A 71,615-nucleotide genomic window follows, 5' to 3' on the forward strand; every position below is an offset into this window, starting at 1 on the left:
GGATTTTGAACATCCCCAGGGAGGGACACTCCACAACCTCTCTGGGCAGTCGGTTCCAGTGCTCTGCCACCCTCAACAGAAAAAAATTGTGTCTTAGCTTTGGTGCAATACTTCAATATATGCAAATACAGGAAGTTATGAGAACTGTACAAATGTGCACAAGGGACATCACTGCTTCATTGCATTTTATTTAAAAAAAAATCATTGAATTAATTTACTATCTAAATAATAAATTATTAGATGAATTAATTTACTGTTTAAATAAATTATGACAGGTCTGCACTATCTTTGGCTGCCACCCTCCTCCCACCCTCTTTCTAGGGCTGCCTGCAGCCCACACAAGCTGGAAAGCAGAGCAGATTCTGGTGCAGAGTAAGTGAAAATGAGAAGGACAAGCACTAAGACTCACATGTAACTACTGTTTTCAACAACCAATATGTTCTTCCCTTTCAGAATACTGTACACAATTTATTGCAGATCACTAGACAGCTTCCCTCCTGTTTATGTGAGTTTTCCTAATGGCAACTAATCTCAATTAACCTTGAAAAAACTATCCTACAGTCTTTAAAAGAAATAGCAGCTGAAGAAACTGAATTACAGATAAAAGCAAGGAAAGCTACTGAAGCACACTCTCAAAGTAAATAGTATTATCCTGCAGAGAAAAATGTAAATGGGCAAGTAAATTAAAGGCTTAAATGTGAGAAGACCCTCACTCAGTCTCACTTCATCTTTTTAATGTATGGGGAAGTTCAACAGTGTTTTCAAATACAGTTTTTCAGAAGAGCTTAAGTGTAACTGCTAAAATACTGAGGATAAATTTTGTTCAGAAACAATTTCATATAGAGTGGAGCTTTGTCTGCCTAAATACAATCAGTTATTTTAGAATTCATATTACAGTAGGATCCTAAAACTTAAATGGATAAGCTTATTCATACTAAGAAGGAAGTGAATTATTTGAGTACAAGATAAAACTGACCCAAACAAGATCTGCCACAAATAAGCCGATTTATTACTTTTTGGCAAGTCCCATACAGCATGAGCAAAGATCTTTCACTCACTATATTAAATTATTCAACTTTATACAAACTGTAAACATCTTCAACATGACAAACTCTTGGTACAGGTGTTCCCAGCTTCTGGCATCTTTTCTCTCTCAGTTAATCAAACAAAACTGAAACCCAAAAACCCCAAAGAACTGCATATCTATAAAATGCAGCATGTGCATTTTATATCACATCAATTCTAAGCAATGCAGAGAACAGTACTTATTATTTTTAGTGAAATTTCTAATGGTACTATGAATAGTAGCATTTTTTTTCCATGCTGTTGTATGCTATTTTTTTTGTTTAAAATTAAAACCACCATTTTATACAATCAAGGTAGTAAACCAAATTTTTCAGTAAGCCAGCTGGTTTGGTATATAAACCAGCTATATTTGTTATACTGTAACAGATAAATAAGAATGTAAAAACTCTTGATCTGGTTAATACTTTGTTTTCCTGGCAGGCACCAGCCTGAAGAACTGCTTGTCCAAAAACTCCTGCTGTAATTATATGATTTTTTTTACCCACTCTCTCTCAAAGTGCTTTAAATCAGACATAATCTGACCCATAAAGTGATCACTTATCTCCCTCTTAAGTAAGAGCAGATTTTTCCAAGTTCCAGGAATGTAAGTCTGCAGGCTAGCTTTACTGAAAGACTACAAGATGCATACTGCTAGGTCATAATCCTCAAAGCAGGGCAAAGGTGTTTGATCTTTTCATGAACCGCTTTTATCCAAAGCAACTCAGTAGAAGTAAAACACAGACAATTCTTTTATTGTCTAAGGCTTTAAAAAAAATTTCTTGCTAAAAAAAATTTGCATTAAAGCTTTGGTTTCAGTATGCTCTTAATTTTGAAGTCACATTTACAGAAAACAATCATTTTCTACATTTCTAATGTAAAAAGTCAAGCCATATTAAAACCTTTCAAGTCTCTGTGCATTGTAAGAAGCAATTAAAATAAACTTAATTCTTTTCCAGATCACCTTCAGTCACTGACAAAACCCAAGGTGGTTATTTCTACAGCTGTGTGTAACCAGCTGTTTTAAGCATTATAAAACCTTACACTTTAGATGACAAAGTGCTTAGATCAGCAGATCCAGAAGTTATGAGTTCAGATGAGTTTCAATACCTGAAGTGAGGACACTGAGGAGCTCAAAGTTTTTTGATTCACCAAAATGCACAGCTGAAAGACTATGGAGAACTAACAGTGCAGTTAACTTTCACTGACAGTACAATGTACAGTCCTAAATAACAATGCTCCTCCTACACTGTTCAACTGCAAAATAAAGGAAAAACCCTACATCAAACCTTGGTAAAAATCTTAAATGAAAGTCTTTAAAAAGATTGTGCAATTTCTTCAGTCAAGCAAGATATTCTGCTGCTGGATTTACTTCCAAATCTTCTCTGCCCAAATAAAGAAGGGAATCAATACTACACTGTTGAAATTAGATCCTGATAGAACTACAGGAACTCTGCAGAGGATATTCCATAACCAAAATACAATCACTTATTTCAAATGCCTGAACTCTTCCACTATTATGAAAATCTGTCAGAAATAATGGAGCAGGGAACTACCTTCAGGTAACCTTAAATCTTCAGCAGAAATACAGATTAACCAAAACAAATTTTTATTACTTGATATTTTCCCTGCAGCATTGAGAGGAAGCTCTATTGAAAAAAACCTGATCTACACAGCCACCATTTTACAGATCTTCTAAACATAATTAATACCAACAAGTTCACAATATTGTTGTGTGGTTTTGTTTTTTGTTTTGTTTCATTTTTGTTTCAGCTATTTCTGATTCATAGTCAAACCTTGCAGGTCTTTTATTTTTTTTCCTCATTTACAATCCATTCCATTTACTTTCCAGTCTTACTGGGAATTTCCTGGAGCCCAGCACACCACGATGCAACTGTTATCCATGTGAATGTACAACTTTTGTACGCTAGCTGCTGTTTTCTGTAGCAGCATCTGTTAGAACTTTTACAGAATTGTAATGTTCTCCTAATCCATAGGCATGCCTCATATACCTAAAAAAAAAGTTACAGAAATATGTTCAGTTTCACAAAAAGTATACATCATGCCAAACAGTAGCAGCACTGGAAGATAATTTAAATAAAGCCAAGCCTTAGCAACAAAAATATATAGGATCATTACACAGAAGAGCATTAATAAAGACAATTTTAAATTCTGGTGACTTCCAGGCAGTTTGACAAATACTCTGAAGAAAGAAAAAAAAAGTTTCCTCCATTTTGTATCAATGGCATTATTATTTTGTAATTATTTAACAGGTAAAATGACCTTGCAGCATTGTCTAAATCAGTGACTGATACACATCAGACACTAACTATAATTTCTCCAAAATAAGAGTGTCAATCACAAACAATTTCTGACCTGCACAACCATTACTCGAGCAGTGTTTCAACATCAGGTGTGTAACAAAATAAAAGAGCAGGTGAGAATCAAAGCTGAGCCCTCTTCTACAGAAATAAGTGCACTAAATTTAAGTGATAAAATTACATACTTACACAAGTGTTATTGGTTTGCCTGAATACTCTTCACCAACGACAATGGGAGGAGAATCCATTTGCACTACTTCAATAGGTGTTTGTAAAATGTGTGACAAAGCCCTTAGCTTTAAGGCAAAAACAATTTAGTAATATGATTAAAGACAATATAGGCAGGAGACAGGAAGACTATGCATTTCATTTTAGCAGACAGTACAAACATAACATTAGTATCTTCAGAAAATAAACTTTATTAAAATAAGTAAAATTACTTTAACTTTTAAAGTTTTAATTTAAAAAAGATTGTCTTAAACTAATAATTGCTTAGAGGATAGAACATTGGGCTAGTTTCATTAATTTGCTAACTGTTCTTTCATAAAATTAAGACAAACTAAAAGAAATACATATTTTTGAAGCTCAAGTTCCTGTTTACATGACAACAACCTAACAATACTCCCCCCACTCCTAGTGTCAGTCTTTCTAATGATATTTATACCAAATGAATTTACTAACTCACATGTTGTCAAATACATCAGAACAGTGGAGCACCATCAGAAAAGATGGTGGGAAAACAACATATAACCACAAGAAAAAGTTCTTAATAAGCTATTTATGACTATGTTCCCTTAGGCCTTCAGATATTCTTTCTAAAGAAACCCTTTTTTAAAGGTATATTCATTCACTTCAGAGTTTCACAAATAAAAGTTATACTTACTTCCAGCTGACCACCCCATGCAGCTGTATTTGCTATATCATCACAGTACTTCTCAAATTCCTCTGCAGGGAAAGAAAAGACAACTTTTAGTACTTGTCTTGTTTGAAAACAAGCAACTGAGGAAAAACACTGATTGTGCAATGAAGAACTAGAGCCAGAAAAGTACAAACACATTATAAAGTAAAATATATATGTTCACTGAAGAAAAGCAGAGAAAAAGAGCTGTCAAAAAAAAAACCCCAAACTCATTCTGTTTTAAAAAGAAAATTTCAGACTGAAGAGAGGGATAAAAGAGTATAAAGACAAGCACAGCTAATACTTTAGTTTTTTTATTCAGAGAACAGGTAACAAACATGAAGTTGCATAAGGTTTTCTTCCTGTTAAGTTTCAGAGGATATTTACAAACTTTAGAAAAGAATGTGACAGTGAGTAGTATATCTAGATCTTACATTAGCCAGGTAATGTTTTAAATATCTTGCAACTGCATATAGTTAAAGAGCTGGCTAGCGTTTATTTAAATTTCCAGATTAGCTGCCTTGTTTTTAACCTCTTCTTCTCAATAGTTCCTTTGTAAATAGCTGAAGAAAATCTTTTCAGATCACATTCTACACAAACCAAGTATAAAATTTGTAAATTACAAACCCTCAAGCTTTTAAACCTTACAAACATTTTGAGAAAGAAAGAATCTTCAGATTTTCTGAAAACTGCTCAGAATGACTTTTCATTCTTTTCCTTTATAACAGAAATGCACAATTCCCTGTTGCTGTACAGAATTTTATTTATTCTCCTGGGACCCATTTAACCTGTGACAATAATCCCTGTCAACATGGGAAAGACAGCACCCAGTGACCACACGAAATCCACAGCAATGACTATTAAACAAATGTAGCATTAAGTTAAGGAAATTTATGCAGTCATTTTTGTGCTGCTCCAGGCTAATGAATAAATCATGTATTGCTCAAATAAGTACATAAACTCCGTTTTTACTCATCCTACACCGTTGTTCCACACAAAAGTTCTTTATACTTTTTATTCTACTTGTAAAAAATTGTTTCAAAATACTTTGCAGTGGAAAAACAAGGTAGAATAAGAAAATGCATCTATTTGAACAATTATAAAATCGATTTGCTTGAATTTCACACCCATTTTTAACAGCTTTCCTGTGTACATTGAAAACACCAATACAAAACTTGACAAGAAAATGACCCCAACCTGGCAGACAAGCTGTTTTTAATAACAAATCACACCCCAGAATGAGTTCACATCATCTAGTAACCAGTAAGTTGTTTTGTTTTGTTTTTTAATGGGGAATAATATTTCCTAGATTAATTTTAAAAATTAATTAATATGAGATTCAGGTGTACCAAGTCTCACATCAGATCATAATTCTGTGTTCCATGGAACACAATAAAGTAACAAAGTTATAAATACCATAAAAGTCCCAATTCAGCTGTAACTGAGATTTATCAGACACAATAATAATAGTTTTTAAAACCTCATACGCGTAAGTCTTACCTCTGCTATACATATCTCCAGTATTAGGGTTTGTAAGAAAAGGCAGGAAGTCATCAAAGTGACTTTGCATATACTTTGCTGTTTGGTTCCTCAGAGTTGCCACAGTCCAGGAATTTTGGTGATCCTTGAGCTGATCTTCAATAGCTCTGTACATGCAATGGCCATCTGAAGGGATTTGTTTAATCTCTAACTGCCTTGCTGCCAATAGGGAGGCAAGTTTCTGACTTTCAAGATGTCTAGCACCTGTTAAATTTTGTATCTCAGCTTCAGCTATTCTTTCTTCTCTTTCCTTCTCCAAAGCAGCTTTTTTGTCCTTAAATTAAAAACACATAAAAATTACATCAAATGCTAAAATTCAGAATATGCTTGTATGGTTGTTGGCTTAGTGCTTGCTTCTAACTCTTCCAATGTTTTCTCAGTACATTCTTATTTATAAAATATTTGTAAACCCAAAATTTAGCAAATGCTAAGTGACCAATATATCCTAACTGCCTCCGACACCACACTTGAAATTATATGACAAGAGAAATCTTAATTATATAAACATGCAAAATAACACTTTATAGCACTCATATAAAGACTATCAATCATAGTCCTTTCTCCAGGATCAATTATTTCAACACTCAAGTAGGGGAATTCTAATTAAACATCAGAAAATACCACTCTCATAAAGAAGTGTGAGATCTACCAGTTAATACATGACTGCATAATGGAGCTCATGCTATGAAACTGAAAATTCCTCAGGAAGGTACTCTACATCACAAAAGACTGCTCCTAACCTAAAGGATGGATAAAAATGCATGAAGACAGTACTAGTAGGGATGTAATAATACAAAAAAAATTAGTTTCATAGAATGTTTCATAAGTTCATGCTGATATTAACAAGGGAGCAAGAACCAAAGTAAATAAGCAAGTAAAAAAGGAAGGAGTACAAAGAATTATCTTCCCATTTTCAGAATTAAACTTCACCACAAATCAAGACTGAACTGGTTTAGGCAACAGGAATATAGGAAAACTAGACCAGAGTTCCTGGTTTGCCTAGATAGGGTGCTATGAATTATGAACAATCTTTTAACATGTTTGTAGTGATCATGTAATAGGGGATGAAACATGCAATAAAGCAGTGTACCCCTGACCCTGACCCAGTATTCATGCAGGCACAATGATTCTGTTAATCCATCACAACATTTGATGTTTAACCAGATCTAAGCCTAACAGACAAGACACTAAGTAACGTTTCTCAACAACTCAATATTTTAAAATAATTTCTTCAGTATTGATTCTCTTTTGTTAAATGTGTAAAGTACTACTAGTTGCATAATTTCCACATAGAATTTTAATTCAATTGCTTCACTTCTTTAATATTTTTAGTGAAAATCTTTCGAAAATCATTTGCTTTACATGATTTCTCTTTTTATAGCTCCCATTTTCCTGACCTATTCTGATTTCTGGCTCATAGCTGAGGGTAGAAAAGTACAACTACTTATAAAATCCTTACATATTTCTAGGCAGCAGTTTAACAGATTTTAAGGCGCCCAGTAGATACTGCATCAATACAGAATTACTCAGGTAATGTCCCCTGTAAAATTGTTTACCTTTGGCTATTACAGTTATGTTTAGTTGAACATGAAGTCAATCAGTTACTTGCAAAATGTTTAACATGAAGTCATACCCGCCTCTTCTGTGCTTTTGATATTCGATGATGCTGAATCTGCTGCTCTACTCCTTCAAGCTCTATATTTGCAACCCCATCAGCTATGGAATCTGTCTAAAAAGAAAAAAAAAAAAAAGTTAAATGTTCTTATTAGTATAAACAATAACAAAGATATGCATCTTCTCTGAAGCAGTTTTAAGTTCTCTTCCAGAGTATTTTTATGAAGTTTAACCACAAAGATCCGCGTATATCATAGAAGCCATCAATGCATTTCACATCCCGAACTATCATCTTGCATTTCGTTACTTTTCTACAGCCCCAACAGTTATGTACATCTCAAATTTTAGCTGTATGTTCTCTTACATACTGGAGTGTGAATACTGCTTACTGGCTGAAAGGAAAAGCTTTCCTCACTATGCCAGCCATCAATAAGTTCTGTGAAAATTAAAGCAAAAGGGTCTATCTTCTGTATCAAAGCATAACCAGCAGTTGAAAAAAACAGAGTTGAAACTTCTCAAAAAAATGACAAACCTAACCCAGTAACTGTAAGAGCCATACAAAAAAAATCAGTTACACTGTTGACAAAACTGCAAAACAAAACACACTGGGTGAGTCAAACAGCTGTTGAAGGTCATCAATACTTGAGTAGTTTACACAGGATAACAAGAGTGGCAGTATAACAAGAACTTAAAAAAAATTGTTCTCTAAGATAACAGAGTTACTCATGTAGCCTTAAAGGCAACACCAAATACTACTTGTGCACCTTTCCCCCTTACTCTACATTTCATTTCTGTTACAGCTTGGCATTTGTGATTTTCCTTGCGAGTCTCATCCATGGATTCAGTAACAGACTAAATACTGCCATCGAATTTTGTCATGCTTTTGCAAATTTATATTAAACCTGCTTTTGAACTATCTTTTACAGTGATTCTTTAAGCAACCAAACTACCCTCTCAACAGTGCTCAACAACAAAAATTCCCTACTGTTACATGCTCCTTCTATCACTGCCTATTTATTCTAAGAGCTAAAGATTTCCTAAGTCTCAAAGCTACTAATACTCTGAAGAAAATTATAACTACTTTGAAGAGTTATTTCATTATATTTGTTAAAAGTTAAAAAAGCCCTAACACAAACTGTACCCGTACAACTTCAGCTGGAGCCAGGGCACATACCTTATTCTGTTCAGGTGAAGCTTCCTTCAGCTGCTTTAATTCCTCCTTGTGCTTCTGTTCAAGTTCTGCCTCGAGTTTGGCAACTTCATCTGCCAGCTGTTTTCGTCTCTTCTTATCATTCTTGGGAACAGCATTTTTCATGCCTTGAATTTTTGCTGTTAGAGAAGCAGTGTAATAAAATATTATTTATTAATATATACTCTATGGTCATTACAGAAAATGACTGCAAGTCACACAGAAAAACGAATTTACAAACATCAACAAATCAGGGTAATAGTATAGCTGTGAGACTGCCGGCTATAATCCTCACGTTTTCCAAATGGTTATATTTTCTCTTAAAAGATGCAAACTGCCTTTTCTTTCTCTGAAGAAGAGAATAATTACACCAGGCTACTAATAAAAATACATATGAACTTCATCAGTGCAACAGACTTTAGCCTGCTGCCTTCAAAAAGATTATGAGGGCATCAAAACAGCAAATCTCACATGAAAGATGTGCAATTTTTTAATCTCACGAGCAGCAGATTAAAATTGAAAACTGAGTTTACTCATCCTTAAGACAAAGCTTCTAAAAGCAAAAGGGATATTTGAAAACAAAAAAATTAATTAAAATCCCTAAGTATTTCTAGGCTGTAAGTCAATGCTTCATTTCTAAAATCACAGAATAGTTTGGTTAGAAATGGTGTCCAGAGGTTACCTAGCTCTGTTTCCTGTTCAAAGTGGGGCTGAACTCAAAGCTACATCAAGTTATGTTTCAGATGCACCTAAAATTTATTCAGATGACTGTGCCTATCTCCAGGGATGGGTATTCTGCAACTTTTCTGGGAAACTTTTTTCCTAATATTTAATGATTCTTGCTATGAAAATATTTTCTCTTATTGTTCTCATGAAGATGTTTTTTGTTGCCCTTCAGCCCGTGTATCTAGTCCATACTCTCTACTTTGACGAGTCTCCATCCATTGCACAGTGGAAACTACAATCAGATTCCCCTAGTCTTCTCTTCTTTTCATGTGTTCTTAAATGAACACTCCTGATACCTCTGTCACTTCTGTATTCACTGTTTTAGAGTAACAGCAGCAATTATTTAGCACCCTGCTTGCTATTCATCACCTGTAAATTTTCCTGTCCTTCACCCTCGACTGACACAATTGAGCTGAAGATGATGGCAATGATAATGAAACTTTTCAAAAGGAGGCAGGAAGAATGCTTATACCGATAGATTTATGTTAAGCATTCAGCCCCACAGATGAATAAGCTGAGTATGACAGAAAAGCAGCTTTGTTCATTAAAATTAACATAACAGAGGAGAAGGGAATCCAGAACATAAAAGGCACACACAAATACACAGAGGAGAGTATGGGTGGTGAAAAGGGGGGAGAGGGGCCGTGGAGAAAAATACCATCAACCAGAGAAAGTGTTGGATTTTCAGAGGTTGAGATGCACCTTGTGTTAAATCTTACAAACACTTTTGCTCTCTGGTAAACAGTTATCAAAGCCCATACCAGGAATGTATTTTTCTAGAAGGCAAACGTGCCTATAAGTCACTGCCTCTCCCACTGGGAAGAATGGGGCTCTGCCTTGTGTTTACCCCTCCCACCATTTGGTAGTGGAGAGCTACCATTATCACCTTCTCTAGGTGTAAAAACCCTCTGCTCCTCCGCCACTCCCAATCAATGTGCCATGTACCCCAGGCACCTATGACAAAGCTTGATTCCTACCCCTCTTCAATTTCAACCAAATCTGAGCGAGGAACAGGCATCTCAAAACAGTAAGTTCCTATAGATTTAGTGACACTTATGTAACCTGACTGCTCTCTTCTTTAACCCTCTGATAAAAGGTTGCAGATGGGCCGATTTCATTACATACCAAAAAACCAAACAAGGAAAAGGCCGTATCAATATATTAACAATGAGAAAGGCTTGTCAAAAATGTTATAATAACTGTGAAATTCAACAGAATGCGCCTATCAGACCTCCTTAATTATATCAATATATTGTAATAGTGTAGGTCAAATATCGTAAAGTGCTGCAAGTTCACACTGAAGCACTGTAAGATCACACAGGTATTTTACTACAGATACTCTATTATGGCTGGACAGGACACGAAAATTCGGTTCAGGTCAACTGCACTTGAAATCAAGAAACCTAAAAGGCTGGGCAGAAAAAGCCCCTAGACAAGCTTTTCAATCTAAAATGCCTTAAAAAAACCACACCTTCTTCAACTTAAAACCAAAGTACGAAAACGCAAACATCACGCCAATGGCCCAGCATGAATTAAGTCACAGCTCCCTCACATCGCCCGGCTCCCAAGGCCAGGGCGAGGCCGGCAGAACCAGCACGGCCCGGCCGCCCCACGCCGCCGAGGCACACCCCATGCCGCCGAGGCACACCCCACGCCGCTGCCCTCACGCCCCACGCCGCCGAGCGCACACCCCACGCCGCTGCCGCCGTCCCCGTCCCCCTGCTAGAGCACTGCCAGGGCTGCTCTTCCTCCTCCACAGCCGCCGCCGTCCCTCCCGCCCCTCCGAGCCACTCGCGCTGGGAGGGAAGCCGGGGCTTCCTGCGGGGAAGGCGGCGAGCGGACCGAGCCTGGCCGGCCCCGCGTGTCCCCAGCCCGCTCCCCGCCCGCCCCGCGCCGGCCGTGGCGCCCCTCACCCTGGAGCTCCCGCTTCTCCTTGCGCTGCCGCTTCACCAGCTGCTGCAGCGGCCCCTCGGGCCCCGGCTCCTCGTCCCCCGAGCCCTCCATGGGCGCCCGGAGCCGGCGGGCGGAGCTGACCCCCGACCCCGGCGGCAGGCGGGAGCTCGCTGCGCTTCCGCAGCGCCGCCCCGCCCGGCGCCGCCTCCGCCGCGGCGTGAGGGGAGCGGCCGGCCCTGCGCCTGCTCCTGCTCCTGCTCCCGCTCCTGCTCCGGGGCTGGGCTCGGCTCGGGGCGGGGCGGGGAAGGAAAGGGAGCGCTTGGCTTGTTCAGGGGCTGCGAGCTGTTCTGTCCGCTCGTATCTGCGGGGTACTCGCTCCTGCCGCGGGTAAAGCACTCCCGTGGACAAGTCCGCGCTAGGAAAAAGCCGTACGTTCAGTTCAATCCTGTTAAACAGGAAGGTGAGAAGGGAATCGGTTAGGGTTTTTACGCAATTTATCACATTAAGGAAGAAAAAGAAATTAACTTGTTCATTTCTGTACAAAATACACAGTGTGCAGCGTGTGCCAGTTTTTCTCGCGAAGCTCAAAAACTCTAGAAAGGCTCACCATTTTCTCTCCTCACCAATGTGAAATTACTCCTCAGAAAGTGAAACATTTTTGTTACGGTAAAAAGCCAGACTTCGTGTTTGGGGTCAAATCAGCATCTCAAAGTGAGAACCATGAATTGCGTAGTGAAATGCTTTGCTGTTCGGTGCAAGCGCCAACACTGTGGAACATTCAGCTGACATGGACAAAATACAACCTATAAAAATTAATATTTTAGTGGTGCTTAAAATTGCTCAAACTGAGCAAAAACTGATAATTGAACTGCGTTTGCCCTTAGCTCTTAAGGTCATTGCTCTTACTCGTTTTGCATTTTTATGAACAGAATGTCTACAAGAACACCTCCCTGGAGATATTTAAAAAGCAGTAAATATGGTTCTTAGATGATTTGGTGATGGACTCGGCAGTGCTGGGTTAACAGCTGGACATCATACACATCTTTCCCAACTTAGACAATTCTGAGATTCTATGAAGTATAGTTTCAAGAGTAAAAAAAGGAAACAAGTCTAAAACAGAATCATAACATCATATATCAAACTCTCTTGCTGTATAGAACCACATTTTTTAAGATCCTCTTTAGAAATATGTTGAAATGTAAATGATTTTCAGATTCATATGTCAATACCTGAAAATATAATTTTCCTTTACCTCCACCTGCTATTTCCATCTTGTTAGGATAAAAGAGATCATACATCAGCTAAGAAAAGAGAAGGAAGACAATTGCCTTTTACCTAGGAAAACAGTGTAGCACTGGAAAGTACCAGAGTGGCCTTTTAAGTGTTCTGCTAACCCAGAATAGGGACAAATCCGTTGGATTTGGTTTGATTAACACATAAGTGCTCTGTATCACTGTGTCTATGGCATCTACACATATAATCTTACATTTGGTACATATTCCTTAATATGGATATACTGTATATTTAAAATAGAATACCAGTTTATACTGGCATGTTTGAAAAACACCCCTTGCAGGAATCTCGGTGTGCCCTGGCTGGGGAAAGCGGGACCCAGGCAATGAGCTGTGAATAGTCACCGGCCCTTTGGGGACCGGCAGCACCAGCCAGGGGGTGGCCGGTCACCGCAAGGCTCTGCGGGACAGAGGAGACCCCAGACCAAAAGTCACACTGGACCACGAGCTGTGTGAAGTGCTGGTGCACAGACGGTGAGGGAATAGAACTCCCGTGATTTTGGGAGGGTCCTTCCCCAGAGGCACCCAGCTGCTCCAGGATTAAATCATTAAAGGTTAGCAGCGCGTCCGGGACTCTGCTGATACTCGAGGAGCAGGCAGGAGCATTGCGCCAGGAGCAATTGGCCGGCTGTCACCTGCAGTGACACTCTGCAGAACAATGGCTCTCACAAGGCACTTCTTGATCCACACAAATTAACTTTCCTGCGGCAATGTCTGGGAAATGGATTCGCAGGTCACATGGATTATTGTTATGTTTGGATCAGCTGTGCACGGATCAGCAGAGGAAGCCGAGCAGACGGTGACACCGGCGGTGACAGGGGCTGAGCCCCAAAGCAGGAGCCACGGTGTTCTGCGAGCATCGGCACCGCCCTGACCCGCGGGGATTAACCTCCAAAGCAGGAATCCCGGAGCTCTTTCTGCCTCGGCACCGCCCTGGCCATCTAACTTCCCTCCAAGTGTTTACCAAACACCCGTGGAGTCCGAGTGATTTGGCATTATGGGGACGTCAGCTGCCAAGGCTGAGGGAAGACAGCAAGAAACGTGCTCAGCTGTAATATATGCACTGGACATGACCCAAGCTGTTCTGGCCAGGTGAAAAGGAAAAATAATAAATAGCAAAGCAGAACTGGCACAGCAAGCAGAAGGAAACAGGAACCCCTGGCCAGTGAATGACCCGAACTGGAATGATAATACCACGGAGGACAGGGCTGCATGTCAGACAAGAGTTCAAAACCTGGTTGAAGCAATATCATCATGGGGAATGAAAGGTTAACTGGACTAAAATACTGGAATGTAGAAAGACAATGGACAACAGTCCTAGAGATTTTGGGGGCTGCCTCCAACAGGTTTTGCTAGAGAATGGGGGAGTGACTTCACAAAACTTTAATGGTATACTTGAGATTAGTGTCTTTGTAGGTCAGGCAGCACCAGACAGCCACAAGTATTTTAAGGAACATATGCCAGGGTGGCAGGGAGTAAAACTATAGAAAATTCATGTGTTGCAGTATTTGTGTGTGATGGGTGAAAGAAAAAACAGAGGGCAGAGCAAGTAGAGGAGAAAAGGGAAATTGGAGAAAGTGGAAAATGTGATGGCTGTTGCCTTGACAGGAAATCTCCAGGGGAGAAAATGAATGAGAGGAAGACCAAACACAATTAGTGGACCTAAACCAGAAAACAGAAAGAGACAGAGAATGAATGTGGAAATGCAGTGTTACTATTGTGGAAATTTAGGACATAGGCAAAGGGAATGGCCTTTCCAACCAAGTGGGGGAGTAATTGTGCAAGGATAGATTTTCACAATGACCAGAGGCCAGCAATTCCACTGAATTTCAGGGAGCCATGCAATTAGAAGTGCACAATTTGTGGAGAACACCCAGATCATCAGGGACATATCGTCTGTGAGGAGTGGCTGTCATTGTTGAATTTCTGGTAGATACAGAAGCCACATAAACTTTGCCCCAAGAGGGTCAGTAACAGACAAAGTATTCATACATGGAGCCACTGGGCAGGGGAAAAATTAAGTAAAAAATTAAGTAAACCTAGCAATGATAAAAAATAAGATTGTGCAGGGAACATTTGTATTAGTAGAAGATTCCTCAGTGTGCTTGTTAGGGAGAGATCTTCTACAGGCCTTAGATGCAAAATTGCATTTGTCACCAGAAGGAATAAATTTAATAATGGCACTGTGATTACTGAGAGCTTCAAAAATGAACAGAAGATACTAGAAATACTTCAAGTTGCATTATCAGAGTTCTGGGGTAAGACCACTAGAGGTGGGGAACTGTTGGTTTCAGCACAGCCCATGTGCATCTGGAAACTGGGAAAAGTATCCAAAACCAGATAGACCAATAATTAGACAAAGGAGTTTTAAGGCATAACACTCTTATATTGCCTGTAAAACCAGAATAGGTTAGATTAAGACCCTGAATACTTGTGCAGGATTTGTGGGCAATTAACCAACATGCAGTGACCCCTCACCCAGTGGTGCCAGGCCCCCTGACTATACTTTTGCAAATACCACTTAAAGATGGCTATTTTATAGTAAATAATTTAACAGCTGGCTTTTTTTCAGCATCCCAGTAGATGAAAGAAGTCAACCTTTGTTTGCCTTCAAACTATACTGTTAACACAGTATATTTTGTAGATGTAAAAGAACATGCAAGAGCATAAAAGAATATGCTCAGTGGTATCAGCACATGCCATCTGAAATACAGGTATATAATATATAGCCTGGAGATAAGTTTTAATTAAGGTATTCTCTAGAAAATCCAAGTTAGCACCAAAATGAGAAGGCCATATTCTTTCCTACTATGTCCTTATTTTGCTGTTTAAAGTTTTGCTGTATAAGTTTTAGGTAAGGAAAACTGGATACATTATTCTCACATCAAATGAAGAGTGGGCAATCAATCAGTTGATAAGTAAAAGACTTCTAAGAATCCTTGGTGATATTGTATTTATAATCATTTGAGTATTTGTGTACAGGAATCTATGAATTTATATTTTGCACTATGATAATCTTAGTATCCTTAATTTTGTTATGTTTGTTACTTGTAATAATGCTGTATGTAAAAACAGTAGTTAAATGCCTTGAAAGTTTTTTCTTTTCCGTTTCAATATATTAGCAGGAGGACTGTTGAGCAGAGTGCTTGGTGTGTGATGTGTTCACTGTGCCCTGGACAGCTGGAACCATAAGCAAGGAGCCACGAAGGAGCACTGACCTTTTGCCTGACAAAGGGCACGTGGACCTACAGCACCAGTCAGGCAGGGATGGTCAATCACCCAGAGACTCTGCAGGACCCAGTGAACAAAGAGAAGACCCCAGACCAAAACCCACCATTGGATCAAGAGGTGTTTGAAGCACAGGTGCATAGACTATGAGGGTATAAAACCTCAGTGATCTTTTCAGTGGGGGTCCTTCCTCAGACGCACCCAGCTCTCTAAGTTGCTGCATCACAATTAAATTACTTTAAAGGAACAGGACATCTGGGACTCTGCTATGGGAAACCTGGGGTCAAGCTGATGAGGGGAACTTATGTCTGAGTGTGGGGTGTGCAGGGAGTCAAACCTGTCAGGTTATTGGATCTACTTGCTGCAAAGGGGCTTCTTCCCAGCATTAAAATCTGGAGTGGTGCAAATGGGATTTCCAGATTGCCATCAGAATCGTCAGATAGGAGAGTTTCCTTAACATATAATCTTCTACATTTCCAGGGTTTTTTTCAGAATGTTAGAAACCACAGCAAAGTAAAAAAAAAAATCCGCTTTTTACCATACAAGACACTGTAATTAGCTGTTCAGACATATGACACACTGTCATTCAAACAGGCTGAAGTCCCCTGTGTTTTAGGAGACTACAGCCTTAAATCTTTCAGAAAAAAAAGGAGATGATGTTCCTTCCCTCCAGCAGAACTATCCCCAGTCAAAGGGTAATCACTACAGGGAAACAGTGAAGTCTCTGCACTGGCCATTTTTTTTAGTCCAGGCTTCTGCCATATCTTTAAGAGTAACCCAAAGGAATATAGAATAAATGCCAACCAAATAAATACCTCAAATCACCAAATGGACAGTGCTGAATTGATTAAAGCTAGCTTAATTTGAACAACACTTAATATAACTGAACTCAAATTTACACAGGAGTGCAAATTTTAGTGCACACTAAGTATGAGGGAGTACATGTTTGAGAACAGTGGTACCATAAATGTTGGGCAGGTCGTGCTGCACAGCCAGCTAATGATGAGTTTCCTCTGCTGCCATGAAACTTGGAATAAATGAAAGCTACTAAGAAGAGCACTTCCATCGTTAGCAGCAGGCCACAGGCTCAATGCCCCAGTTCTGGCCTGTGGCACTTGTTATCAGCCTGTGGTGAGAGCCTGTCCTGGGAACTGGAGCTTTGTGCCAAGGCGGCTGCTATGAACGGCAGTTTAATGTGAGATAACAGCAAAGGCCTTGAAAATACTGAAAACAGAGCACCCAGCGTTATAAATGAACTGATATCAAATTACTGCTTGTAAAAAACACACATCACAAGTCATGGAGACAACTGCTTTGAGCCTATCAAAGGGAAGCAGCAGCTGAGCCAGAGAGGATCAACCACGCAGCAGGAGGAGGCATTTGCTGAGATCTGAGAAAATGACACTCTCTGGTATCGCCAAGTGTGAGTATGGCCTAGGGGATGGAGACCAAAGGCTGCTGGCTGATCAGAAATCCTCTTATAAAAGGAAAAAAATAAATCTGTATTTGGGGAAACTGCTGTCACGGGGACCTGCAGTCAAGATGTCTCTATGGAACTGCCAGGGCAGCATGTGTACCACCTTCTCTCCCTGCCTGTGCCTACCCCTTCTCCAGGGGCCCTCCCTGTTTCTGTCTGCTCCCTATCTGCTCCCTGCCTGCTTGCACCAGGATCCCTGGTTCCTCAGGGGCCTCTTGATCTGCCAGCTCATTATCATTTTCCCCTCCACAAATTCTGGGTTTCCTCTCTGATAGTCTTACAGCACCTAGCTTGAGCTTTCCTGCATGTAAGCTCAGCTTATCTAGTTCCTGAGTAGAAAGGGTGGTCTAACAGATAAGGTCATAATGAAACATAATGGTTAGAAGTTGAAAGGGGGAAAAAAAAAGCAAACTGAAATCTGAAGTAACCAACTGTGAAGCACTTAATCTAGGATCTGATAGGTTTGCTGCCACACAGGTCTTTAAGTCAAGACTGAAGTACTTCCTAAGGATACGTGTTAGCTCAGATCTAAGTTACAGACTTCATGCAAGCAGCGTTTACTGACTTTTAGAATTCAAAGCAGTCTGACTGGATTGCCATAATGGTCCTTTCTGTTATTAAAATTTATGACTTCATTAATGTGTTCTGTAGGAACTTGAACCTCCCATTGAAATCAATGATAGCTGTAAGATGCTGTGTACTAAGCACAATCTGTCTTACACACTGACAAAATTGAAACTTTCAGAATTAAGGTGTACTTTTGCAATGCAACTGAATACTGTCAAATTAGTCACTGAAGTCAATAACTTCATACCTGTGATATCAGCTGACTTGGACAGAGCATTAACCACTTGCTGTGTTCACTTTCTTTCATGCTTCTTTTCTGGGGAAGAAAGTATGCATGGCTATTTAAAGTACTGCACTTTGACATCCTTTCTAGTATCATTCCCAGTGTCACAGTATTTATTAATACTAAATGGTGTCACAGTATTTAGTAACATATGAACATCAGGGAGGTTGTTTGTTCATTCATAAAGAAACTGGGATGGGACTTCACTGCTTCTGTTACTCTGCAAAAATTTTGATTTTATTCCTTCAATTGCAAAGCCAGTAAGTTGTTTGGCAGGCAGTTTTCATGACAGTAGTAATGACTACCCAAATCTTACTCAGCCAAATGATATAAAACATTGGTCAAGCAAAGAAGCTATCTTACTTCTTTTAATCAGCATGCATCTGATTCCCCTCTATTATCTACAAGATGTTTATTGCAGAGCATTAAAGTGAATTACAGGCTGGTTACAGCTATACATGAAAGTGTTGAAATGGCTCTGTTGTTTTGCTAAGGTTTTGTTGAGAGTTTTCTTATTTACATGTTATATAATCAGTGAATCTGGGTCACCTCAGCCCAGATACTGAAGCAGAAGTAGTTAATCTCTCCTTTTCTTTATGCTCTGAAATTGGCTGGCAGTAAGGTTTGCAATTAGTCTACATGAACGAAGGAGTATACATGACTTTACAATTAAGCATCCACAGAACATAAAGCTCAATATGGCAAGTGCTGTCAGGTTCCTGAAATCTCCCAATATATGCTACAGACTGTCTAGAAGTTCACTTATACCAATAAATGAACTAGCTGAGCTTTTCCTCTTGTTTGTTTATCTTTGCTGGAAGCAGTGTTATCAAATTTTTGCAGAAGGACATCTTCAGCTGAGATCCCTCATCTGTGAAACTTTTCTAGTAATTTTTCAATGCAAATTTGACAAGAGTCAGGACCTAGTGCATATAAAATCCCTTAACAAAATATGTAATGAGTCATTTATCAGTTAAACAAAATAGTAGGGCTTATTTCTGGATTTGATACTTTTGAGCTTACAAAGACCAATGTGTTTATCTTTTCTATTTGCAAAATCAGAAGTTGTAAAAAAATCTTAGGTTTCTGTTCATGCAAATAGATTCAACATCATTCACTCACAGTTGTCTTACTAATGCTGGGATACAAAGGAATTGTGGCTGCAACCTGGAGATGTCCTTGGTTTCTGTGAAGATTCTTTTGAGAAATGTGTCTGTTAGTACTAGCACCTTTTTGCCAGCCTCAGCAGATGTATTGTGAACTTTGCAGTATTCTGCTTTCTTAAATTTTAGCAAGCTAGAATGGTGAGGTTTTGTAAAAACCCATGAGTCTGGACTTGTAAGCAGTTTTCTTGGCTATAAGACAGATCTGATCTTTGCTTGACAAGAGGTGACTTGAATGTGTTCTAGATGCTCAGAAACAATAAGCAAAAAGAAAAAGCCTAGCTGCAGCTCTTCACACTGCTTTTCTGGAGGAAAAAATATTTAAAATTGGACATTTGGGATTTCCAGTATGTAAGTACATTTCCTTAATGCATTCAGCAGACACTGCCAGTCAGGTTTCACAGAGTTAGCACTGGATGTCATCACATTTTGCTGGTGTAGTCCTGGAAAGAATCTTGGCCAATAATCCAGGCTCTGCTAAATGCCTGTCATAAAGTTGCTGTCATTTTCACTATGCTCTTTTATTTTCACCATGCTCTTTATTTACTTTCTACACTGTGGAGTTGCCAACTATAGCTCATCTTATTGTTGTAAAACAAGGAAAGAAAGTCTCACATGTTAAGCAGATTTTTATTTTTTTGGCCAGATAATCTTCCCATATCTTATTATAATGAAAAAAAAAGACAAAAGTAACCCTAGATATTCCTTAAACTGTTAAAATGAGTAACAGGACAGTTACCTCAATCTCTGAGACTGTCAACAGTAAGCATTCCAGCTAAAAATTGCATTTTACTTGTACATAGATTTCAGGACAAATATATGACTCAGTATTTGCGCTGTGATTTTTGTACTATAAATTCTTATATCAATAAAATACAGTTATACTTTGTATAATTTTTCAGTATACAGAAGTCTCTCCATCATTTCTAGCATGCATAATCACTGTCACAGCTCAACCAAAAATATTTGTCTGTGTCAGACAACATGCTGGCCAGGGATGAAGTACCAATCTAGTACCAATCCTCTAATCTCAGCCTTGGATTGCCAGTACTCTCCATAGGGCTGGGCACTGGAGCCCACCTCTAATGCTCTCATCTGCTGGGTACCCTGGGGAGAAGGAAGAAAGGAATCTGCCTGAGAGCCCTAAGGACAAAGAAAAGACAAGCAGAAGATTCAGAAAAGGAGTCCGGTGACCCTGGCATAGGGAAAGGAAAGAGAAAACTCAGAGCTCTGAAAGGAACTATAGAGGTGATTGTTGGTGAGAGATATGGCTTTGGTAAGAGGAAGGAATGGCTGGAGATAATTGTTGATGTAGTTGGAGAAAGCATGTTTGGCAAAAGGAGAGGAATTTGAGGGTGGTAAAACACTGAAAGAAGTTGCCCTGAGAGGTGGTAGGTGGCCAATCCCTGGAAACATTCAAGGTCAGGTTGGACAAGGCTCTGAGTAATCTCATCTAGTGAACCATGTCCCTACTCATTGCAGGGGGTTGGACTATATGACTTCTAAAGGTCTTTCCAACCCAAATTATTCTATGATTCTATGAATTCTAAAACAGGGGGATAAAAAATGGGACTAAGAGTAGTCAGAGAAGGAGGCAAAGAATAATTGATCCCTATCATAGGTAGGTGGATTTAGGAGATATCTCTGGCAAGAAGTAAGGCTGCAAGAGAAAAGTGGGGTAAACTGAGTGAGAAACCAGAGAGGAGGACAAAGCAAGAGGTAAACCAGGGTAAGGACTTGGAGTTGTAAATATGAGTACCAGGGCAATGAAATGGTTAAAAATGATTAACAGAACATGGACAAACTCCAAAATGCTGCAGTGCAATCCCAAAGTGAGTGGGCCTCACAAATATTCTGATTGACATACAGAGACATTGCTGCATACACTCCAAAGAAAATTATCACACTAGCCCCAATATTTACAAAGAGAGGATTAAGTAGTTAAATTTGACAACAGACTTTCCTCATGTGGAATGATTTACAACTGAATTGTGGAGAGGGATGAGATAGAATAAGACAACAATTGATTTGAAATTAGCAAACTGAATTATTTGAGAAGGTGCAGAACACGTAAAGGATACAGCCCTTGGTGAATGAAGAAAGAATAAGCTGTACATTATAACTACAGTGCTGTAGGTACAAAAGCACTACTTCTAACATTTCAAACCAATATTGGTACTTAACATCAGCCATCATTCCATCCTTCTTTCAAACTGCTAAGTGAATTTTTCTCTCCAGACTGATAGAACCCATCAATAAGCAACCAGCCAGAGCTTTCTATACCTTTGGAGCGTATCATCTAGAAGAAAAGAGAATATTCAACAATTTCTTCAAATCCAAAGCAACAAAACCCAAAGCTGATGTGTATTTCCATTCATCCTATTAAGCAATTCACAAAAATAATTTTCCATACTTGCAAGCAAGTGATGCTTACAGAAACAAATGGTGTTATTCCTTCTGAGTAAATTTCTTTGGTTGTTGTTTGGTTTTAGTTTTTTCTCTTTTTTAGGAGGAAAGAAAGCTGCTTTTAGAACTTGAATATGTGGCAGAACTGAATTTTCCATTTCCTTGGAAATCCTAAACCAGTGCCTTTGTACTCTGAACTCTTCAATTCCTCAAAAATATGTAGGAAAATTGTATTAATTCTTCATCTATCATCTGTTACAGTAATGTGCCAAGAGATTTAGATTGCTGTTAAATGACAAGGACATACCAAAGAACATAGATGTGATATATTTCTTAAATAAGCTATTTGGGTTTTTTGTGATCTATAAGAGATATCATACTAGGGCAGAGCTGGAATTGTAACAGCTGCCTGCAGGAAATAAGGGAAGTAGAATAATTCAATTTGCTATATACACATGGAATAGGAGCACGATGCAAGGTCTTCCTGCTCTACAAGGAGAGAGCAAAATATTGTAACTTAAATGAGTAACCTGACAGCAAGATCAGGAAAAAAAATTGTCACTGGCTCACAAAGCTGATGTATATCAAAGTAGAATTTGCAGAGATGCAGTGGAGCAACTAAGTCTCATTTCTTTTCTCCAGATAAAAAGATCACAGGAATCCTATTTCAAGCATCATGTGCTAATAATGTGCAGACTCCATATTTATTTGCTGTTCCTTGGGAGACCTACTTATAAATACACTGCAATGGCATGAAGTGCACTCATTTCATTGCACCTTTTTCAACTCTATGGGTCTTGAAACTTGTTTGTAGTACTGGTAAAGGGTTGTTTTGGTGTTTTTCTCCCTATTCTGTTGCTACCTTAATTGCACTATTTTACATTCTTTCTCCCTGTGATAGGACCTGCATCTTTTCCTGAGTCTTAAGATGATCAGTTGATAAAGATAAGCAAACTGTGGCTCTGTTTTAACCCTTCCCAGAAGGATATTGGGTTTTGTACCAAAAAGCTGTAATAGTCTTTTGATGAAGCACACAATAACTATTGGTATGATTCCCACATCTTTTCCATCAAAGGGAGAATATTTGTTTCTGCTTTTCCCTTTACAATCTATGTAGTGATAAAATCTAGATAAAGGCAAGACAGAGGCAAAAAAAAAAAATTAGTTCTGTTAGTTCTATTCTTATAGCAGAAAATCCAGCTTTTTAGTAGCTGAAGACCCTCCAGGCCTCTAATTTTTCTGGTTTCTCATTGCAATAATGTTTTGTGGTTAATTACAAATTCTTCTTTATTGGTGGCTGTAATTAGACTAGCTGTTACCACCCTTGCATTCCATGCTGAGAGGCACACAGTAAGACTCCATATCTGTAAAACTAAATTATTTCTTTATAAAAAGCATCCATTGAAGAGATTCTGCAGGTACAGCCAATATTTAGATACAAACATGCAAACAGTTCAATTTCTGGGTATCTAGAGTAAACTCATTCTGCCTCAAACTCTTTACTTTCCCATCTGGTTATGTGGAGCTCTTCTAACTCACAGAAGCCTTGCAGAACCCCAAGCCATAGTAGAGATGAGCTTAAGGCACTCAACACTCTTTTAAGAATTTCATTCAGGCTTTTGACATCTGCACATTCTTTCTTTAGCAACATCTGCCTTGGCAGCCCCCAATATAAAAGCTCACCTTGGAGACAGGCCATCGCCAGGATTTTCACTCCCCTGGTCAGATCTCAGATGTTTACTTCCAAAGTGCTGGTGATTCAAAGATCATCAGTTCAGTATGGCTGCTCTTGATCACATTTAATAAAATTGTAGAATCACAGAATATGCTGAGTTAGAAGAGACCCACAAGAATCACTAAAGTTCAGCTTCTGGACCTGCACAGGACAGCACCAAGGGTTTCACCATGTGTCTGAGAGTGTTGTCTAAATCCTCCTGAACTCCATCAGTTTTGGTGCTATGACCACTTCTCTGGGGAGCCTGTTCCAGTGACCAACCACTCTCTGGGTGAAGAAATTCTTCCTAATAAGTAACCTAAATCTTCCATGACACATGTCGATGCTATTCCCTTGGGTCCTGTCCCTGGTCACCAGAGAGAAAAGATCAGTGTCTGCCTTTCTTCTTCCCCTCACAAGGAAGTTATAACTGCAATGAGGTCTCCCCTCAGTCTCCTCCAGGCAGAACAGACCAAGGGACTCCTCACAGAGCTTCCCCTCTTGGCCTTCACCATCTTTGTGTCCCTCCTCCAAACACTCTATATACTATGTTAACAAATGCACCTATGTTTAAAAAGGAGCACTGTGCCACTTCAATCCACACCATTCATATCTGTGTGGAACAGTTTTTGCAGTACCATTTACAGTGTTGTAATAAATCTATTAAGTATTATCATCAAGGATGCTACTTGACTGAAATAAAGATTGGTACTCACATAAAATAACTTGAGTGACAGGCCTTGTTACTCTTTCTAATTGTCCTGGAAAAATCATGAACTGTATGTTTATCACTTCATCCATTCCTGAAATGGAGCTACACTTTAATGAACATGTTGCATGAAATGAGTTCCAGTTGAAATTGAAGAAGGCTTCTCATTGAGACTGAAATGGCAAAGGGAATTCAAGTCAGACACTTAATAATCCAAACTGGAGTTTGACCAAGATGCTGCTATTCTTGTGATATGTGTCATGGGATAGCTTGTGATCAAAAGCTGCTGTAAGCTTGACTTGAATTTGGAGCTTACTTCTTTATACTTAGTGTCCACCAGGTGCCAGGAGGGTACAGCACTCTGTTCTGCCTCAATGCAAAAGGTGCTGTCTAGTGAAGCACTACGAGTTACTTCGGATCTTTACCTGCTTTTCTTCAATGTATCTTATCCAGGTATGGGCTGAGCCTGATATTGCTTGGTTTCATGACCAAAGAGGTGCTTCTGGATGAAAAGTAACTCCACTGGAAACTGAAAAAAAAAAAAGCTCAAATAAAAGTGTAGGACAATATTTTACTCATTCCCCTCAAACTGCCCCTCAGAACTAAAAATCAGAGATCAAATTAAAATTGTACATGATGCCAACATTTAGAATTGTCTAAAAAATATAAAACTACCTGATTTATCTCTGTAATATTAATCCATTCAATAATAGAAAATAAAGTTAAAAAAAAGGAATTAAAAGTTTATTCAAATACCATTTGGAATTATTTTACAGAAGAAAGGGATTTACATATTTAGACAAAGGCAGGAATCTTGAGTATATGTAATGTGATTATGAGGATATTGATATATTAAATAAAGATTTTTGAAAGCAGCTGGTGTCTTCAAGACAACCAAGAAAGTGCTTAATGGTTATGGTAACACATAGAGATGGAGCTGGATTTTAAAGGAATTTAAAACCCATAAACAATTTTCCTGCCAAGAAGGATTATATTTTCCAGTGTGAACTGCTTCTTAATTGAGACTGAAAATTCCTCCATTATTCTAAAAATAAGGTTAACTGGAAATAGCATCAATACTGTAAAAGAAATGACAGATGTGCAATCAGGAAAAGATGATAATATGAATAAGCTTTACAAGAACTGCAATTCCAGTTACAAATAACAGAAGACGCCTTCCTTTGTGTAAATGAAGACTTCTTTACCATTATAATTTCTGTCTGTCATAATCTACTGTAGTAAAATTAATGCAGCCCAGGAAATTGCAGCTTTGGAACAGCAGCAGCCCCACATACATTTGCATGAGTACTCTGTAGTGACAGGAATAGAATATATGGCATAAAAAGTTACTTAAAATAGACTTGTCTAGTCACTGGCCAAATGCTACCCATTGCTTTTGGGAACAGAGGGTGTCAGTGCAGCGAGCATGACCCTTCCTGCAGCTCTGGTGTGCTGTTCTCCTGCCTCACAGCCCTGCAGGTGGGAAGGAGTGGGCTGGAGGAACAACCACCTTCTGAGACATTAGGTGCTGTCAGCCTCCTAAGTCGTCCCTGAATAACACAATGTTCCTTGTCTGTGTTTCACCAGTGGGAGGGTGACTTACCACACAACTGTAAGGGGATGAGCAGTCTTGGTGGGACTAAAGGTAAAATTCTTCTGCAGATAAGAGGATCATATTTAATTCCTGTGCTCTGTAGATCTATGTCTAATTTCTGCAGAGAAAAAAAAAAGCCTTTTCCCAAGTAAAAATATATCTGGAATTGTATGACGTTCCCATTTTCATGGTATTTGTATACTTTTGCATGTGAGTAAATTACAGATACATACATTAAAAGAAAAAAAAAGAAAAGAAAGTTAAACATTTCAGCATATTAACTGTTCCAGAGATTATCACATGGTTGTGCATATCAGTGCCAAGTCCTGATCCTATCTAGAGCTGGAAGCCCATGCTAAGTTGTGGCATGGTACAAAGGACAGAACTGAGGGGTATTTTCAAAACCCAGGCCTATCTTTCAACATGAGCTCTGAAATACTATTCTGGATGCTCTATCATAGTTATTATATTAGTTTACATTGCATTACCCTACCTGAAACCACATATTCAAATCTATAGTTACTTATTTTTATAGCTGGTACAGAATTATTATACCCTGCATCTCATGCTATACACAGTAATGTAATTACATTTCTCAGACTATCCATAGTATGAAATTTTATCTTGTCATAGACTTGATCTTGCAGCATAGGATAGTTTTGCAAATGAAAATCTTGAAAGAATTTTTTGTGCACTGTATATGCTGCTCTACTGCACCTGTCTGTATTACAGGTTTAAAAAATAAGCCAGGTCTTGTGTTAGCTTACTGTGCCTACTATTTTTATTCAATATACTTGCTATGAGGAAGAAACTTGGTTTAGCAAAGAGTCCCTTGACCATACTCCCAATTCTTACACTGTGAGTGAGAAGTTATGGGAATTTGCATAACCCATATTGTGTCTGAATTTTTATTTTTATCTTTTTTGTCTTTTAAGCGATCAGTGTATTTCTCTGTGTCTTTGCACAGCTCCTATCACAGTGGGCTCAGGCTTACAGATTCTAAGCATTACTATGAAACTAAAAATAACAGACAGATAAAAAAACTATTATTGGAAGTTATTTTTTCTTAAATGTAACACACAAAACTACAATGGTACCTGAAAAGTATGCACAATAAAAACAGACTCCCTGAGATATTTTTTTAAGCTACTTATTAAAGAGGCAAGATTAATAAAGAATTGAAGATGTTTATAATATTGATACATAAATACTTTTGCACTTGACAATGAGCTTCGACGTTTTCACTGGTTGGTCTCATGCAAAAGATAAGATTCTTTTATCTAGGGAAAATAAAATAAAAAATCAATGAGAATAATTTCAAATGAAGAAAAATTTGAACTTGAGCATTACCAAGCTTCTCAAAAGGTCTCTCTAAGCATAGGATATTGATAAGAGTAGAGGAAGAAAATATGTTGTATCCTTTTCATTTATTTCCCTGCTAAATGTAAGACTTGTCAGTAAGCAATGTGCTGCCTTGCTCAGCCCTCATTTATTGGGTACAGAAGTTCATATGAAATAACAGGACTGGGGCAGGACAGAAAGGTACATGTGTGATTCCATTCTGTGACACAGGTGAAGACACCTTGAGAAACCTTCTGCAGGGCTGCTCTCAGAGGTACAGTAGGTTCATTTGCCTGTGTCATTTTCAGAGCTGCATAGTAGTGTGTTTTCAGTAGGAGGCATTTCCCATGGAGTCACGTGCTGAAATTCGTACTCTGAGCATTCAGCCTTCAGTGCTGGGAACCCACGAGATGCCTTGGCAGCACAACCAAGCACCTCAGCAAGGCTGAGGCATGCACAGGGTGAGCTGTGACTCACCAGTGGAAGGAGCTTAGGGGCAACTAGTGCAGGAAAGCACCTATGCTTGCACTATGACACTGAACTCAAGTCATGATGTGACTTCTGGGTAGTGCAGGCACAAGCAGGGCTGCTCAGAGCAGAGCATCCCACCCACCAGAGAAGGTAGGATTTTCACAGAAGGAAAACTGCACATCAGTTTAATTAAACAAGTATCATAAGGCAGTTGTGTCCAGAGGAAGAAGAGCAGGAAGAAACCAGCAAGTTCTCACTGCCTAAGCTGTTTGTAGCCTGGCATTATCTGATGCTTGAATTTTTCCTTTAGAGCATGACTATCATCCAAGGAAGGCTTGTTACCAGCCAAGTGCATCCCCTAGGTTCCTGGTACACATTTAGGTACCATCTAGCTTCCCATGGATACAGCAGACAATGCTAGCAGATCTACACATCAAGCTGCAACATTTGGGTTGGAAAGCCCTGTAGACCTCTGATTACCTTAAAACACCTGGACATGAAATACTGAACAGCAGAGGCACATGACTGAGCTATTACCTTATTTCTCTTATTAACACAATAGCAGCTCAGGTGACTAGGGTTTAAAGAACTCTGAAAAGTCAAGTCAAGGAGGTATAGGAATGTGCCTTTTTTTTTTTTTTTTTAATCCCAAATGAGTTCTTATTTAGCTGACAGTCATATTTCCAAGAACAGGTCAGCACACTGGGATGCTTATTAACAATAATTCTCAGCTGTATATGCAGGCTTGAGCAGTCAGACTGGGTTGTGACACAGCTTTCCCTGCAGGTCCCTGGGAGGGAATTTGAGGTTTGCAAGTCAGAGGAGAAGGAGGTCCCACACAGACAGTTTTCTGTAATTGCTGCAGGACGGACCAGACATTGGTGAAACTCAGTGCAGCCTAGTTGGCAGCTTTAACATTGTATGAAATCTTTTCTGTCTTTTCTCATACAAGAAAATAGTAAAGAAATCTGGTTGCAACTGCCAGTTCCTGCAAAAGGACTCCATAAGAAAGCCTACAGCTCTGTTTTTGTTGAAAACTGGGCATGTGATAGCAAAATCATGTGCTAAAGATACAACCTTACTGGTAATATTTCGACCTACATTTGACCTGCCAAGGTTGACTTTTTTACCAAGGTGGTACCTTATAAAGAAGGAGTTTGGGGCACAAAACACCTTGAGCCTTAGAAATCCTCACAAAAATAATGTTAAGTATTGATTCGAGCTTGAGAGTTGTTTTGAAGCTGACTGACCACCAAAAGCTCAATATAATTTATACTAAAAAGGCGTCTTGCAGGTTAATTAACACATTTTCTGATAAAAAAGCAGTTTGCTATGGCATTACTGCATTTCATTCTTGATGAAGATGGCTGTCATAACACAGTAACACCTTGTAGAACATTATCCCTTACATCAGAGCTCACTCATATAATAATAATGTTCAAAACCACAATTCTGCACTGAATGAGTAGTTGATTAATTCCATAATACAGTTATTAAAGTAATAATAATTGAAATCTTTGGAAAATAATACACATCAGCCCTTATTTAATTTAATGTTTTGATTATTTCATTATTCTATTTGATTATAGACTTTCAAATACATTAATCTATTTTTGTAGAACAGTTTGATTTTCTAGATTTGAATATGAAAAAAATCTCCTATGTGATGCAAGAAATCCTGGTTTGTTTTATAAATTGTATTATTAGACAAGGAGTATGACCAGCTGGTGAACTCTCAGGCCATGGTCTCACCTTTTCCCAGCTCTTACAAAAACTCCTGCCTTCCTTGCAAGTCGTTTCCTGGAGTGGCCTGGTTCTGGTTCATCGCACCATGGGCGCCGGTGCCGCCTGGCAGCCGTGCCCACTTGTGTACAATGTTTATCTCCTGCTATTATTGCAGCCTGACCGACGGATGGCAGGACACGACACACGGGGACAAACATCAGTTTTATCTCAGTATGGTCTGAAAAATTAATCAGGGAAGGCTATTTCCCCTCTTCGCCAGAGACTTCCAGATGGTGCCCGAGTGGGGCTATATAGCAAAAGGAAATTTAGTCCTTCAGTCCTGAGAGCAGCAGGTTTGACAGCACGTAGATTTATCTCCTGACGTTTAGAGCGCCCTTGAAGGTTGCCACCGCTATCGCCTCGGACAGTGCCGCCTCGGTCCGCCTGCATCCCCGGAGTCCTGGAAAAGGCGGCTGCTTCCAGATAAATCCACGAAATGCTTTAACAAAACAAACAGACAAACATTCAAAAACAGAAGAAACCCACACAACTCAACAAACACCCTCTTCGGTGAAAATTTATTTACAACAGAAGGTTGTTCCGTCCCTCTAACAGACACCGCCCGCGGCCCGCCCCGCTCATTACCCCGTGCCGGGGGCCGGCCGGCCCAGCGCCCGCCCCGCCGTCCCGGCTCCCCGCCCCGCCGTCCTTCCTCCCCGCCCCGCTCTCATTCATTCCCAGCCCCTTCCTCTGCGCTCCTTCCCCTTCCCCGGCGCCGCCGGCCCGGCCGCCTCCCCGCCCCGCGCCCGGCAGCGGGCAGGGCCCTCCGCGCCGCAGCCATGGCCGCTGAGGGGGTGGACGAGCGCTCGCCGCTGCTCTCCGCGCCCGGCTCCGGCAATGTCACCCCGACCGCGCCGCCCTATCTGCCGGACAGCAGTCCCCGAGGTAAGGCGCTGTGCCGGCCGGCGGGTGGCCCTGGCCCCGTGGCTGTGGCTGTGGCTGGCCGGGCGCGGCCGTGCGGGGCTCCCCCCGCCGGGCCGGGGCCGCCGCCGAGGAGCCCCCGCCCCGCCCCGGTGGGGAACAACAGGTAACGCCGCTCCGTGCCCGGCACAGGCCGTGCTCCCCGCCGCGCTCCGGCCTCAGCGGCTCAGGGGGAGAAACGAAAGAAATTAAAATAATTGTTTGCAGGGGCAGAACAAGCCCGAACCGGTCTGCTTATTATAACTCGCTCGCATGCCGCAGCTTGCGTGGTAATTGTGGGACTTGTGTTTCCCCATTAATTAGGAGCAGGATTAGGTGCAAACGCGGAGCTGAGCGCAGCCCGGCTGGCGGTGCGGGAGGGGCAGCGCAGGAGCCCGCGGGGCCGCGGCCCAGGGCGCCCGGTGCGGGCAGCGCCGGCCTGGGGCCGCCCCGAACCACCGAGGGACTCGGTGCCTGTGGCACTGGGAGCCCAGAGCCACCAGCATGTCCTTGCAGACACGCTTCAAGGCCATAGCTGGTTTTGGCTTTATTTTTAAAGCGAGTCCGGTACTGCGGTTGCAAATCTGTAGTCGAGGCATAATTATATGGTATTATCTTTCTTGCACAGAGTTAGGAAAAATCATCTTGTTGATCAATACTGACTACTTAATTAGTAGTCTGGAAAAAAATACTTAGAAAATATAAAGCCGGATGTTATCAAAGTACATTAGTAGGTTTTTTTGGTTTTGGTTTTTTTTTTTTTTTTTTTTCAGTTAAACGTTTTAGAGCAGAAATTGAGGTGTGGAGAAAGCTGAAGGAATAAATAAGATTAGAGTAGCTTTGCTAGCAGTACCCTTTAAAATGTAAGATTACAGTTCTTATCTCAGTAGGTCCAGTGTGTTGGCCCTTTCTTAACGATTTCTATTAACTGTATAGATTCATGACATGCATGTAACTGGAATGAGTGAGCATCTGTCTGTTTTGAATGATATTTAAACTCAGTCCTCTTTTCTTGATGTGAAAATGTATTTCAGTTTGGACTGTAGCTGGTGTTGACTGTTACTTTGATTTGAACTGGACAAAGGAATATTGGCTTAAAAATAGCTAAGGTTGGAGGCTTTGGCTTTTTATATAGGGTTTATTTGCCATCACTTTTTTAATATAGGCATTATCCCCTAAGTAAAAAAAAAAATAAAAAAAATACACATATATATATACCTTAGTTTACATTCTGGCATTTGATGGTTTTATTCCTAGTGATCCTAATCCTGTAACCATTACTTTTGCATACATTTCAATCTGGTTTTTTGGTTTGTTTTTTTTCTGGGGGGGGGGAGGGTGGTTGGATTTATTTTTTTCCCCTAAGTCTTTATAAATTTAAAAAATAATAGAAATGCTTTAGATTAGTGACTCTTGATTGACCCCAGGGTAAAAGTCATGACCTGGAAATGAGCTGGATCCTAAATACTCATTTCAGTTGGTAGCTGTGTCCTCCTGTGCCTTCAGTGGGCACCTGTTACTTGAGATAACTGTTTGGGCACCTGTGGTGGGATGTGCTCTTGAGATAAGTGGTTTCTCCCCAAAAATGAGGAGGAACCAACACAGAGCTTTCTTGAATGTTGACTATCTCTTGATTGATCAGTCCATGAGCAAGCATACTAGGCAGCACTTCAGAACTACTCTGCAAAACTCAAAAAGATGGCTGTGGAACAGAATTTTGCAGAGCTGTGAGGCCTAGGCCCAGTAGTTCCACTTCTCTTGCTCTTTTGGCTTTCCTTAGTGAAAGGATCTCTGCAAGCTCAACCACCTTTCTAGCTGACTGGCAGTCTTGATCTCTCTCCCTAGCACAAGGCTAGGCTTAGAGGGGAAAAATCATTCCTGTGGAAAAATTGGGTTTGCTTCCAAAGCAAGCTCCTCCTGCAGAGCTTCCTTGATTAACATCACCTGAATAGCATGGAGTGGCCGTGGAAGGAGGAAGAAGCCCTTTGTGTCACAACTACCACCTGAATGTACATTAATAGGTTTATCCCTGTAATTATTTACTGTGCCCAGTATATTGTCCTGAACTTTAAATTAGACCATGGTTTGAAGGTAGCCTTCTCTTGTTGAGTTGCAGCTGAGACCAAGCAGACCCTTCCTTCCCTGTGTAAACTGGCATGGTTGAATCCTGGTAATAGCTCAGTGTTTGCTCTTAATGGTGGAAGCAAGCAAGAAAAATCTTTCCAGTGTGGATGCAGGCCACAGTATTTAAGAAACTTTTCACAACATTGACAAAAGGTGAAACTATCAGTTGTCTTCCCTGTAGTAGGATGGTTAGTCAGTGCTTTTTTTGTTTCTTTCGGGTTTTTTGGGCCTTTTCCAGACTTTCTTAGTTCTTAACAATGTATTTTTGGCATCAATCACTTAATTTTTTCCCTTACTCACCCCCTCACAGGTGATTATAAATAATTTTTTTTTTTTTTATTAAATCCAACTAATTTCTGTTTGACTTAGGTAGGTTGCAGGTGGTTCTCTGTGGTTTCTACCCTTCAGCTACCAGGGGAGGAAAGTGCACAGGCACCACAAGGAATTTCAGTTGGACTATCTTCCTTTACATCTCTGTTCTACAGGGGTGAGGAGGGAGTCAGATGTACTGCATAGTAGGGCACTTTGCTAATCTCACTGAATAATTAGTAAGTTGTGTGTTTTTTAGGGGAGGGGATTGGTTCTTTTGTGGCGGTTTTTATTTTTTGTTGGTTTTTAAAAGTTTGTTGTTTTTCTTTTTTTAAGAAAAATTGATAATATAGCTATAAATTGGTATGTCAGCAGCAGGGAATTTATTAATTAAATGTGTGTATATGAAGCTTGCTTACCACTCAGTCATGTCCAGCATGACAGACCTTTATGAACTGGTTTTAGATATTAGTTAGCCTAAAATTCAAGCTGTCAAAAAAAAAAAAAAGCCATACCAAAGTATGCTAATGTGCTTTGAAACCTTTTTATTAAGGTTTTATTAAGAGCAGCTGACTCTGAGACAATGTCTTTATTTTCCTTTTCACCATCCCCCGCCCCCTTACTCTCCCCCAATATGCTTTTCTTTAAATTTAATTTTGGTGGCTTTTGCTGGTTTGTTTTTTGGAGCTCTTCAAAACGCATGTTTTCTTTGAGCATGAAGGTTGCAGTGCCAAGATACCTCATGCTTTCTGCTCCATAGCAAATGCTATTTGCTGCAGCACAGCTCTGAAAAGCAGCCATTATTCGCTTGCTATCTGATATTTGCTGAGCCAGCAGGACAGGAACAGCGAGGCTGCTTACCTGGAAGCCAAGCAGCTCCAGTACGAGGCTGAAGAAGTGGCTGGCACTGTGTGTGGGGGCTCTCACACCTTGCTTAACCAGCTTTCAAACTTGTAACAGTTACCCCTTGGAAATGGGGTATAGAAGATTATAAATGCCTAGAAGATATGGCTGTTCATTTTTAAAGTATTCCAGAATCGTGGAAAGCTAAAATGTTGGTGACTGTGTCTCTCTTTTTCTGGTACCCTTAAAGATTTTGCTTGCCTTAGTACAGCCACCCTATTCCCAGCTCACAGAATTGAGCTGTCATGCTTTATATAAAGAGAACAAAGTAAAGAACTTTTGTAAAACAATTGTTGCTTTTCAGAAAAGCAACCTTAAAGCTGGGAGTGAGCTGTAGAGGAGTCTTGACAGACAGTTTGGTGTTTAGTCTTTGGAACATGCCTTTTGTTTTCTGGCTGCCTGTTCCTCTAGCCAGAAAGTGCCAGCTGCTCACTGCAGGAGCAGTTAAGCAGCCTGCTGACTGCCAAAACCCCCTTGCAGCAGCCTTGACTTTGCTATGATGGTTAAGACATTGCTGTCCCCATCATCTAAATCTCTAACCTGATTTCTGAAGTGCTCTGGTAGGCTTGAGCTTGTTTCTACTTGCCAAAGTGTGTGGGTTGTGGTTTTGTCTTGTGTGTGTTTGTTTTTGAATGTCTTCTAATGTCTCATGTCCTGCATGTGGCAGCCTTACTTAAAGTAGGGTATCACAGTACTGCAAAATAGTGATTTTTTTTTTTTTTTTTTTTTCCTGGATGCTGCATTTTTTCAGAACGCATTTCGTCAGAAACAGTAGAAATAGCAATAGTGTTACCTGCTCTTTCTTAAGGATGTTATTTTCTGTAACCAGTGTATCAGAGCTGAAGGTGTCAAGTTCACTTCCTCAAGAAATACAGCATTAGTTAGTGTCATGAATTCAGAATATGAATTCAGAATTGTATTGCTGCATATAAGTTAATTTTGTTTCTCATCTGAAATAATTAAAGTATATTGGATGTGATTCTTAGACTCTCAAGGTATCCATCTTTTTCCTGCTGCCTCTGTGAGTTAAAATCAAGCACAGGTCTGGGTCATGTATAGACCAAGTAGCAAAAAGATAGCAGCATGGCTGTTCAGCATGCACTTCAAAGGTGGGTGATGACTTTTGGATCTGAAGGGCAGACAGGTTTTCTTATATCCCTTCAGCTTATGACATTCACTTCAAGACAGAGTGAAAGAGGTTTAAATTTAATACTTGGGCTTGTCAGCTTTGATAGCAGCCTGTGATTTCCCTCACCACCCTCCAGCAGATACTGCTCTGCTCAGTGCTGTTGGTAAATGGCTGATCTCTCATTGCTTCTCTGAAGATTTTGTTGGCTGCTTGGATGTAGTCTTAGAAAAAACCTGTTGAAGCCCAAGGCTGCAGAGATTTTCAAACTACTAGTATTTAAAAAAGCTAAATCTGAACTACTGAATATACCTGTTTTGTATTTGCTTACCTGAAAAGCCCTGAACTTCTTGATGAAATAAAAGTCGGTGTTATTATATGGCAAAGAATTGTGGCGATAAGCTTAGGAGAGAGATTGCTGTGTTAAATTATTTTCATTCCATGGATTCTTAAGCCTCAGAGAATCTTCAGTGTTTCCTCCCTGTTGTGAGCTCACGACTGGCAAACCTGGAGTCTGCAGTCTGCTCTTCCCTGGAGAGCTGAGGCCATTAAAGCCTTCCATGTGTTGGCCTCTCCAAAGTGACTGAAGACCTTCTTGTGCATTGGTACTTTGGCTCCTGGACAAGAAAAATATCTGGTACTTTCAAAAGCAGAAACTCTGAGACTTCAGGGTTTTTTTCTTCAAGACAATGTAAATTTGCTGTTGTATGTGAAAAAGAAGCATTTCATGCTGCTTCCTATCCTAAGACCTGTTTTCTTAACAGATCTTTTTTGTGTTTTTGCCTGTAGTATCTTCTAAGATATGATAAACACTTGTCTATATTTCAACCCTAGATATTTGTGGAGGTTGTTTATGACTCTTCCTGCCTGTGTCTTGTTTTATTTTCTGGGGTCTTTTTCTTCAAAAGCCAGTCTCTACCAATCTGTAGTAGGTTTGGGGTATTATTTAGTGGTTTTTTTCCTCCATGCATTTTCTAAGGACTGCAAAAAGTTGGTTTGAAATAAAGTTACATAGATGAGTTTTGTTGGGTCCAGATTTCTTGGGTGATTTACTGTATGTTGCTGGTTTGCTTTACCTACAACTGTGGATGGTGTTTGTGCACACAGAAATTGTGGAGAAGGGGAAAGTAAATTTAGTTTTGTTCTGTGTTTATACTAAACACTGAGTTTTTTTCTTTTTTTTGAGCCTATGACTGCTAGAAGCGATACTTGCTGGAAGTGTATTAGGATCCTCTGTGTTTTCAGCTGAGATTTCCTTGTCTCTTGCAGCAGAGCTTCCCCCTCCATACACTGCCATTGCAAGTCCAGATGCCAGCGGTGTTCCTGTGATAAACTGCCGTGTGTGCCAGTCACTAATCAATTTGGATGGCAAGCTACACCAACATGTGGTTAAATGCACAGTCTGCAATGAAGCTACGGTAACAGGGATTTTTAGCATTTTTCTTTTTGTGGGGGGCTCTGGGGGTAGAGCTCATGTCCTCACCTGGGCAGGGTGGGTCCCTTCCTGCCACCCCCAAGGAAAAGGACGAGCCAGCCCAGCTGACTGCCAGTGTGGCTGGCGTGCAAGCTCGAGGCGTGCTGCCACGAGGATGGTCATAAGCAGTTAGGGTAAATCTTGGTGTGGTCGAGCTGGCTGTGCAGGATGTCTGCTTCTGAGGAGGACAAAAAGCAAAGATGTCATTTAAGTAATTACTCTTCTGTAAAGAAGGATAAAATTGGTTTTGATGGAATGAAGAGCAGTGTTGAATTGAATTATTCTAAGAGTTCAAAAAACAGAGTGGCAAACCTGCACCTCTCCCTGGATGAATGCCTTTCTCCCGAAATACTGTTCAGTCACTTGGTTAGCTTGTAACAGATCACGTTAAAACAACTTTGAAATGTTTAAGTCATTGGTTCTTTTCCAGTGATCACAGACCTATTTGTTTCTTCTCCTCTGAATTCAAGTCTTCACTACTTGGCCTCCTGCTTTTATTTTTTTCTGCCTGCCAGTTTTAGTTTTGGGATGTGATACTGCAGTGCTCCACAGCTACTGCAAACATTTGTATGAAAAGCACTGGATTAGATTTATTATATGGATTTATTATATATTTGTTACATGAAAAGAACTTTAAATTATGTCCTGAAAACAGGAAGCCTTAACACTGCAGGAAATTTTTTTCCACTTAAAAGGGAAAGTAGAGAACCTGTCATTGATAGTCAGTTTCCTGTCCAATATATAATGTTTCAAGCCAAACAAAGTATTGTGCACCTTTTGATTTGCTGCATGAAAGGACATTGAAACTTGACTCCCAGGTTGGAGAAAGATAATGTCAGTACAGTTTGAAACAAGATTGCAGTTCAGTGATGCCTTCATACTCTCTTAGTGACCAAGAAACAGACTGTGATCTTTTCACTGTTGAATAAAGCCATTGTCCAGGGAAGAAGGGTTGTTTGATGTTTTGACTGGTTTGGGGTGGTTGTTTTTTATTGTTTTTTTTTTTTTTTTTTTTAATATATCACTATTTAAGCTCACATTTAAAAAAAATAACTGAAGCCTTAAATTGTCATTGCTGAAATATGAATGTTTTTTCCTTAAGTTTGCAGAATTTTTGTTCTAATAGGGAAATTTTCACTTCTTAAGAAAGAAAAATTTCTAATTTTGTGTTGACTCTGAAGTTTCCTCTGTAAGAGGAAGTGTCTCTATTAGCAAGAACTTTTCACAGAAGTTGTTCTGCTTTGTCATCCTGTTATGTGGAAAAAAGTGAATTGCTATGACTTCTAATGTGTATTCTCTGGTGGTTGTGGTTCTTTGTTTTTTGTTTTTTTTTTTTTGGTTTAGCCAATCAAAAACCCTCCTTCAGGGAAGAAGTATGTTAGATGTCAATGTAACTGTCTCCTTATCTGTAAGGATACATCTCGGAAAATAGGCTGTCCAAGACCAAACTGGTAAGAATAAAATACTCTGTGTCTTGAGATGGTTTTCATTAAAGCAAATGTTGTCTTTGTGTTGAGTTTTTAAAACTAAAAGAAGTTCAAGCCTTGGTCTCTTTACATGGACAATTACAGAGCATTACTAAATTGTGTAGACACAGGTAGTGCTAGTGTCCATTTTGAATACATTTTCTTAAGATCAAAGAGGAAAAAAAAGTTTCTCCTTTTTCTTTTCGTCTCAGATGTGTGTGTCCCATTATATAACTACTTTATAAGTCAAAAATAATGTAAAGAACAATAGAAGAAAATCTACTTCTCATTTCTAGGATTTAACATTCATAATTTCTTGGAGGCTTAGTTGTAACCACACAGAATACTCACTTTGCTAAATTCAGAGTAGGGATTTGGAGTGAAATGGGAGATTGAGTAGTAGCTTGGCCTCAGTCTCCTCCTCAGTTATGCTGAGTATTCATTCCCCTCTCAGCTCTCAACTTTAATGTACAGAACTGTTATAAAAGAAGCAATTGTGATTGGCATAGTGATTGTTCTTACCATTGGGCTTAAGGTGTTAAAGATTTCACTGTGGTAGGAGGAGTTTGATTTTAAGTGGTGCAGCTCTAACAGGAGGAATGGAGAGGAAGGCTGAGTCTGCAGACACGTGAAGGGGAGTTCTACCCCACCAAGTGCCCTAGTCACCAGTCTGTTGGCTGTTCTGGTTTTGAAACATTGTTTGAGACTTGTGGGAATTACTCTTTTATTAAGGCTCTGTTGGGTAGGATTTCAAAACATTCCAAGCATTTTCTCAGAGTGCAGAAATGTTCATGGGATGGTTCAGTTATAATGTATCATGTGGTTGGTAACTAAACTAAATCAGAAGTTTCTTAATTTTATTAAAATTACCTCAAAGGCATACATCTAAGCAGTCCAAGTCTATGTATTTGTCTTGCTACAAACTGAGCAAAATTGGTGTAGTGTACTTGAAAGGAGAGCTGGGAGTAAGCCCTAAACAGAGGATTCCAGAATGAAGGAAGGCAGGCCATTCAGAATAAAGTTTTGGTTGTAGATGGAAAAGATTAAATATTGCTTTAATTTTCCCTTTCACTTTTTTCATTCTAAGAAGTCTCATCCTCATTCTGTGTTGGTTAATTTGGGTACTGTCATTTTGGATTGACAAATTGTGTAATTTAACTGGAAACACATTGAACATAAAAATACTTTAAAGTAAATTGATTTCATTTAGTCAGCATAGAGTGGTTTTCCTTTTTAGTTTACTCAATTAGAATGAAATTTTAATGTGCAAGTATGGATATGCTTCTTACATTCTACTGGTTGTCAGTAGTGTGGGGAGGAGAACGAGGTTATAGAAGATCCTTACTCTTTCTACAGGTTTCACATGGGTATATACATTTCAATTCTCAGGCTTGCTCATCTGGGTATTAAGTTTCCATTTTTCTGTTGAGCATGTCTGTCATATGCTTGCAAGTCTTTGATCCCTATAGGGTTTAGGCTTGTATGGCTGATCTTACAGGGAAAGAGAATATTTTTTAAACTGAAAACAATTCAGAGAGCAAACAAAATTGGGTGCATCAGCTGTTTAACAAGTAGATGATAGTTTAAAAGTGTAAAAATATTTGGTACTGACTGAGCTAATTGCTTGAGTGCATCATCCTTCTCTTTTGCTAGTTTTATTACATGTGTATCTAATGTTCTTAACACAGTAGACGCATCATTACTCTTGGTCCAGTAATGCTGATTCCAGAAGAGCAGCCAGCTCAACCTGCCTTGCCAGTTCAACCAGATGGAACTAGAGTGGTGTGTGGGCACTGTGGAAATACATTCCTTGTAAGTAAAGCATTGGATTCTCCTCGCCTCACCATGCTATCTCTCAAGCTGCTTGTTGTAAGCAGTTTTAAGAGTGTATTGCCTCACCCTTTGGCATCATTGAGGAACTAAAACTTCTTCTGTGCTCATTATTATGGATGTATGGTCTATATTTGGTTATCTTTATGTGTGTTTCAGTAGTCTTTCTGTACGTGGATAGATAAAGCCCAAACTCTGTCTTACTGTTTTGTGATGTGAGAGTGGACAGTGCTGGAAGAGGAAGTTGGTCTTCCAGGTTCTGTTTAGGCTTGAGTGGTAGCTGTGTTCTGGAGTGGCCAAGAGAGCAGTTCTGTCATTGCTGTATGAGCCCTGGAGAGCTGTTGGTTATGGAAATTGCCTTTGGAATATCTGTAGGTTGTTGGAGAACTGGAGGTTTTGGTTTATATGCAAGACTATCAGTTGATCTCATTTTTGAAGTGGAAGGATGTACAAATGCTCTTCTGCTGTTGAACTTTCTGGAGCCTTCTAAATGGACAAGGTGCTGCCACACCTGAATTTTGATTTCAGTACACAAGTAAACTAGCTTTGGCTTCATCATCAAGCAGTGATTGAATCTCTTCTAGGTTCTTCACTTGTAGGAAATTACTAGATAAGGGGTACAGTTAAAGAAAAGTCATGAGAGAGGTGACATATTCCTGAAACAAAGGATTATAAGATACATAAAGATCAGAGAATACTCAAGTGCATGTTGTGCAAGGAAAAAGGAAGCTTAGGGGATGCCACTCCATGTTTGCTTGTGCCAGCAGAGAGAGAAAGGTTGCCTTGTGATAGGCTCTGTAATGGAATAGGCTTCTACTTCAAGTCTTCACTTCAGGTTTATGCATCAGTGAGGTGCTTTTATGGCTTAACCCCGGCATGCCTTACCACACAGCTGCTTGCTCCCTGCAAACACCAGCCAGCCCACCTGCCCTGGTGGGGAGGAGAATTGGGAAAATGGTAAAATTTGTGGGTTGAGATAAAAACAATTTAATGATTGAAACAGAAAACTGCTAATGATGATGATAATAATAGTAATGAAAAGAGAGAGAGAAATAAAACTCAAGAGAAATAAGTGGTGCTCAATACAATTGCTCACCACCTGCTGACCCAGCCAGTGCCCCAGCAGTGATCAGCATCTCCCAACCAACTCCCCCCAGTTTGTGTACCAAACATGATGTTCTGTGGTATGGAATATCCCTTTGGCCAGCTCAGCTCAGCTGTCTTGGCAGTGCTCTTCCTCAGCTGCTTGTGCACCTCTTTGCAGGCAGAGCATGGGAAACTGAAAAGTCCTTGACTTAGGTAAACACTACTTAGCAACAGCTAAAAGCTTAGCTTGTTACCAGCATTGTTACTGAATCCAAAAGAGAGCCGTGTACCAAGTATTAAGAAGAAAATTAATACTCCCAGCTGAATCCAGGACAGGTGTGCTGTAATGTCTTAACTATTATAGTAGGTAATGAGTGCAAAGAGCAGGAGATGGCCCTTACACTTCTTTCTTCTTTCTTTTTTCTTTTTTTTTTTTTTTTCCTGAAGAAAAATGGGAATATGATGAGGAATTTACTGTACTGACTGGAAAGTAATTAGAGATCCTCAAGAAATACTTTGTCTACTAATTATGCCTATATATTAAAAAATATAAAATTTCTTATAACCCTTGCTGAAAAACAGTAGTGTGAAACTGAAGATAGCTGAAGTGGGTTTTCTGTTTGCCTTTTCAGCCTGTCTTTAGGTACTTTGACAAGCATGGGAGTTTTACTTGTCTTGATTCCCTATTTACTTTATATAAGTACAGTGCAGATTAACTTTGTAGTTTACACTATGAATTACTTCAGGTGAACATGAGGGGAAAAAAACCAGACCCATAAAGTCTGGGTTTGCCCATGACTACTAGATTATGCCTTAAAAGCTTTTCTAGTCTGGGATTTGTGCATGTGACTTCGTATCTTCTGGTTGCTTCAGGGAACTGCAATATTTTGAACTTCATAGTCCTGTCTGCCAGGATAAGACTAATTTGTCTCTTCATGATATGTTGAAAAGAAACTCTCTGAACCATTAGAAATTGGAAGCTTGCTATTTTTTAATGCTGAGTTATCAAGAAACAAACCCTTTTTACCCCTCGTTACACAGCTTTCCTGCCAGTCTTTTGTTTCTACTTTTTTTTTTTTTTTTGTAATTAAGTCTGAGATTCTAAAAATAATATTTTTAGTTAAGAAAAATCAGAAAATTGCTTGGATTTGAGAATGAAGAGAGAAGCAACAAAAAAGTATTTTAGCCAGCCTGGAAGCTCAGTTTCTTGTGAAGAAAATATGTAGTGCTAGATGCATCTCTCAGCAACTCAGTAGGCTATTCCTTTTACTTTACCTGGCAGTTAAAAAATAAATAGACAAAGATAGCATCCCTGGCATGGAAAAGTCAAATTGTCATGTTCTGTGTTCTTCTAAGAGTGTCAGCTTGTTCACCACCTTCCAAGATTTTTTATTTTTTTTTTTCCATTTGAAAACATGACTATGGGACCTATATTATGCTTGCCTCTACTCATGGTGGGGTTTTTTTCACCAATTATAAAAAGCACACTCTTTGCTATGGAGTGCCTTGAAGTTTCTCTGTCTTAGCTGGAAGAATGGCTTAGTACTGAAGGGAGATTGTAGCCAAACTATCAATGTTTCACATCTTGTTAATCAGATTTTTTTTTCCCCTTGGAAACCTGATAGAAGTTCTTTCTGTGTTAAGGTTTCTACTGTTTCTGACAGGTTTGGACTTGACAAGTGGAAAAAGGGATAGAATAGAAAAAGGGGGCAGGATGAGAGTTTAACTATGTTGCTAAATATCAGTTAATAATAAAATCAGTTTAATAATAAAGATCTGGTTTGGGCTGTTTTGAGAGCTTTTGAACTTGGGCTTTGAAGTGCCTGTTTCTGCCAGCAGTAAGTCATTCACTGCTGCTCCCCTCTGAGGGACCTCTGCCTGCAATGGTGTGTGGCTGTCAGAGGCTGAATTGTCTTTGGAAATGGGGGACAAGGGAGGGCTGTCCCTATGTCCTCCCCATCTCTGACATCTTCCTGCTACTGTCCTGCTTTTGAAAGAACCTCAGGAACGAGAAGCCAGGAGCAAGCTATGGAAGCCACAGGCTGTAGGCTAAGCACTGTACTTTGTCAGCTGTGCTTTGTCAATTTTGGTTTGTTCAAACTAATCAAATATGAAAATTACTTCTTCTGAAATAATTGAATAAAAAATCCATTAAAGTTTTCAGAAAACTTAGATATGTTTTAGTTTGTGAAAGTATTTTGCTTTCCCAAAGGACTAGAGAGGAATGGAGGGGAAGCTTCTTTTGCAGAAGCAACTGTATATAGGACTGTGTATGTATTTATGTGCATATGTCTTTTTTTGTTTTGTTTTGGGATTTTTTTTTCCCCCACTGTCTTGTGTTGAATGCACTGAGAACTATTTTAGGCTTAGAAGAAAATGTTTGACTATTCTTTTAGCAATTCCTTTGATGGATGTCTGGTTTTGTCCACAGTTGAAATATTGACGAGCTCTGGTTTCCTCATATCTTCATCTGTTTTAGTACATCTAGCCAGGGATTGGGCTGTATATTGTGTTGCTCCAATTTAAAAAATCATTGTATTCTCAGCAGAGAGCTAAATTTCATGTAACTGTAACTTCTTAACAACATGAATCAATATTAGGTACTTTAAAGCACTCTGGAGTATGGGTAAAAAATGCCAGCTTAAGCATGATTTAGAATGTACAGAAACATAACCTTTCCTCACTGTGTTAATGTGATTGGAGTTCTTGTGCTTTAAAAGCCTTGTCACAATTTTGCTCTTTTTCTACAAATACCTCTTGTCTGTGTAAAAGGCATCATAACAGTTACTCCTTCTGTTATTTCCAGGTAACTCTCAATTAAAATAGATTATTGCTCACTCCTTTTTCCATCAATATTTGTAGCCCAAATGCATTGGAGTTTGTAGCCATTGATAATTTAAACAAATAATTAGAAGTCTTAAAATTCTGAAAAGTTTATTAATGAGTAACTAAGGAAATGGGTTGCCTACACTGTGATATAGAATTGAAACTGGTGTATAGAAATGAAGTTGAATTACAATTAGGTAAAATATAAATCCTGGAATTAGACTTCCTTTTATTTCTGGAATTGAAATTTAAAAATCTGAAATAACTGCTCTGGTGGGGCCTCTCTCCATCCCCAATACTGACACTTTCACTGTGTAGAATTAAGGGAAATTGAGTGCATTTTTAAAAGGGATGCAGAAAAATACTGAACTTGCTCTTCTGCCAGGAATGTGGAAGTAGAATTAATGCTCTTAAAAAGCTTTGCTTGGATGGGGAGCATTACAGAAGTTTTATTAAGGAAAAAAATAGAACTCTGCTAAATCAGTTTGATCACGTTTTGTAAACAAAAAATACCAGTTACATAGTTGTTCTGTAAATATGTAAATAGACACTTCAGAACAAGACAATAAAAGATGGATTTCTTTTTAGTGGAGATTTATCCCCAAGTAAATAAAACTGAGGGAGATGTTCAGGAGGTAGGCAAATGTTCAATAAATACTACAGTTTCAAACCTTGCTCACAGCAAATTCACAAGGCATGAGAAGACACATCTTTCTTTGCTCATAAAATCATAAATTTCTTCTCAGCATTTAAATGGTGCTTGCTGTAGGTTGGTGCTGTTTTCCCTGTGAGGGTGGGATCTGATTTTCATTTGTGGTTGTAGCAGTTACAACACTTCAGTAGGACAGCTTCAGATTTCTCATGGGGATAAGGCAGGGCCTAATGGAGGCACTGGGGATCTGCACTGTGGCTTCTGCCCCTGCTTTTAATTTGCAGTGTGACTTTTGTATCACCAAAAAGCTTCCTACCAACCTCTTCCACTTGAGAAAGGCAACAGAAGAGAGCTACAGTTACAAAATAACTCCTTGCAGGGGGAAGAAAAAGAGCCGTATTATCTTGATCAAGGCAAACGTGTTTAAAATGCTTGTTTAATACTGCTATCACAGAATTAAATTTAACAGCGCCTGCTGTTTTTAAGTAAGAGTATATCACTCTGTATCCCCTGGTTGAGTTGGGTCTAGGCATTGCTTTCACTAAGGCTGTTTCCCACACATGGAAGGTGGTGACCCTACCATGTACAATTTTACATATCTTTTTAATAGTCATGTAAGGTAGCCAATAGTGTTCTCTATTTCATTGATGTAAAACCTTATATCTACTTTCTAAAATATTCTTTAACACAGCTTTCTGTGTACCCATAACTTAGTTTTCATAAATGATGCAAGGGTTGGGAAAAAGATTGCAAAATACTTCTGTTTGTAATTGTGCCAAAGAAAATACACTTATTTTGATTCAGGGTATATTAATAGTCTTTAAGTAAGAGAAGAAAACCCATTAATATTTTAATGTTGCTCATACTACGCCTGTGGATACAACCACATTACGTCAAGCAAATTTTGTAATACTAAGGCAAGTCATGGGAAATGTTCTCATGGAAATCCCAATCTGTTGTTGCCACTGACAAAAGGGCACCCCATTTATAGAAGAAAACAAGAAACAAGTCAAAGAGTCTGAGAAGCAAAATGTTTTCCATGTGATATTTAAAATTAAGTGCAATAACAATTTTCTCAGGTCTGGTTTTCAACCTTTTTCTTTTCTTTTTTTCTTTTTACAGTGGATGGAACTGAGGTTTAACACACTAGCAAAATGCCCACACTGCAAAAAAATGTAAGTTCTCTGAAAGCAAGGTTATGTAAATTACTGTGAAGTAGCCAGCGTTTCTTCTGTAAGTCTTTGGAGTAAAATGTGTCAGCTGTGCTGATTATTTTGCTGTGCTTATCTGAACTTCAAGGCTATAGCAGATAGTGTGCACATGAATTCTCCATTCTTTATGCAGAAACCAGTAGCTTTGACAAATCAACCTGCGTTTATGAAAATGATCTGATTGAATTGATAGAGGCAAAAATAAGCTGCTAGCAATAGACAGGAAAGGGTTGCTGAAATTAACATTTTATGTCCTTGAAATTTTGCCTCTTCATGCAGTAGTAATCAGACGTCATCTTGAAAGGTAGAACTTGAATGACTTTATTGTAAAGAGCGGAAAGGAAATAATCTTAATTTGAAAGAGGGTTAAGTGACAATATAAACTCAACAGCTAACTTGTGTTAAGCATCTTAATGCATTAGCTTGTTTAAGGTTTAGGAATTACTGTGGAATAATTTATCTATTCATTTGTTACTACTTCAAGAAGAACAAGAAAAATAATATAGGAGCTGTAAGCATTTTGTTTTGGTTTGGTTTTTTTGAGCCTCTCTTTTTGAGTATTTGTTTGGCTCAGGAATTCTTAATTTGAATTTTTGCACTAGTAACATAATTTAAATTTGTACGGGATTTTGGCCACAGGATGTGAAATAAGACATAAATATTACTTCTAAGACCTTCATATTCTGCTGATTTATTTAAATATTTGTCTTCCTTTAACAGGCAAGCGTGACTTCCAGTTAAAGGAACAAATGTGTTTTCCACTGGGAGTGGAGAACCTCAGCTGTGTTGTATGTTGCAGGAAAAGTAGCAGATCCCTTAGGAAGGAGAAAGCTTAGGAAAAATGTACTGTAGGTGTGGGCATGGCCTGGCCTTCAACACTGGTTGAAGTCTTTTTATCTGAGTATTTGATAGAGAAATCGGTCTGGTGCTGTGTTTAACCTCAGGGGTGTAGCCAGCCCAGTGTGGAGTTGTGGATGTGTTCAACTTAGGTTGAGTAAACTTAGTCTTGATGAGATGCTGCTTTGCAGGGATGTTTGTACTGACACATTAAGTCTCTTCGGTCCTTGAGGAGGGGTTGGAGTTTTGCTGTTTGGTTTGTTTTAAAACTAATTGCAATTATGTTTTATATTATATGTCACCCTTGTTAGCTGACCTTGTCTTTTTTCTTGACTCTCCTTAGATCAGTGTTATTTGTTGTTTAACCTTAAAGATCAAAACAAGCAGTGAAAACCAACCAAACAAAAAACCCAACCCTAGCAGTAACAGCAGCAAAATAAACCACGCTCCAAGCAACAGTCAAAAGTCACAGCATGTGATCTTTTGGTCTGTCTTCTGTTGATTAATGTTGCTTCTGTTTTAAATTCCAGCTGAACTCAAAGGTTTTCATAGTGTTTTCCTCCCTAAAGTGCAAAGCATGCTATCTGTATGTAGGGAAGCAGGAGCCTCTCTGCAGTGCAATTTACAGTGATAATTACAGCTTGTGTGGCAACTGTATTGCAGAATGCAAAACAAATTTTAACAAGTGGGCACGTCTGTCCTTGGGCTGAGGATGCAAACTGTGGGATATTGTAATTTAGCTTTGAAGGAGTTGCTTGGTGCTTTCCCGCATTTGCGATGCGATGGTTGGGAGTTCTGCACTTCCAGCAGCACAACCATTTCTGATACATGGATTTAGGGCACAGCATAGGTGAGAGCTTTGAGTCATGATGACGGAATAAATAACTGCAGTGACCTGCTTTCTATCAGGTCTTTGTCAGAGGTCATCATAGCCAAGTAGTTAGAAGGGAATGTAAGGTTTCATCTTACTAATGCAGAACTTCTTTCATTAGTAGCTGAGTAGTCAGATGGAGAACTGTTCGCTCGTTATGTAGATTAAGTTGATGATTGCCACTGAAAAAAGGATAGTGTAGTCTAAGGCAAAAGGCCCTTAAATCACTCCAACAGTAAGTTTTTCAAGGAGACGTTGGCTGACACTTTTGGATTAATAAGTTTGTTTCAAATGTTTTTAAAAGTGCAGTGAATCTCTGAAAATAGTTTGTTTTTGACCTTTATTTGGTTGATGGATACTAGATCTTTATATTAAGAATGTCTTCTAAAATTGCAGGGGAGATCAGAAATTATTACATGACAAAGTTAGTAATGAGACAGTGTTCAGGGAGAAGTAAAGCCATAATGCCTAAACAAAGGAGCCTCTCATATCTGAATGTAGGAGGAAATAGGATCTTCTTGTCTGTTTTTAATCCCATCTATGTGCTACCATTGTGATACAACTTTGTTTTGTGGCACACTTGTTTTGTCTTGCAAAATAACTTGGGAAGGGTAGGAAATTAATTGTGATGTAGAGAATGAAATCTTATTTGGTAAATTACCAAATCTCTGTGGAAGTGGACTGTAAATGTGTCGTGTCAGGGATAGCTAAGGTATTTGCAGAAGCCTTACTGATCCATAGTGGCTCTGCCTGACACAGGCCCTTACTTGCCTTGGGAAAATAAATGTAGCTAGTGAGGAAATTTTATGATACAGTTTTATTTTATAGTAACACCTGAGATTGGGGGGGAAACTATTTCTTTTTGCTGATTTAGTGTTCTTCTGTATTTTTAAATACCAGATGTTTATCAGCTCATTTTCCAAGAGTGAGAGATTCAGGGAAAGCTTCCAGTATTTTTCTCATTTAATGATGAATCAGGAACTGGTTTTTTGTATGCTAAGATGTGTATTGAATCATCTAGAAAATTCAGTTCATTAATTCAGTTACTAAAATGAGTACCTGAATGGTACAGTTTATTTCAGAATGTCAAATCTATTTTTTCCCTGTAGGACCTATCTCTTTTACTTTTTAAGGTCTGCCAAAACTATGAACCCTCATGAATTTATAACACCTTTGCCCCATAAAGGACTTTCCTGAAAGAGAGAGATGTTGGAACCTCATCACTGCTGTGGAGGCTAATTTCACCAGTGCTATTCATCTTCAAAATATTGGCATCTTAATTTTCCTAGTGGAAGCGTGTTTGAAATCCTGATCATAATTCTTATTATTTGGAGCATAAGAGACCCAGCATTCCTTCCTGTGCTACTTCTTTTAAAGCCTTTGTCCCATGTGGCAGTTTCCCCCTCTTCTAATTATTCCCTGATGCAATATTGGATCTGACATCTTTTAGATCTGCTGCTGCTGCTCAGAGTTCTGGCAGGTGCCTTTACTTCCTCAGCAGCAGCTCAGAAAGAAGGAACTGCTGCTTTCTAGATAGCTCTGTGGAGTTCCCTCATGTTCTCACAATGGAACTAATTGGTTGCTTCTGTGATATGAAAAAGTTCTTTTGATCCCATTTTTAATATTGCCAGATGTGCTTGTCAGAGTTGTCATGGTTGCAAGGTTTTTGGGATAGAGTTTCAACTTTCTTTATTCTAAGTTACTTTGGGGGTTTTATGTGTAATTTGGGGTGGGTAGAGGAAGCCTCACTATCTAGAGGGGCCCAGTGGCTAACATCACTGTTGGAAGGTGAAAAATTAATAATGATTTATTTGGGCTCCTAGGTCTGTTACATGACTGTATAAACTCTAATCATTGCTTTCTGTGGAAAGAGAAAAGCAGCTAAATTGAGACATTCTTTAAATTTCCATTTTGTGGTATTTGTGTTGATGGTTTCTCCCCAAGCCTTTTTTACTGGATATAATGAATTTTGTCTCTGTGTGAAATACACTGCACAGTAAATATTATATATGTTGTAGGTATATTAAACATGACATTTTTACCAGCTTATGGTATCCAGCTCTGTAATAGAATTAACTTTGAGTACATAGCCACAAAATCCTGCAAAGGAGGGAACCTAAGGTCAGTTTAGCAAACTCAGTCTCTTCCCTTTTTCCCTTTTATAAAACTACTTTTAGGTTTTATTATTTTTAACTCATGTAACTTGGAATTTAATAACATATCCCTTTTCTAGAATGGCTGTAGAGTAGCTTTTGAGGGACTATGTGGAGGTGTGTGTGAGAGGGCAAGATACATTATTTGCCCAACTGGAAATTCTCTTGCCCTAATCCTATCTCAGACACCCTCCAGTGTCCCATTTCACTATGTATGGTGAGGTTTTGCTCAGGAAGTCATTTCCCCATGGAAGCTAATGAGCAGCAGTGTTTGGGAACTTTTCCAGCTCCTCTGAAAATGGCTTGTGAGTAGTCACTTTATTCAACTCTTGCCTTGAGAGATGAAGCTCAGTGTGTTAGCTTGAGGACTGTGGTGGTGATTGGTTTTGTTTTTTTTTTGTCTTTGAGCATATTAGAAATTCCTTTTAAAGAAATAACGTTGAAGTAAAGCTGCTTAAAGCAATCTATTTGAAGGCTTTCTAAGACAAATGCTTAAAAAACTTTAGTCACATGCTAAGCATATGAGGCCTTGCTATGTGGTTAATTAACTGGAGCCAGAAATTTGGTCAGTCATATGACGTGTGTACTACTTCAGTTGTTTAGCAGTGCTTTTTTCTGTTAGGCATTTATCTTGAATAAGTTGAACTATCATGAGATGAGTAAAAGCATTACACTATTTCCAAAGTTGTGTTGATCTCCCTGAACAGGGTGAAGTACTAAAATAATGATAGCATGCTTTGGGTTGCTTCAAAAAACCTCTAAGATAGATAATGTTTTATAAAAGCACTTCTGCCTCTCTTTTAACTGTGCTTCAGTGGACTTAAATCATACTCCTATTTTCCTCATTAGCAAGCTGTATGTGATTGCAAATATGTGACTCAAGATGTATTTACTAAACCATGCTGAGCTTCTAGAATAATTTTTCTAACCTGTAGTAAATAATGTAATGTTTTATTTGCATTTTATATTTGGTTTGAGTGAAGCACTGTAATAGCTTGATGCAGCAGGTAGAGACAGAGCTGTCTGTCCTGGAGTTCATAGTCTAGATGATGAGTGACAGAATTTCCAGGGGATTTATTTACCTTGGTTGTCAGAAGTGATTTGTGCAGCTCATATAAATTGTGGTAGAACTCTGTATAAATTTCAGTATTTGGAGATGTTGGACATGGAAAAAAAATTACATGTCTGTAACTGAAATGATTTGTATTTATCTTCAGAGCAGTTTAATCACTGAACATTGAGTATTGAGTATCCAAGAAATGGATAGTGAAGGTTGTTATTAATGACATGTAGGGGTGGCAAAAGTTATTTTCAGTTACTTAGATGCAGTGAAGTATTGAAGCCATATGCTGATGTACTAAAAATCTGAAGGGTGTCTTGCAACCAGCATGGAAGCTGTAAAGCAAACTTGAGTTTTGCCATCCAAAGGCTATCCAAGACAATTACTGGGCTGCACTGTAGGTACAGAAGGTAGACACACTCTAATTGTGGGTGTGGAACCACTTCCTTCCTAGAATTTTAGGTACTAGATATTCACCAATAGCTCTCCTTTAAAATAAAAATGGGGACTCTGTCCTGTACTTTACAGTATAACTGTAGACTTTGCTTTCAACTCTATAAATTTAAGATGGTATGTGTATTGCCATTCTCTTTCCATATCCCCCATTGAGACTGAACAGTTACTGTTGATGGTAGGGGTGGTTTTTGTGGTGGTTGTCATTTGGGTGGTTGGGTTTGGGATTTTTTGTTTCCCTTTAATTTACAATACCATTTATTTCCTAACAGTTCTTCTGTTGGAAGTGCGCTGCCACGGAGGCGCTGCTGTGCATATATCACAATTGGAATGATCTGCATCTTCATTGGTGTTGGATTAACTGTGAGTGATATACCACAATAAATTTTCAACTGTGTGCAGGGGTGTCTGTGTTTAAAGGAGTTCTCTTAGTTGACCAGCTCTTCTTTTCCCAGCATTTGAGTCAAACTTCCTAAATTTGTGTTTTTTGTCATCTCTATTAAAACTGTGGATTTAATCATCTGAGTAAATTAATTTTTCTGAGTTGAAATGGAAAATATTTTTTAAAGGTATTCTGGCACTTTGATAATCTTTTTTCTGATGTGAAATTTGGCTCCTCATCTCTAAAAACTTAAGTTTTATGAAAAATGGTTCACTTTACTGTAGAAATTCTGGAACATCTTGCTCTTGCCAGAGCTCTCAAAACTTCCAGGTTTCCAGAAATACATGTTGCTGGATAGCCAGAAATATAAGTTCTGCTGCAATGGAGGTGAATGGGATTCCAAGCACTAAAATATGTACATGTCTTTGTAATTTGAACAAGTTGTGAAGTTCATAACCAGTTCATAAGCTATTTGCAAATGAAAAGGCTCACTCTCTGTTACTTGGAAAGCTATCTGGCTTACCAGTACCTCATATGGGATACTAAAGCCAACTTTCTCCCTGGGAATTCCAGAAAAGTTCATGTGAGGAAATACCCCCAGTGAATTAATATGTGAATTCTCGTTATGCCTCTAACTTGCATTTTAACTTGAATCATTATTGATGTGTGATCTTAAATGATTTATGAAGGATTTTCCAGGTTCCTTAATAGAAACAAAGCCAGAAGTAAAAACAGTGAGAGACAAATTCCTTTTCCTTTTTTTAATTACCTTCCTGAGTTGGAAAATTATGTGAAAACATTTTTCCATGAGATTTGTCCAGAGGCTTGTGTAGCTTCCATCCCTGAAGTTATTTGGGACCTAGCTGTGTTAAAACCACGAACAGCTTGGTCTGATCTTGGGGTTGACCCTACTTTATTGGGGAGTTGACACTAGAGGTCTCCTGATCTCCCTTTCAAGCTCAATTATCCTATGGTTATGTAAAATTAAGTGAATAAAATACCCAATTTGCCCTTACCAGAGTTGAAAAGGTGCTGAAATGCTTCTCCTTAATATAACCTACTCTTCCCTGAAGAACAGATAGTGCTGTATGTTTGACACTGGCTTTTTCTCTTTTTAGGTTGGTACACAAGATTTCGCCAGGCGATTTCACGCAACATATGTTTCCTGGGCTGTTGCTTATCTCTTAGGTTTAATCTGCCTCATTCGAGCCTGCTACTGGGGAGCCATTAAAGTCAGCTATCCAGAGCACAGTTTTGCATAGAGAAGTTGTTAGGTTATAGCTAAACATCTAGTAGTTCTGGATATTACATCCTGGACACTTTTAAAACCTTTCCGGTAAGGATTCCATTCTGTTCAAAGTAGTTTAAAGACTGGGGGTCTCTAAGAACAAATGTTCATTGCACTACATAATATGCAAATAGTTTGTTTTGCTGCTAGATTCCCTAGCTCTGAATACTAAAGCTGTGTTTACATGTTCATAACTCTGTCTTTATAGGTGTTGAATTTTATTTCGACAGTATTAAGTTTTACATTTCCTTTGTTATGTTAAAATCTGTCTGCCATTTTTCTAGATGTTCAGTAAGAATTCAAAAGCAAGAGTGTTTATAAGTGTTTCTACAGTAGCTTCACATTTGTACTTAACATTTTAACTAAAATTATATTCAAGTGGCTTGCTTTAAAACCTAAGCAATAAGCATTTTGCTTGAACTGCTTTACTGCATCTTTTGCCTAAGATCATAGTGACCTTATTCAGGAAATGAAGGTTGTGAGTGTTTAAAAGACTGACACTGTTGCTAGAGAGACATTTGTAAACACTGTATGCTTGGAGATTTTTCAGGTAGAGAGATGCTATTTTGGTAGTTGGATTAAATTTCCATTTATCCAGGATTGGATTTCAGTAAGGATAAATGCTTTCTCCTCAAGGATCCTGGCACTGAGGTTTTGGTTGGGTTTTTTCGTTTTGTTTTGTTTTTTTAACTGGCAAATCTTAAAAGCCATGCTCGGATTGTGGAACTTAACTCTAGTTATTTGTACAAGTTCCTTTACAGGGTCTAAGGGAAGCATTTCATATGACTTGGTTTGTAATACTTCAGTGTCATGTACATGACAATAAGACGGTGATGGGTTGCCTCTTACTTTCCTCTGATCACATCAGATTTTCCCTGCTTGGGAGAGTTATGACACTGGTCACTGCAAAGGGAGACACTGTAAATTCTCATTAACTGCTGTAATAAGAAAATAAGTAAACTATTACTTGGACCATTCCATCAAAGTACATCTAGTCAATTTAGCACTGACTTGCCAAGAGAATACGGAAACAGAAAGTTTTTTCTAATGATGTATTCACAAAGGATTGAGGGACCAGTTCTTGCACTGCCCATCTTTATAATTTTAAACAAGTTTTTGCTAAATTCAGAAGGAATGTCCTGAGTGATTTAGACAACTGTAGTAATTTAGATAAAAGGGTCAGATGGGTAAATTAATATGGATGTTTCAGGGATACATGTAATTTAAATTATCTATGTTCCTGCTAAGTCAAAATGATATTCGGATAAGGATTTTGGAGCACAATAAATGTAAATGATCAAACTGTAAATGATCTGTCTTTGTATGACGCTAAATGTATAAAAGCAGTAGCTCAGGATTACAATGTACCTTTTACAAATAAACTAATAAAGAAATAAAGATTATTATTCAAACTTAAATGTATTTTGTTATTTATATGCCTATAAAAATGCATAAGTGGATGAATTTCCTAGTATGATACAGAAACCAAAAAGTTATTGCACACCAAAGGTGAGCTCTGCATTTTTGCCAAATGGCAGCCTCAAGAATATACGAGAGCAATAATAAAGTGCAATTAATGATGTTTTAGGAAGAACGGGGACATAAATAAGGGATGAAACCACTGTTGAAATTCTGTTTTCTTGAGTCAATGGCTTATTGATGGACTAATATCAATATAATATTCTAATACTCTTTTCCTAGTGCATCCCTTCATTGTTGAGATTTGCTGTACTCACTTGCATTTGAACCAATGAGTACTCTTTCCTTGTACTTTGTGTTTCAAAATATTTTATTTCACATTGTGAAGTAAAGTAGGCTGGGGCTGTACTGAAATCATCCACTGCTTTTGTAACTTCAGTGAGGGTGGCAGTGGGAGTGGGAGGGGGCTGGGCATAATGTTATTTTAATGAAACAAAGGAATTTGTACTTTTCTCCCCATGTTAAGCTGTACTTTGTTTCCTGTCTTGCATTTCTTCTTTTTCGTCTCAACCTTTTTCAGCAGAAAGGATGATACATGGACCAAGTAATTAACTTTTGTTTGAATCAGGGTACTAGCACAATGTTTGCTACTGCTTCCTTTTGCAAAGTAAAACACGGTAGTTATTTCTATAAAATGTCATTACATAACCACTGCTGGGTACACATTGTGATATTTTCACCAATTAAAAAATTTAATGGTAGAATCTGATGGGACTTTGAGGGACTCAAGTGAATGTGGCCATTTGTGCAGCGGACTTGTTTGTAGACAAGTCATGATGTTCTGTGCTGACCTACATGTCAATCCAATATACTTCTCTGAACTTAAAATTTTAAAAAAATTAAAATCCTGTTCTGTGCATACAGACCACTAGAACAGCTTTCAGGTTTTAAAATCACTTATTGTTTTTGTTGAGTCTTTTCCTCAAGGTATTATTTCTGTGTTAGTTATAGGAAGGAATTATTCAAATTCATGATTAAGGACTTCTGCTTTGAGATTTTAGTTCCTCCTTTCCCTGTTCTCCTTCCACTCCTTTCCACCAGAGCTTTTAAACAAACTTGTGACTTTGACTAGGAAACACTTCAAACCTTAAACTGTGTTTAATTTTTTAATTAATAAGCCTACTGATGAAGAAAACTTTACTGATTTTATTTGTACCCACCATACATGTTGATATGTTGTCTTATGAGGCCAAGAGATTAGTGTTTCTGAAAATTAGGTTATCAGGAGATCTTTGTCAAAAGCAGCATGTTGAAAAAAGCTAACTTCCAAATCAGCTTGGTAAAAAAATTTAGCATGAAGTGCTTGGAGAATATGCTGGAGCAGCTGTGGAGTAATTAGTGGTTATTGCTAAGAAATGGATGTTGTCTTTCAGTGTATGCCTTTATAAACAGAAGGAATGCCAGGGCAGCAGTTTCATATGAAGTGCTGGAAAATCTTTGTATCTAACCTTAAGGACTTGAATAATAAATAGTTGAGTACCAGCAAGATGATTTGTCATGTTAGATCTATCTCACTGCCTCTTCCAACAGCAAAAATTCCTGAAGTACACACTAAAAATATCTTGGAAATATTCTTCTAAGCAAGCTTGAGAAGCACATATATAAAATTATTCAAATACAGTGATTATCAGACTGGGAAGATGTGGAAAGCTATGCATGCCAGCTTTTTGGAAATACTTAATATTTTTGTCAAGTTAGTATCTGTTTATCTATTATAATTCCAGAAACTGAGAGCAGGTTAAGTGATTGCATCATATTAATTCATCCTGCTTTACTACTTAATTTCCTGTGTGATTTGGATTAACAGTGCCAGGGACTAAACTTTCCTTTTCAAAAAATCTGTTGTGAAAAAATAGATCAGTGTGGGAGAAATGAGTATCACTAAATTACTTGAAATAGCAAATTCTAACCATAATATTTAGAATAACCTGTAGTATTTGAAAGCTGGACTCTCAAATCCCCCTTCATACAAAAAATTAGTCTCTTTACAGGGGAGTTACAAACCGTATTTGTCTCAGTAGCCAGATTAAATTGTCCCCATTCCTCAGCCTCCCAAGACTCAGCAGCAGAGTTGTACTGGAGGAGTATGAGTAACTTTACACACATTGCTGCAGGGCAGTACCCTTCTTGAAAAAACTTTGCAAGTGCCTCCTTAATTCAGATTTCTGTGATTTTATTGGTGCTGTCGACCTGCAGCAGATTGTGTGAAGGTGAAGGAGCAAAAGGCTGGATGGAGGTCATGAAGGAGAGGGGAGAGAAGAACTTAATCTGATTTCAAGTTATTGGCAATATTTTTGTTGTGGATATTTGAGCCAACAAGAAAAGAATATCTAGGCTCAGTTTCCTACAGCTTTAACCACAAAGAAGTTTTTATTTTAGAACAATAAAGCTACTTGTTAGCTTGATTGGCTAGCAACTTGTCATGTTACACATCAGTGGAATCTGGGGGAGTCTGCCAGGGAGGTATCCCTCTATCACCTCCTCTGCTTTAATATTAATTTGAAGGTGTTCATGTTGGCTGATTTTGTGGGGGGAAAAAAAAAAAGGACCTGACCATAACAGATTTTGGACACAGACCTGTATATTAAATTTTATGGTTCTTTTTGAAAGAAGTGAGTTCAGCTAAATCTTGTGAACAAAAGTAACAGATATGATTGTGGATTGGAAATTAATCCAGATGACAAACTATATGTCATTGCAATGACTTAGTAAAATGGTTATCAAGTGGGTCAGGGAACACTTATAAACAGTGGCTAGAAGCTAAAGCTGGATGAGAATCATAAAGACAGTTGCTTATTAGGATTTTATCCAATAACAGCATATTGTGTAATGGAGAAACAACCATTTATTTCAAAGTAAATTTAATAGGAGCTCTTTGGTATGAATTTATATAAATTTATAATGACATGGTTATAGTTCTAGCTTACTTAGATCTAGGTGCATTTCTTAATGTCTAAAACCACCCCAAACAATTGGAGAAGTGAATAAGAGACTGAGGTTAGAAAACACCTCTGCTTTTGCAATATTTCCTAAGAAAAATGATTTGGCTGATGGAATTTCAGGACTGATTTGAGTTAAATTGTCTGAGAAAGAATTTGCTGACAGGCCAAATGCAATACAGCATATTACCCTCACAGAAGGATCAGAGTAAATTTTTAGTATTTCCAAAGCAATCTTTAAGTTTTCATTGTATATTAATGCAGTGTCTTACCCATGCATCTTTCTTGCCATGCTTTCAATTTGTTAAAAATATTAGCAAAGTTGCCTAAACAAGAAATAGGTAGAAACTTTTGTTTTTATGTTATTTGTCTGTGAAGTGTTATTGGAGTATACTGAGTCTTCTTTAATTTTGTAAATATGATTATGATATTTTTCTTGGCATATTTTTAAATTTTATATCTGTAACTGATACCACTGTGTCTGCCAGTTTCTCAAGTTAAACTTATGAAGTATACCAAATTCTTGCATGTTTAAGGAATGCTTTAACAACACACTGAACATAATTTCCAACTGTATCAGAGAGAGAAAACAGAGCACCTTGAAGACATGGATCTTTAATACAAAATTTCTGTTCAACAGTAATTGGAAAGGTATAACACCTCCCAAGAAGCTCTGTAAACTTGGAACCCCAAGGAACCCCAAACAGTCACCAGATGAACCAGAAGACATCATGCAGGTTTTCACAAGAAAAAGCCAGGTTTTCTGGCTGTATTTCATTGAAAATGCAGTCACCCAAGGAGTTTCCCTAGAGAAATCTGTGTCTGACAAACTGGCATTCTCTGATTTTTGGTTTTTTTCCTCTATCAGAAATTACTCAGCTCACTCTAATCGGTGTCGAAGAGGATTAAAAAAAGTCTATAGTGATATTTATAGTTTGTGTACCTTTATTTAGGAGTAAGAAAACAATACTTTACATTTCTCTTAACATAAATGCAAACTATTTTTATTTTGATGTACAGGTCAATGGACTAGAAAGCATGGTTTAAAAAGTATTTGACTTGCCTAATGTTTCAATTCTCTGAGCTTTAATTGTCTCTTATTTTGCTTTGATGCTTATGATGTCAAATATTAATATTTTAGATCAACATTTTCCATCCCAAAAGTTGCATATATATTTTCTGTGCCATTTAAATTCAAATAGTACTGTTTTGCCAGGAATGAGAACAGGGAAAAACTGTTTCATGGTTAAACAAAAGCACATAACTCTACACAATTTCAGCACCTACTTTGGAGCAGTTTGGTAGGATCAGCTGGTGTTTTTAACTCCCCTCCAAAGTGATCTGAAATATGGCTGAGTTACAAGACTCAGAAAAATTTCACCTGCATGCTCTCAGTAGACATTTGTTAGAATTAGTCAGCTAAAAACTTCAGAGTATCTGTTTTGTAGTGGGGATATGTTTGCTCTGAAGTGGTTAAGCTGGTGCTTTCATTCTGGAGATACAGGAAATAGACATGCTTTCCTGTAATTCCTCCTTCTAGCATATCTGAAAGAAGAAAGAACCACCTCTCCCAGTACTGCTGGCTCTTTTATTGGCAATTAGGCAACATGAAGGAGGAAAATAAAGTAACAGATTATCAGGATGAAGAAGGAGCATAGAGGGGAATACTGAGTGATACAAAACTGAAGCAGGAAACACAGTCCATGAGAGTCAAACCAAGGAATTGAAACAGAGGAAATCACACTATGAAAAATGAGGAAGAAACACCTAATCATTTATTAATGACACGGAGTTCTGCTTAAATCAACCTTTATGCAGACTGCATTTGTGTGTGTGTGTGTGTGTGGTGTGACTTTTGGCACAGTAACTAGTCCATGAAGGATTGTGGCATGCTTGAGAAGATGCTTTTATTACCCCAGTGTCCATGGATCATTATCCACCTGACTTTACAGCAATAGGATGAGGATGGAGAGAACCTGGGCTATGAGCTTGTCTTCCTTTGACACAGATGCTGTCTGTTCAGTCTACCTTGTATCAGGCCATGGAAGCTGGAAGACCTGTAACAGCAAAACTTTCCTCTTTGTGATTAAGAGCACATTTCCCCACAAGTTCCCTCCATCAACACTGTCCTGTATGACTGAGGGACCCTGGCAGAAATGTCCTGAGCTTGACAGCACACAGAGACAGTGTGTTCCAGGAAAAAAGGGAGCTTTTGTAAACTGCAGAGTTAAATCACCCTGTGAGGGCTGAAACAAGAATTACAAGGGAAATCTTACTTTTTGTAGGCTTTTAAATGATAAATGAGTAAATGTCACAAAACTGCTGCATTTAATGCTATATTTAGATTGTCTAACTGGACACTAGGGAGCTAATGGAGCTAAGAGAAAAGGTTAAAAATGCATGCACAGTATAAAAAAAGCACCTCCAAAAAACAAGTCAGAGCCTGCTACGAAATGGCTTAGATTTTCCTCCAAGCTCTGGCTCTCATACAGGTGCACACACACAAAAGTTTCTCATAATTGTTATGCATTAATCTCTTTCTAAGCTGCTTTGCAGTCAGCTCTCTTTACAATCCCCAAAAAGGCTGATGGGACACTTGTCATTGTAAGCTACTGTCCTATACAGTGTAACAGACAACCAAATTGACCCCAAATTCACAGATCTTTTTCTGATTAGAAAAACACTAAACTACACTCATTTGCATGTTGCTGAACAGGACAGAGGCTGTAGGTTTCCTGAAAAATCATTTGAATATGCATTTCTAGTCTAGATCCAGTTTTGTTTAAAATGTCCTGTTACCAGTATCAGAGGGAATGGACTGCATGGACTTGGAGGATTGCAGCAAATAACAGATTTTGTCTGTTAACAGTGAAAAGAAGACACAGCCTTACAAATGTTGGGGTTTTTTCCAAGTTTGGAAAACATAATGTAGCAGCTATTATTGATAATAAGACCCCCGATGTACAAACATACTATAATTTATTTTACAAAGGCAGAAATGACATAGTCATAAGATACTATATAGATCTGGTATTAAATTTGTAGCAGAAAGCTTAACAATAATGCTTTTTTTCATTTTAACAAAGTAATAATTCATGAGAATAAACCTTTTTTTCTTCATCTTTATTTAAAGTAGAAAGCAGAGAAAAAAATCTGTTAAATATAGTGATTTTAATCAGTGAGGGCACTGCTGGGGTGGGACCCTGCCCATCTCCACTGCAGAGAAGCAGCCTGGCTGTCACAGCAGCCAGCCCTTGCTGCAGTGACAGGAGCAGGACAGTATTACCATCACACAATGCAGAATCTTGTTATGCCCACAGCAGCTCATGTAATACTGTATTTTGATACAACATTAAGTGTTGCTAATACTGATCTGATTTCTGAGAGTAGGCAGAGGAAGAAGATAATGATAAATTTTACAATTCCAATGTTTATATTTGTGAAATTTAATTTACTTCCCTACTAGGATTAACTGCTTTCGGTCTTACACTTGTAAACACACAGGCTGGCTGAGCTGGAAAACTTGAATGGAATTTTCAAGTAACAGCAAATCCTAATCTTGGCTTGAAGGAAAGCCTTGGCGTGAGTTGATTTAATGAGATATTTAGGTGAGCTGACTGAACCCTAAGTTTTTCCTATTCCATTATTATTTATGGAATCTCTGTCTTTCTTTAGGTCTACAGTGTTTTCTAAATTGATGAGGAATATATAGTTCACTAAATATTACCATTTCTTTTTCTGACACTCTGAATAGAGTGATAGAACATTTTCTATTTAGTACAACTATATAAAATATTTTCAACAATGCTAACTTTGCTTGGATTCAGGACATCAAGTTTGGATTACTTCTGCAAAAAATGGTATTGCTGATACAGAGACTGATGCCACAGTGGAGTCCCTGAAGTCACTTTCCAGAGGTGACTGAACAAATTCCTGACCAGGGCAGCACATGACTAATGTTCAGTGGGATACTGACAGCTCTGTTTAACTTTCCTGGCTGGGAAGGTGGGACAGGTGGAGAGGGTCACAGCAGCTCACATGATCATTCCTCATTGAAACTGATGTCCTAGTGATAGACTTCTCTGAGAAGACTCCCTCAAAATCTCAACTTCCTAAATGCTCTTGTGCTTAATTAAAGCATTTGGATTAAAAACTAAATTAATCTCAAAATGGTTTAAATTTGTTGATTAAACTGCAAATAAAATGTTATTAAAAAGATTAATCCAGAAAAGTATAGTTTTTTCATAAATGCTGAGTTTGATTGGTAGTGGCAGTTAGAAGTATGAAAAGTGAAATACTTGTTTAAAAATAGTTTTTTATATTTACAAACTTGAAGGAAAAATATCTTTTTATTTACACAGTTTATATAAGCCAACAATTTTTTTTGCAAATTTTGTTTACTATACTCATACGATAAACACTAAATCCATAAAAATGGATTTAGTTCCATAAAAATATACTTTCAAAACAACTCCTACTATAAGCTGTGGTAGAATAATAAAAAATAGATATGTACTGATAGATGTACTGGTATAAATTTCCTCCAGACCAAGACATATGATAAACGTAATACTTCTAAAGCCCTAGAATGTAAGACTTATTAATTAAAACAAAGGAACACCTGTAACTGCCTTATGGGGCCAAATGTCTCTGCAAGCTTGAGCTCACAGACTAATCAACAAACAATGTTTCCTACACAGAAATGAGAACTTGATCTGATTTTTTTTTTTTTTATGTTTCTTTTTTTATTTTTAATAAGATGAAATTAAAATACTTTAGTTTTTGCCACTCATGGGGTCATGATGTGTGCTTATTCTCACAAACATCAAAGATTTCAACCGTTCATTTTACAAGCAATGAATTACTTTGTTTCAGTTCTTATACAGAAAAAGAAACTTGCATATTCAGAAAATCAAATTAATTTTTATTCCTGGGGTAGTTATAGAGCTTCAGTTCCAAAACAGAATTTTTAGGTACTATTTTTGCTTTTTTGTGTGTGTTTGTGTGCTCAGATTTTTCTAATTATTTCTATGTTTGTTTGGTTAATGACAGCAACAATTCTGACTTGATGCTGTTCCTTCTTCTCATTTGCTTTTGGTGACTTTTGCTTTTTCCCTGCTTTTATATTTAAGAGACACACAGTAAACGATTAAGAGCCTTTGGACAAGAAAAAAAGCGCCTTCTTGGCAGAACAACCTTCTGTCCTGAGATACCGAAGAGCCAAAATTTGATGGATCCACTGCCACAATGAAGTGGCAGGCTTAGATAGCTGGGAGTGAGTAAATGATGGGTGCATTGGAGCATAAAGTGTGCAGAGTCTGGCTCCTTTTAGCAGGATGATGTGCAGTAGGCAATGCCAAGCCAAGGCACACAATGCACTCCTTTTCCCTCAGTGCACCCCAGTGCAAGCGTTCTCTTGCCAGAGCTCTCCTGCTTCTGGCAATTCGTTTCTATCACAAGGATCCTTGCACAGGCAGGAGTTACTTCCCTGAGTCTATGAAACTGCTGTTTCTGGCAGAGACAAAGTAGCTGCTAAGCAGGCAGACTAAACTTGCTAGACTTAGTTCTGCACTCCTCTGAACTAGTTCTCAGATTGCTGCTATGCACTGTCTTGGTTCTCTCGTGCAGGTTCACATGGCAAGAGATCACAGTGCCACACAGTGAAGTGAAGCACAACATTTTGTTCTTTCTTACATTTTCACTGTCTTTGACGGCACACAAAGCAGCCAAATTATCTCTGTGCAGGGGGTAGGTGTATGCTCCAAACTCTGTTTTAGGACAAGACTAAGGCTTGTCCCCCGCCTCTTCTGAAATGGAGACAATGTATTTCATAATGCAGAAAGATCAAATATGCACTGAAGTTATACTGGCTGCTGTCTTATTAGGTCATCTTTGCAGGCTACTAAATATTCTCTGCATAGAGGAACAGTGAACTGATATAAAACAGGTACTAACTTAAAACCTATAGAAATACTAATCTTTCTCATGTAAATTAATAAATAGCAACATAAGTAAGGAACTTTATTCTGATTCCTTGAAAATCAGCCATACCTCACATCTAGCAAAAGCTAAATGAGGTCATAATTATTCCATTCCAATAGTTAGCCATATGCATTTAGGAATTTTACACTATATTTCAAGGTGAAAAAGCAAATTTTATTTCCCAGGGTGCATAAAATGGATTAATTACAAAGGATTGATTTTCAGTTAGGTAATTCTTAATCTCATGCATATACATACATTTGAATGTACATCACTTATATTAACGTGAAATTTCCTATTTGGCATGTAAACAGAAATTGTCAATAATTTTGATGACCATGTCAGGGCTATAACACAAACAATTATCTCAATCCAAAGAAGCATGAATGCATAGTTTTAATGTGTGTATTTTTTATAATCACTACACTTTTACACTGTTAATATATGTTTCCTTATGTCACATTCCAAACTTTAATATTTTTTTCCTATTATGCTCTTGTGGACTACAATTCTATGTGGACTGTTCTGTCCATATTCTACTGCATCTTCATTTATCAGTACAAGTTTTGGTGCCATTTGCTGAATCATGCTGATTGAGTCTGAATCTAAAGGTAGCAATGCCTTAGTAACAAGACTCTATATATAGTTGTGGTATTAAAAGCTATGACAACAACCTCAATCAGCCTAAAAACTAAACCCAACTCCCATGACTGAAATACTGGAAAGCAGAATTCTTCATTGCATTGAAGCATGAGCTGATTTCTCTTGAAGATTATTTTTTTCAGGTTTAGAGACTAACTCCAGCATATATAAACGTCTTGTAATACAGCTATGATAGATGCATTAGGTATAAGAATTTAGAGTAAAGGAATCTATACAAATAACAATTGAAATTCTGGCCCAGGAAAAAAGTGCAAAGCTTTCACTAAATTTATTAAGCTGTGATTTCAGAATTTCAGTTCTCCCAAAGCAAAATGAACTCGTATAGGAATAAGAGTTCTCAATTAGTTATTAAACAAGTGAGTCTCTTTCCCTGTGAATATCCAAAACCACACGTGTGGGGGCTTTTTTTGTCTTTTATCTGTTTCATCTATCTACTACTATGTGTATGTAGTAGATATATAGACTTATAGACATAGATTATAAGACTTTGTTATCAATAATGATGCATGGATTTTTGTTGATTGATTCTAAGCAGAACCACAAATCTTTCCTAACTTCTTTACCTTATTCTTTTGTAAATAATAATAATAAAAAAAATTAAAAAAAAAAAAAAGAAGCAATCAGCAGATACCTTGATACTTGCTAATACTCTCCTTTATATACAAAGTTCGTCAAGCTATTAGCTGCAGTCTATCAGTTTTCCTTCTCCAGGCATCAACTGTCCCATGGCATCTTTTTCCACTATCCAATGCAACCACATAGCAAACTCAAGCTCTGCATCTGAGCTGTGCTCTCCACAGGCTAATTCTTCAACAGAAGCACAGTTTCATGTATCAAAACAAAAGGGCAACACTGATAAAGGTGCAGTGCCAGTGCTGTTCCAGGCAGTAAGCACACACCCTGCTGCCCAGCTACTCTGTGGCACAGCAGAGCCTACAGGTTTCATGGGCCTCTCTGCCTTTAATCCTCCTGCCTGTGGCTTCTGGATCCCTCTCAAGAAGCAGGACAGGCAGCTGGTGGTTCAGAGCCTACAAAATAAGGTCAGATGAAAATGCTGATGGTGAGTGCCTGCAGTTACTGAGAAAATTCAGAATATCCTGAATGCACCTTCAGCTGCAGTAATTTACCTCTGCAACTCTACTGCCATCCTCAGCGACAGAGATGAACAAGGCAGACCTCCCCCAAAATAATGAATGTTTAGTTTTGATATATATTTTATTTATAAAATAATTTTATTTATCACTTAGGGGTTCTTTGATACTTACACAGTGCTTTTGAGCCATGTTGTTGAGATTTTTTTCCACATTTGAAGGAATCAGAAATTTAAAGAAAAATGCTGAGAATTTGTTACAATTAGTGTTACCAGAAAATTAATTTTAAAGGAAAAGACAGAATCCTAATTTGAGAACTGTGACAGTTGACAGACTTGAGAGAATTTCTGTATGTAAGAAAATATATTTGATATATTATTGTATATAGTACTATATGCTGATCATAAACATTCATCTAATTACACATAGTAAGCACTAAATACAGCAATAGCTTCCCACTTTTAATTCAGCAGTTTCTGTAGTCAAAAATAACAAGATTAATATTAGTGATTAATATTCTGAATTCTCAATTCTATTGAAAGATGAACTTCAATACATAAAGTTGCTCAATTTCAGGAACGGTTGGGGGATAAAAGAGTTTTTGTATTCTTTCCCTGGGCTGCCCTCACATGGCAAGTCACTAATTTAGCTGAAAGTGCCACTTCACAAAAGTACAACCATAAGATTCTGTGTGTGCATATATATATTTGCATGCACATTCTTGTCTCTTGTGTTTGCTCTGTTGACTGACTTAATGAAGCATAAAGCATTGGAAATAATGGTTTGGGGGAAGGGTTGGTTTGGTTTTTGGTCTTGTTTTTTTGTTGTTTTTTTTTGTTGTTGTTTTTTTTTTTGTTGTTGTTGTTGTTTTTTTTTTTTTTTTGCTTTGTGATGAAATTATTTTGAAAGTGGCTTTAAGAAAAAGAAAAGTACTGCTAAATAAATCACAATTACATATGCAAATAGGCTGATTACATTTGGCTGCACTACTGAGTATCAAATTACACTGAAAATGGCTTTTTAAACTTGCAACTACAAGTCTGCCCTCAGGCTGACCCAAGAGCCCTTTCATTTCAGTACAAAGCCATTACTTTGCTGTTAAGTGCCATCCATTACAAACCTAAAATCACATGCAATTACAATTACACGCTCATTTAGATGTGCAATTGCTCATTTTTACACGTGCAATATTGATACTGTCTTTAATAAATGTCTTCTGCTTTCCTGAACCGTATCTAGTACAGGGAGCAAGTGTGACTGTGTTGTTTTCTGTAACCCACAGCTTTAAGAGCACAATCAGTATGTTAAAAAGAAATAATTTCCCTGATTGGTTCACCAAATAGAAAAAACAGTTGGTTTTGGGGTGGTTTTTCCGTATATATAAGCATTTTTTTTTCACACAACTACAAAAACCTTTTTGCAACATATAGTAAGTCTCTCTTGGCTAGACCTGTTATTGGCCCTTTAAATTAATTATTGCATATATCAGGTATTTGAGAAGACACTAGATTATCATCACTTAATGTAAGAACATAAACAGTACCAACCAAATGAAATAGAAATTTTCAGTAGTGTCATTGCCAGCACCAGACAAACAGGGAGACGAGTGTTATATAGCTAATGTTTTTTGCACTTTGTTTTCATTTCCCAGAGCCAGCAGCACGATTCTCTGGAGTGAAGCTGCTCAGGAGAGCAGGTTGCTGGGCTCTGTGCAATGGCTGCAGTCCAGCGCTCCTTAGCCCAGGCACAGGACAGTGGCCTGGCTGCTATGCTGGCATTGCCAACTCTCAGGTGGCTGCCTGTGAGGTGATAACTATTCCTGCTGGGATGGGCAGCAAAACAGACATTACCAGCCCTAATATGCCCATCTTCCCAGCATGTCCAGAAGCAACAAGCTCTCAAAATACTTGGCACACTCCTTTTCTTTTTCCCCCATATTTTTGTTCCGGCCCCTTCTCCTTGCCTTACAACCCAGCATCAACTCAGTTATAAAAAACACATGTGAGGTTTTTTACTGCTTAGTTTATCCTAAGCATATTTAAATATACAAAAAAAAAAAAACCTGGAAGAATATGTACTTTTACATCTGTATGTGATACCATTTCAATATGTCAAGAAGGGTAGTGTCGATCTTGTGTAAATCTGGTTTGCAGCACCTGACACACTTCTTTCAAAAAGCACAACTGCCCCACGAAAAACCATAACTTTATTTTAGCTGCCCATTGACTTTCCCATCAGTAACAGTTCTGGAGTAGCAGCCAGAGACATTTAATATTTATTGGCACTTACATATTAATAATTTATAATTAGTTCTTATGTAGCTAAGGGAATGGTTGATAGGAAAGCAACTGTTTTACATGACAATCTTGTGAGAATGGATGATGGGTCAGAAGAAACAGGACATGTCTGGGTATAGACTAATCCACTTGGGAGAAATTACTTTAAATCAGACCTTAAACAGCAGCAAATGGGTTAGTGAGTATGCAGATGTGCTGCATCAGTGTCTGCAAAGAGAAGGCTGATAGCACATCATGCATGAACAGTTCAGGAAACCAAATGGAAGATGATGTTCTAGGAGAGAAGGCTGTAGGAGTGTGATATCGCTATATAATAGCTGCTATTTCAGGGACAGTATTCCTCTCTGAATACCTAAGTCAATAAAATTCAGGGACTGCAGCAAAGCAGAGCCAATATGCTTGATGGAAACAGTAAAACAGGCTTTATAAACTAGCCAGGACTATAAATCTTAACATTGGATATTAATAATTAATTTCTTGTTATTTATGTGATTATGTACTTGGTGTTACCTTCCTATTCTGAACTTCTGGAGTTCTTAGTAGGTGATATGAAATATATGTGATAAAAAAAATCAGTAAAAACTTAAGGACTTTTAATTAATATTGTATACTTAGTAAGGTGATGTCCAGCAAACTAACACCAGGCAACTTTAATGTGCTCCTCTGGGAGTTAGGAGGGTGTGTTCATTGTTACTGTCGATTACATATTGTGAGCAAAAATTGGGGAAAAATTTGAACTTCCAAACCATGACTTCCGTAACTGAGGAGCCAGAGGCTGTTCTCTGGTCCCTCCTGCCCGGTGCCACGGGGCAGATCGCTGAGGGAGGTTTTCCAATTCACTGACAGCTTTCCAAGGCCTGCGAATCGCCCTTTTCTTTCTCGGTAAGGTTAGCTGTAGAGGCCTCACAGTTGTGTTCAAAAGTCACTTATTTCTCCCAGTTTCCGCTGTAAGGCCCTGACGCCTTTGCGGGACAGAGGAGGGCACCACCTTTATCTGTGCCCAGTCCCTCTCAGGTCTAGCCCCAGAGGCAGCCGGGCAGCAGCGCCTCCTCGGCAGGGCCTCGTAGGGGAGCTCAGGTGCGGGAATGTGCGGGGGAAAGGCTCGGGAAGCCGCGGGAAGCGGCGGCGGCCCCGCGGAGCCCCGGCCGCGCCCGGCCCGCGGCGCGACGTTGAACGGCCCCGCCCGGCACGCGGCCGCCGCGCGAAGGCCGCCCCGCCCGGCCGCGCTGAGGGACGGAGCGGGCTCGGCGGTACCAGGGCGGCCGCATCGCGGGGCACGGGCTGCCGGCCGTGCAGGTGGGCTGGGCAGCCCCCGGGCCGCGGCAGGCAGCGGGCGAGGGGCCGGGCGGCGGAGGGAGGCTTCGGTTCCTGAGGGGCTCCCAGGGCGGTGCCGTTTCGGGCCAGGGGGGACGGTCAGTTTCGGGTTACTCGTGGGGATTTTCCACGGAAATAGCGTCAAATCTCCTTCGCGCATTTAGGAAAGAGCCTTCCAAACACTTGAGGATGGGCTCTTGGAAGATGGCTGCTGTCAAGGCCCAGCTTGTTAAGATACTAAAAAAAAAAAAAAAAAAAAAAAAGCTGGGATCTACAGAGCTGCTTCTAGGCCTGTTTGCTGGTGCCAGGCTTCCCTTCAGCTGGGCAGGTCTCCAATGGGAATGACCCCAGAGAAGCAGTGTGGCCTTGGAAGGGGGATTTTTGGGATGCCACCCACCTGCAGTAGCCTCTCATGGAAGCAGTTTATTTCTCAGCTATTAAAACGAATCTTTCTCCACTTTCCTTGGTACTGGTCAGAAAGAGCACTATTAGCTGAGGAAGTTGGGCTGGGTAACTTGCTGAGATCTTTTCTAGAGTCTTCCTAGGGCAGGGTGAGGGAAGAGCAGCAAAACGCGTTGGTTGCTGTCACCACACGCCTTGTTTTTATTGTCAGAACACTACAAAAAATAGAGGTGTGCTGCATTCTAGGAGCTATCCAGCCTCTTAAACAGGGTTTCCTGTTTCTAAAAAGTGTGCATATAATTTGTCATCAAGGCATGAAAGAAAACTTGCTTAGTTGTTGGTTTTTTTTCACTCTTCTGATGCGAATGTGTATTATTACTGCATTGCTTTCTGTGGGAATTCACTGTCTAGGTTTAATGTGATTTATACAAGCATTCCTAATCTGGGTAAAGTAAGTCATCCATATCTGTAGTCTTAGTTAATTCAGCTGCAGGAATTTTCATTGCTGCTTTTTGCTACAGCTTTGAACTATTCCTGTTTTAAGATGAGCGGGTAGGAAAATCAGAGAATCAAACCAGAATTTCTTTTCCTAGCTTTAGTTAAGTTGTTCCAATTCAGACAATAACCATTAAATAGTTGGTTTCTAGACCTGGGTCGGCTCAAACTTCGTATGTTGGAAAATTGTTACTTGACTATGTTAGAAATGTTCAAAAAATTATAATGTAGTAAATTCTCAGATGATTTTTAGTTTTCTTCCTATAACACAGTGACCAACTAAAGTTGGGTATGATACTGGGTCTAATAGCCTAGCTTCTGTTTTCCTGTTTCGTGCCAGAAATGGATCATGTAGTTGTAACTCTTGTATTCATGATTATTTCTTGGGGTTTTTTTGCTATAACAATTATTCCCTTGTACTGTAAACTTTCTTAGAGAAAAAAAAATAATTTTTATTGTGGTGGTTGTTCTTTCTAGTATTCTTTTTCTCTAAAAATAGCTGAAATTCCTTCAAATCATAAAATCTTCCAAGTGACAAGAGAGATGGGAATGAGGAGATACTAAAAATGAACATTTTCCAACTCATTGCTCACTTAAAGTGTGAGATTTTTCATCCCAGCACCACCTTAGCAGTTTTTTTATGCTTCTCTGGTAGCTAAACTGAGTGAGAAGATACAAAACTGTATTAATTTAACTAAAGTAGCTATTAAAAAACAGTCCTGTAAGTTTATATAGATATGTTAGGAACTCCTGTGCAGACAAGAGATTGATAAGGGGCACGCTGATGCCAATTAATTAAAAACACATTGAACTTAAAATGTTAGAAACCCCCTTATTTCTATGATATCTCCATTTCCTTTCTCCAAATGTATATATAGACATACAGGGAAAGAATCTTCTTGATAAGGATAGCTCACTTGGAAGGAAAAATGAGAGAAGTGTCTGATTCTGTCTTCATGCAAATTTTATCCAGCATGTTCAATCATCTAAAAAAAATTTATGCATCAGACCTTTCTGCTTTTTCCTGCCCAGATATAATATTGCCTTGTCAAATGCAACTAACAAGGAGTAGGTAGATTGCTCTCCTTGCTTAACAACCATGTGTGAAACTGAATGCTAATGATTTCAGCTGCTTTTTTGAAGTGCGATGTTTCAAAATGTTACAGAAGCAAAAAAGTTTATTGGTAAATCTCTTCAGCCAGCACGACCTGTGCATCAACTGTCTTCTAAACAAGGTGAGTAGCATGGCTAAGGTGCAGTTCACTTTGGTAGAGTTTGGATTATGTTTTGGGAAGTAACAAGGATGTGTAACATGTCTTGTTTTGTTTTCTTTTTAAATTACTTTGTTAAACTAGAGTGAGTAAATACCTTGCTGTGTGTTGATCTTAGTATATCACCTCTGGGATAAAATCTGAATTTAAACTGTATTAGGTTTATGCAGAGCTTTTTGGTACTGCTCTTCTAGCTTTACATCTGAAATGTAGCTTCAGAAAGCTGGATCTGGCTTCTCTGTTAAATTTAGATTTCTTGGGGTAGCTGACTCCTACTATTGAGAACATTAAATACACATAATTTGATGGATTATTTAGGTTTTATTGCAAGTACAGTATACTGCACAGCATTGTTCTTATCTAGCTTTCACACAAATTCAAAACAAAAACCCAAAAACTTTAAGAAAAAAAATCATGCAGTATTTATATCAGGTGTGAATATTAAGATTAGATTTTAAACTTCTATAGATTAAAGCCTAGATATTGCAGTGTTAGAGTTGTTATTATTGTTAAGTTAGAAATTTTGGTGGCCAGAAAATGATCAGCTGTTCTGTTGTGGACTGAAGCTAAGTGCCATCATAAATTTTTACTTTGTATAAAATTTATGGAAGAAAGAAAAGGAGGCCTGTGATGATGTAGTTGTGAATAAATGCCCATAATCTCTGTGCAGCAAGGGCATTTATTCACAAAATAATACTGTGGAGTCTGTTGAAATTATTATTTCTTAATGTTTTGTGCTTACCAGCATCACCCATTGCTTTAAACATTCGGACTGAATTACCCAGCAGCACTGAAGTATGTTTGCAGAGTAAGGTTAACTGGGTGAGTATTGAGTAAATATATAATTATTTATAAACTGGAGGTCAGCTGATCTGTTATGTAACCAAATTAAAACTTTTTCCACCTTGAAGAGTCCTTGACTCTGAATTTTTTAAATCAGCAGTGTTAGAACTGTTGAAAATAATTGAGCTTCAGGAATGCCTTTCCCTGGTATTTGCATGCACTAAGAACTGAAAAATGCAGCTTAGGAATTTAAGATTCTTACAAAAGTCTGTGTGGCATTTCTTTAGTCTTCATTGAATTTAAGTCAGCTCTTTTAAACTTAGAGTGCATGTATTCTGTCTTCACTTATTATGTGTAAATAATAAAATCAGATTTTTTTTTGTTGTTAGCATATGCACAAATACATTTGAGACAGCAAACATCATAAAACTTTATATTTTATTGCTAGGAGTAACATGGTACATGTTACATGGACATGGTACGAATCTGTTTTTCATACTTGAAATTAGTTGTAGCTGTTTGCTGGAAAATTAAGTTTGAAGTCTTCCAACTGGAATGCTTCATGTTTCATAGCCTGAATTTGACTTTCTGTTGATTCTGATTTGAATGTTTTTTCAGTGTTGATAGATGGCGATTTTTGTTGGAGCAAATGCTTGTTCCTTAATTTTCACTTTAT

General features: G+C 38.6%; 3 protein-coding genes and 1 long non-coding RNA gene across 6 annotated transcripts in view; 2 read left to right on the forward strand and 2 right to left on the reverse strand.

Moving 5' to 3' along the window:
* Positions 1-986: 986 nt before the first annotated feature.
* Positions 987-11,436, reverse strand: OTUD6B (OTU deubiquitinase 6B). The gene is made up of 7 exons (XM_056483730.1): positions 11,263-11,436; positions 8,609-8,763; positions 7,454-7,549; positions 5,782-6,094; positions 4,267-4,328; positions 3,573-3,679; positions 987-3,074 (listed from the first exon to the last, which is right to left on the reverse strand). Exons 1-7 carry the CDS (start codon positions 11,351-11,353, stop codon positions 2,990-2,992), a joined length of 909 nt encoding a protein of 302 aa, XP_056339705.1. The 5' UTR covers positions 11,354-11,436; the 3' UTR covers positions 987-2,989.
* An 8,298-nt stretch (positions 11,437-19,734) lies between these two features.
* LOC130249194 (uncharacterized) lies at positions 19,735-29,785 on the reverse strand. The gene is made up of 3 exons (XR_008839753.1): positions 29,240-29,785; positions 24,507-24,603; positions 19,735-23,409 (listed from the first exon to the last, which is right to left on the reverse strand). It is a non-coding gene; the product is annotated as an uncharacterized LOC130249194 (long non-coding RNA).
* A 151-nt stretch (positions 29,786-29,936) lies between these two features.
* On the forward strand, positions 29,937-53,641 carry PIP4P2 (phosphatidylinositol-4,5-bisphosphate 4-phosphatase 2). 2 transcript variants are annotated; one of them, XM_056483731.1, is made up of 7 exons: positions 29,937-30,157; positions 35,904-36,052; positions 37,453-37,559; positions 39,263-39,386; positions 45,091-45,143; positions 50,826-50,916; positions 52,054-53,641. In XM_056483731.1, exons 1-7 carry the CDS (start codon positions 30,052-30,054, stop codon positions 52,195-52,197), a joined length of 774 nt encoding a protein of 257 aa, XP_056339706.1. In that variant the 5' UTR covers positions 29,937-30,051; the 3' UTR covers positions 52,198-53,641. The 2 variants fall into 2 exon arrangements, with proteins under 2 accessions (XP_056339706.1, XP_056339707.1); XM_056483732.1 differs by having other exon boundaries at positions 35,907-36,052.
* Positions 53,642-67,856: 14,215 nt separating this feature from the next.
* C2H8orf88 (chromosome 2 C8orf88 homolog) overlaps positions 67,857-71,615 on the forward strand; it is a 10,389-nt gene continuing 6,630 nt past the window's right edge. The window contains exons 1-3 of one of the 2 annotated variants that reach the window (XM_056485597.1): positions 67,857-67,970; positions 70,015-70,120; positions 70,902-70,978. In XM_056485597.1, coding sequence (XP_056341572.1) covers positions 70,033-70,120; positions 70,902-70,978 — 165 coding nt within the window. In that variant the 5' untranslated portion in view covers positions 67,857-67,970; positions 70,015-70,032. Of the gene's footprint in view, positions 67,971-69,917; positions 70,121-70,901; positions 70,979-71,615 lie in introns of both variants that reach the window. The other variant, XM_056485598.1, reaches the window with a different exon arrangement.

Source organism: Oenanthe melanoleuca, chromosome 2 (genome assembly GCF_029582105.1).
Source record: "Oenanthe melanoleuca isolate GR-GAL-2019-014 chromosome 2, OMel1.0, whole genome shotgun sequence".
NCBI lineage: Eukaryota > Metazoa > Chordata > Aves > Passeriformes > Muscicapidae > Oenanthe > Oenanthe melanoleuca.

Coding starts and splice junctions, on each gene's coding strand:
- OTUD6B (XM_056483730.1), bottom strand. CDS start 11,353: ATGGAGGGCTCGGGGGACGAGGAGCCGGGGCCCGAGGGGCCGCTGCAG. Junction 8,764..11,262: donor GGAGAAGCGGGAGCTCCAGG/GTGAGGGGCGCC, acceptor CTTCTCTAACAG/CAAAAATTCAAGGCATGAAA. Junction 3,680..4,266: donor CATGGGGTGGTCAGCTGGAA/GTAAGTATAACT, acceptor TTTGCCTTAAAG/CTAAGGGCTTTGTCACACAT.
- PIP4P2 (XM_056483731.1), top strand. CDS start 30,052: ATGGCCGCTGAGGGGGTGGACGAGCGCTCGCCGCTGCTCTCCGCGCCC. Junction 37,560..39,262: donor GGCTGTCCAAGACCAAACTG/GTAAGAATAAAA, acceptor TTCTTAACACAG/TAGACGCATCATTACTCTTG. Junction 50,917..52,053: donor TCATTGGTGTTGGATTAACT/GTGAGTGATATA, acceptor TTCTCTTTTTAG/GTTGGTACACAAGATTTCGC.